Source organism: Thalassophryne amazonica, chromosome 3 (genome assembly GCF_902500255.1).
Source record: "Thalassophryne amazonica chromosome 3, fThaAma1.1, whole genome shotgun sequence".
Taxonomy (NCBI): domain Eukaryota; kingdom Metazoa; phylum Chordata; class Actinopteri; order Batrachoidiformes; family Batrachoididae; genus Thalassophryne; species Thalassophryne amazonica.
This window is the reverse complement of record NC_047105.1, coordinates 103,599,367-103,671,455: the sequence shown is the minus strand read 5'-3', so window position 1 is coordinate 103,671,455 and position 72,089 is coordinate 103,599,367. Positions and strand designations below refer to the sequence as shown.

The 72,089-nt window shown below is 41.2% G+C and overlaps 2 protein-coding genes across 3 annotated transcripts; one reads left to right on the top strand and one right to left on the bottom strand.

Moving 5' to 3' along the window:
- The first annotated feature begins 21,383 nt into the window (after positions 1–21,383).
- On the top strand, positions 21,384–30,366 carry hmces (5-hydroxymethylcytosine binding, ES cell specific). 2 transcript variants are annotated; one of them, XM_034167200.1, is made up of 7 exons: positions 21,384–21,522; positions 21,616–21,811; positions 28,915–29,058; positions 29,223–29,432; positions 29,690–29,841; positions 29,922–30,111; positions 30,192–30,366. In XM_034167200.1, the coding sequence occupies exons 2-7, from the start codon at positions 21,623–21,625 to the stop codon at positions 30,348–30,350; spliced, it is 1,044 nt and encodes a 347-aa protein (XP_034023091.1). In that variant the 5' UTR covers positions 21,384–21,522; positions 21,616–21,622; the 3' UTR covers positions 30,351–30,366. The 2 variants fall into 2 exon arrangements, with proteins under 2 accessions (XP_034023091.1, XP_034023092.1); XM_034167201.1 differs by having other exon boundaries at positions 30,189–30,309.
- A 120-nt stretch (positions 30,367–30,486) lies between these two features.
- Positions 30,487–65,178, bottom strand: LOC117507352 (ras-related protein rab7). The gene is made up of 6 exons (XM_034167202.1): positions 64,823–65,178; positions 49,743–49,805; positions 42,201–42,327; positions 38,222–38,440; positions 31,896–32,024; positions 30,487–31,788 (listed from the first exon to the last, which is right to left on the bottom strand). The coding sequence occupies exons 2-6, from the start codon at positions 49,793–49,795 to the stop codon at positions 31,693–31,695; spliced, it is 624 nt and encodes a 207-aa protein (XP_034023093.1). The 5' UTR covers positions 49,796–49,805; positions 64,823–65,178; the 3' UTR covers positions 30,487–31,692.
- Between the last annotated feature and the right edge of the window lie 6,911 nt (positions 65,179–72,089).

Sequence of the window (72,089 nt, the reverse complement as noted above, 5' to 3'; positions counted from 1 at the left end):
ACATAATAGTTTTGAGTTTGTAGCATCAACAGCAGATGCTACTATTATTGTGAACACCCCCTTTTCTACTTTTTTTTACTAATAGCCCAATTTCATAGCCTTAAGAGTGTGCATATCATGAATGCTTGGTCTTCTACCTTGTTTCCCATGTAACAATAAGAAATCTACTCAAAACCTGGATTAATCTTTTTATAGCACTACTATTATTCTGAACACTACTGTATTAACCAGTAGTAGCATTTTTTAAAAGTACAACCAAGCAACACTTTCAAACAACATTTCATTGTAGGGCCCAAAATTAGTAAAGTTTGAGTATCTTTATTTCAGAAGCATTTTGGCTGTAGACCAGTTAACAGTAGCAAGTTGAAGGGAACAGTGAAGACAGCGCATTTCCCAAACAAATATCAACGATCAGGCTGGTGTGTCCAGTGTGTGGTCAACTAAATATGACTTCATCCCTTTTCATTCGTCCTAATACCTTCTGTGTCTGAATTCGTTTTGCTGATACTGGGGAGAAAAAATACATCCATTGTGTTGCAGTTCAAACGATTTGTCTGTATGTGGCCCTGCAATAGAGTGGCGTCCCATCCAGGGTTTACCCCACCTGTTGTCCAATGACTGCTGGGACAGGCTCAAGCCCCCCGTGACTCTTGTTTGGAGTACGCAGGGGTAGGAAATGAATTCCTCAACAAAAATCAGATCAGAAGTATTTTAAAATATTAGTTGGATAAAATAGATTTTTCAATATTTGCACATTGTTTTTACTCTTTAACAATTTTTTTTAAACTAAATGTTTAATTTCTGGAAGCATGGTGGCTTAGTGGTTAGTACCTCACACAGTTAGTTGCCTCACAGCGAGAAGGTCATGGTTCGATTCCCACCTGTGGCCTTTCTGTGTGGAGTTTGCGTGTTCTCCCCAAGTTTGCATGGGTTCTCTCTGGGTGCTCCGGCTTCCTCCCACATCCAAAGACATGCAGGCTCTGCCATTTGGAAACTTTAAATTGTCCGTAGGTGTGTGTGTAGGTGTGAATGTGTTTGTTTCTCTATATGTGGCCCTGCGACAGACTGGTGTACTGTCCAGGGTGTACCCCGCCTCACACTCTATGACCGCTGGGATAGGCTGCAGCCCCCTGTGACACTTAATTGGACTAAGCGGTTGAAGATGAGTGTGTGTGTGTGTGTGTGTGTGTGTGTGTGTGTGTGTGTGTGTGTGTGTGTGTGTGTGTGTGTGTGTGTGTGTGTGTGTGTGTGTGTGTGTGTGTGTGTGTGTGTGTGTGTGTGTGTGTTTAATTTCTCTGCACACGATGAGCTCCGTGTCGGTGTGGAGCTTTCTGCAGGTTCCTGCAGTTTGCACATGAGCCAGTTTTATTGTCTTCTTCACAAGGTCACACTGCAGGTCTGGATACACCAGTTTGAACGTCCTGAACAACAGATGACTGACTGAAGGACTCAGGTTCATCTTCATGTTGGAGTGATGTGGGTTATTTATTAATTTGTTAGTTTATATTTATCAAAGTCTTCCAGAAAGTCGACATTTGTAATAAATTCCTATTATTGTGTTACTGGTTTATTTCAGGCCACGGTTCATTTTAAGGAGACATGTCTGTCTTACCGTTCATGCAGACACAATGTTAAGGCCTGAAGATATGATGCTTGTTGTAATGTTGTTGGACACATCGGTGATGTTACCTGGGGGCCCTTGACTGTTTGGGGTGTTTAGAACGTCGTACACGCTCACCTGGGTGACCCCAGCTGAAGTCGTTAAGGTGTTTCATGATCGTGAAGATCGTGTTGATTTGGAGGATTTTCTTCTGCCATGCCGACTTCCATCAGTTTTCCAGCTGTGGAATGTTTCCAACATTGGGATTTTTTTTTATCTGCAGATGGGCTCAGCTGCTGCTCTCAACCAGGCCTGTTGCACGAAGGAAAGCAAACCAATAAATTGTCTGGGCCCCGACCTGGCCTGGGCTCCACCACAACTGGTTATGAATTTTATGCAACAACAACATTCTGCGCCCATCCAGACATGAAGAAGCTGTAGGCCTCCAAACGTTTGTATGTCTTCAGGGCTTCTCCTGTACAGGGTGTTGGAGTGTTGATAAAGTAGTTGAAAATGTCTGGATATCATACTGTCCGTCTGGTTTCTGCTCAAAATTGATCAAACTGGTGAACTTCTGAGGGAAATATTGTACAAATCCACATTGATTCTCTGTATTTTCCATAAATCCCTCTTCTGATGTTCAGGATCGAGCACTTTATTGGACAAATGAGCTTGTCCATCCACAGACTTTGGTGTGGAATTTGCTGTTCAGTATGGCTGCGTACACAAAACCGTGTGTTGCGTGTGAAGTCAGTGTACATTGTCTACAGGGCACCAAAAGGGCTCGAGCCGGCTCTGTTTAAAAATCGGAATTTGTTCCATGTGTGCAGTGCATGTAGCTTTAAGGTTTGGCTACAGGCTGTTTCTGAGTAATGCAAAAGTAACAAGTAATGAGCTACTTTCCACTTCTGAAGTAGCGCGTGATGTTATATGTTACATTACTTTTTTTAGTGATGACCTCAACAATGTTCAGCATTGTTCCACAAAATGCTTTCAAACTGTTGGAAAAATACTGAAGCTTCAATTCCAAATTTAATGTTGATAAAAAATGTTGAAATTTCCTGATAATTTTATCAGTATCCAACATCATTGACATGGAAGTTAAAACAAATCAGAAAATTAATCAATAGCCACTTCATAAAACAACTTGTGCACAGACCCACAGGCAAATAAAAATAGACTTTGGGCTGTTAGATTTTTTTTCTGAACTTGATGTTGACTTCTTACAATGAAGCAAGACACTCGTCCACTCATGTCTGCTTGTTAATATCATTCACAGGGGATTCATGCAGAGCCAGTTCAGGATGTGGCTGTGAGGAGACCAAATCCATCAACCAGGAGTGTCTGCAAACCAACACACTATCAAACACACACAGGTGATGACACTATTAAAATGTGTCCTCAGTAATGTGTATTGCTGTATGTTGACACTTATTGTTCATATCGATGTAAAACATTGAAGTCAGTGGTTTTCGAGAATAACTGTTGACGTCAGAATCGAAAATCAAAACATGTTGCAAGAGATGTGTGGAAGATCAGTGAATTAACACTTATTAATTAATTTATTTATTTATGTTGCTTATTTTATTTCAGGACCCCACTCGGACACATTATTGTCTCTTGGTGAAGGAGTGAAGCACCTCAGACTGTAACCTCTGATCTCCTCGGTGTTGCGTGGCCTATCTGAGCTCTCCATGGTGGACTATAGGTTCGGACCTGTGCCACGAGGTTCACCCCAGTCATACCAGTGTCAGTGCAGTAAGCTACACAATAACTACAAACCAGAAAACATTGGTTTCCACTTCTCAGCTGTACATTTAGGAGCTTATCAATTGTAAATAATAAAAAAAAAAACTGACGTGCTATCAAGTTATTAAATGTTTACTAAATGTTACTGTCATTCACAAATGTTTAATAAAAATTGTTTGTTTTCCCTACACAATGTCTCATGCAGAGAAAGCAGGTCACTGTCATATTGCGTGCTGGTGCCTTCTTTGGCATTTGTAGTTTTTAAAGCAAGTTTATAATCTTCTTGTGGGATTTGCTTTTGAAATAGTCTTTTCCCCAATTATAATGTAGAAAACTTTCGTATTCAAACATCAGCGCCTCTTCAACAAAACAAGTTATCCAGACAATTGTAGAACCAAGCCTCTGCCAGCTTTATTTATTTAAGCTTTATGTCACAGGTGGGACATATTTGTTTATTAGTAAAAAAAACAAAAAAGTAGAAAAGGGGGTGTTCACAATAATAGTAGTGTGGCATTCGGTCAGTGAGTTTGTCAATTTTGTGGAACAAACAGGTGTGAATCAGGTGTCCCCTATTTAAGGATGAAGCCAGCACCTGTTGAACATGCTTTTCTCTTTGAAAGCCTGGGGAAAATGGGATGTTCAAGACATTGTTCAGAAGAACAGCGTAGTTTGATTAAAAAGTTGATTGGAGAGGGGAAAACCTATACGCAGGTGCAAAAAATTGTAGGCTGTTCATCTACAGTGATCTCCAATGCTTTAAAATGGACAAAAAAACCAGAGATGCATGGAAGAAAATGGAAAACAACCATTAATATAGATAGAAGGATAATCAGAATGGCAAAGGCTCACCCATTGATCAGCTCCAGGATGATCAAAGACAGTCTGGAGTTACCTGTAAGTGGTGTGACAGTTAGAAGACACCTGTGTGAAGCTAATTTATTTGCAAGAATCCCCCGCAAAGTCCCTCTGTTAAATAAAAGACGTGTAGAAGAGATTACAATTTGCCAAAGAACACATCAACTGGCCTAAAGAGAAATGGAGGAATATTTTGTGGACTGATGAGAGTAAAATTGTTCTTTTTGGGTCCAAGGGCCGCAGACAGTTTGTGAGACGACCCCCAAACTCTGAATTCAAGCCACAATTCACAGTGAAGCCAGTGAAGCATGGTGGTGCAAGCATCATGATATGGGTATGTTTCTCCTACTATGGTGCTGGGCCTATATATTGCATACCAGGTATTATGGATCAGTTTGGATATGTCAAAATACTTGAAGAGGTCATGTTGCCTTATGCTGAAGAGGACATGCCTTTGAAATGGGTGTTTCAACAAGACAATGACCCCAAGCACACTAGTAAACAAGCAAAATCTTGGTTCCAAACCAACAAAAGTAATGCCTCACAGATGTGAAGAAATCATGAAAAACTGTGGTTATACAACGAAATACTAGTTTAGTGATTCACAGGATTGCTTAAAAAGCAGTTTGAACATAATAGTTTTGAGTTTGTAGCATCAACAGCAGATGCTACTATTATTGTGAACACCCCCTTTTCTACTTTTTTTTACTAATAGCCCAATTTCATAGCCTTAAGAGTGTGCATATCATGAATGCTTGGTCTTCTACCTTGTTTCCCATGTAACAATAAGAAATCTACTCAAAACCTGGATTAATCTTTTTATAGCACTACTATTATTCTGAACACTACTGTATTAACCAGTAGTAGCATTTTTTAAAAGTACAACCAAGCAACACTTTCAAACAACATTTTCATTGTAGGGCCCAAAATTAGTAAAGTTTGAGTATCTTTATTTCAGAAGCATTTTGGCTGTAGACCAGTTAACAGTAGCAAGTTGAAGGGAACAGTGAAGACAGCGCATTTCCCAAACAAATATCAACGATCAGGCTGGTGTGTCCAGTGTGTGGTCAACTAAATATGACTTCATCCCTTTTCATTCGTCCTAATACCTTCTGTGTCTGAATTCGTTTTGCTGATACTGGGGAGAAAAAATACATCCATTGTGTTGCAGTTCAAACGATTTGTCTGTATGTGGCCCTGCAATAGAGTGGCGTCCCATCCAGGGTTTACCCCACCTGTTGTCCAATGACTGCTGGGACAGGCTCAAGCCCCCCGTGACTCTTGTTTGGAGTACGCAGGGGTAGGAAATGAATTCCTCAACAAAAATCAGATCAGAAGTATTTTAAAATATTAGTTGGATAAAATAGATTTTTCAATATTTGCACATTGTTTTTACTCTTTAACAATTTTTTTTAAACTAAATGTTTAATTTCTGGAAGCATGGTGGCTTAGTGGTTAGTACCTCACACAGTTAGTTGCCTCACAGCGAGAAGGTCATGGTTCGATTCCCACCTGTGGCCTTTCTGTGTGGAGTTTGCGTGTTCTCCCCAAGTTTGCATGGGTTCTCTCTGGGTGCTCCGGCTTCCTCCCACATCCAAAGACATGCAGGCTCTGCCATTTGGAAACTTTAAATTGTCCGTAGGTGTGTGTGTAGGTGTGAATGTGTTTGTTTCTCTATATGTGGCCCTGCGACAGACTGGTGTACTGTCCAGGGTGTACCCCGCCTCACACTCTATGACCGCTGGGATAGGCTGCAGCCCCCTGTGACACTTAATTGGACTAAGCGGTTGAAGATGAGTGTGTGTGTGTGTGTGTGTGTGTGTGTGTGTGTGTGTGTGTGTGTGTGTGTGTGTGTGTGTGTGTGTGTGTGTGTGTGTGTGTGTGTGTGTGTGTGTGTGTGTGTGTGTGTGTGTTTAATTTCTCTGCACACGATGAGCTCCGTGTCGGTGTGGAGCTTTCTGCAGGTTCCTGCAGTTTGCACATGAGCCAGTTTTATTGTCTTCTTCACAAGGTCACACTGCAGGTCTGGATACACCAGTTTGAACGTCCTGAACAACAGATGACTGACTGAAGGACTCAGGTTCATCTTCATGTTGGAGTGATGTGGGTTATTTATTAATTTGTTAGTTTATATTTATCAAAGTCTTCCAGAAAGTCGACATTTGTAATAAATTCCTATTATTGTGTTACTGGTTTATTTCAGGCCACGGTTCATTTTAAGGAGACATGTCTGTCTTACCGTTCATGCAGACACAATGTTAAGGCCTGAAGATATGATGCTTGTTGTAATGTTGTTGGACACATCGGTGATGTTACCTGGGGGCCCTTGACTGTTTGGGGTGTTTAGAACGTCGTACACGCTCACCTGGGTGACCCCAGCTGAAGTCGTTAAGGTGTTTCATGATCGTGAAGATCGTGTTGATTTGGAGGATTTTCTTCTGCCATGCCGACTTCCATCAGTTTTCCAGCTGTGGAATGTTTCCAACATTGGGATTTTTTTTTATCTGCAGATGGGCTCAGCTGCTGCTCTCAACCAGGCCTGTTGCACGAAGGAAAGCAAACCAATAAATTGTCTGGGCCCCGACCTGGCCTGGGCTCCACCACAACTGGTTATGAATTTTATGCAACAACAACATTCTGCGCCCATCCAGACATGAAGAAGCTGTAGGCCTCCAAACGTTTGTATGTCTTCAGGGCTTCTCCTGTACAGGGTGTTGGAGTGTTGATAAAGTAGTTGAAAATGTCTGGATATCATACTGCCCGTCTGGTTTCTGCTCAAAATTGATCAAACTGGTGAACTTCTGAGGGAAATATTGTACAAATCCACATTGATTCTCTGTATTTTCCATAAATCCCTCTTCTGATGTTCAGGATCGAGCACTTTATTGGACAAATGAGCTTGTCCATCCACAGACTTTGGTGTGGAATTTGCTGTTCAGTATGGCTGCGTACACAAAACCGTGTGTTGCGTGTGAAGTCAGTGTACATTGTCTACAGGGCACCAAAAGGGCTCGAGCCGGCTCTGTTTAAAAATCGGAATTTGTTCCATGTGTGCAGTGCATGTAGCTTTAAGGTTTGGCTACAGGCTGTTTCTGAGTAATGCAAAAGTAACAAGTAATGAGCTACTTTCCACTTCTGAAGTAGCGCGTGATGTTATATGTTACATTACTTTTTTTAGTGATGACCTCAACAATGTTCAGCATTGTTCCACAAAATGCTTTCAAACTGTTGGAAAAATACTGAAGCTTCAATTCCAAATTTAATGTTGATAAAAAATGTTGAAATTTCCTGATAAGTCAAATCAACTCTTCAAAGAACAACAAAATTCTTGTAGAACCGCCATCAAATCGTCCAATCATGACACACGTTAGTCCAGATGTTTTATGAGATGCCGAAATTTCTGTCTACAAAACAGCACAGAACAAGAGGAAAAGTCTTCAGTGTCAGTACATGGATCCATATAATGAAATGTGTCCTCTGCATTTAACCATCTTAATTACATTTAGACACAATCCAAGCAGGAGGAGCCGTGTGCAGCCACAGTCTAGAGCACAGGGACCAACTCCAGATGTGGAGATGTTGGAGTGTCCAGAGGAAACAAAGACACCAGGAGAACTGTGGGAATTCTGGAGTCTGTAGGGGCCCTTAACAAAAGTTCACAGGGGGGGCCTCCAACAAGGGTTCATCACCATGATGTTGTAGGTGTGGCCCTGGACCAGTTAGCACCGTCACTGTGAGGCCTTTACCAAGTTCTGTACGACTTTACCACCTGAATCATTTTAAAAATCTTCTATTTATTTAAAGTGACTGGAGAACAAAGACATTCCAAATGATCTTTTTATTTCAAGTAAGAAATATTCACAATGCAGTGATCAAGGAAATTAATTCAATATGTGTTTGAAGATAAGTCCATTACATTAATGCTGCTGTGAGAAGATGAACAAATATATTACAGTAATGCAGCTCTTTAAGAAAATGAGTAAGTTTAACACCAAAGAGTTAAAAAGTGATGATCCTGAAGAAAGAATAAAGTGACATAGCAGAGTTTTTCTTGGCTTTTTTTATTAGCAGCTGGGGCAGGCAGGGAAACACCCTCCAATCTACACTACACATTATTATTATTATTATGCAAAAAATATCTTCAAATGTGGGTTTTAAGGAGTCCCTCCTGTCATCGGTGTCCTTCGGGGGGGATCCTGCTGTACAGGATGACCTTCTTGGGGTCATCAGGGAGTGGACAGACGACGTCGCAGACGTCTTTCAGGAGATCCAGGTTCTCCAGGATGCATTCAGGCAGTTTGGTCTGAAAAAAATATAAATATATTAGAGTTAAAAGTCCATCTGGTAACTTTTCAGAAGAGTTCTCACAGACACTCATTAAGTCTGTTTTTAATGATGTGGTGTTTTGTAAAGTTATTTATTGATCACAGCTGCTCTGACTGATGAAGAAGGTAAAAGCAGATGGAGTGTTTCAGAATGTCACTTACTTTGTATTTGTCCTGGAAAACCTTCGGCAGCGCCTTGGCCCACAGTCCACGAGGGAACGTCTTCGGCAGCTCCTTCAGCTTCAGCTTCAATTCTGGGCTGAGAGCTGCAGGGGAGGAAGGAGGGCTGGAGGAGGAGGATTGGAAAGAATTCATCAGATGGTTCTCTCTGTGATACTTTTCCATCACTTCACTGTGTGTGACATGTGTTTCCTCTCAGCTTTGATTCAACTATTTCACTCCCTCACTGTTCCCTTTTCTTGTTCCTCACAGACGCTGATTTACCCTCAAACATCAGACCATCATCTGAATGTTTGTCCAAACTTGATAGGTGGACGACAGTCGGCTCCGGGAGTTGCCCCTTAAGGGTTTGTTTTGGCAAAGGTCAAGGTCAATAGGGTGAAAGGTCAAAATTTTGTGCACCAAACACAGCACACATTTGGAGGTGGATTCTGGAATTGCCCAGGTCAGATTAAATCAATTAAGGTGAAGGTCATTGTTGTCAAAAGTAAAAAAAAATTAAGTTCCTCAGTCTGATTTACATGAAACTTGGGACACCTTTGGAGGTGGTCTTTGGAACTGACCAGCAAGTTTACATTTTCCTGACCTCCATCACTGGGGACGAGCTCATGTCTTCCCTTAATTGTTGGCTGACTCCTCCTAGGTCCTTTTGCTGATTTCTACCAAACTTGGCATGTCAATGAAATCTGACCCTGAAACTGCCCTGAAATAATTAATTTTGAAAAAGGTCAAGGTAAAGGAATTTGATTTTCAAATCACAATCGGGTCTCCATGCAAAGTAGTTTCACTGTTCTACTGTGGCCAAATTCTTGCCACTTCATTGGACCTGTTTCTTGTGGCTGTTGGACTGTCCTGGGGCTGTCCCCTGTCAACAATCCTATTTGTGATTTTTGTTTTTTCTTATGGACAGGATTTCAAAGCTCAGTCAGAGATTGGAGGGTGTCCAATTTGGTGACTTCAGAATCACATCTCTGCTTTTTGCAGATGATGTGTGTCTGTTGGTGTCAGACTGAGACCTCTGATGTGCACTGGGCATGTTTAAGGCCCAACCTGAAGTGACTAGGATTACAATCAGCACATCCAAATGGTCATGAGCTTTGGGTAGGGACTGAAAGAACAAGATCATGAATTAAAGGGAAATGAGGTCCCTTTGTATGGTATTCCAGTCTTACACTCGGGGACAGGGTGACACGTTTTAACAGCAAGAGAGACTTGGAGTAGAGCCATGGATCTTTCAGACTGAAAGCATCTACTGAGGATGCCCCCTGGTCATCTCCCTCATGATGTCTTCCAGGCACGTGGGAGGAGGCCGCAGGGAAGACCCAGGACACACTGGAGGGATTTTATCTTCCAGATGTTTTGGGAACACAGAGGGATTCCCCCGAAGGGGGTTAAAGGTCAGAACAGGGAAGTTTGGGTTGAGCTGCTTAGTCTGCTGACACATGACCCAGACCCAGATAACTGGCAAAAATTAATGAATGAATTTGTAGCAAATGTGAGTTAGACTCTGGAATCGCCTTGTCTACGTCAGCAAGAGGTCAATGATTTGGGTGAAGTCACGGTCAATACGGTCAAACGTCAGACTGCCGTAGCTGTTATTGTCTTCATGCCCACAATAAGTCCTCTTACTGAGTCATCAAAAAAAAAAAGACACAAGGAACCAATGCAAGTGTGTAAGTGTGTAAATCACATCATTCACTCACTGTGCTGAATGCGGGCGTGAGGACCTGCGTTCTGACGGGACCATCCTGATGTCCCTCGTCATGATCACACCGACATTCTGTCCGCTGGGGTTGGACGGCCTGCGAGGAGTCTGAGGTTTGTCTGCAGAGAGAAAGAAAGAGAAACAGTCTTCAGCTAAAGTCCAAACCTGCTGAGACAGAGATGTGTGTCTGTCTCACTGCTACTGACTGTAGAGATCTGCAGAAATCTGATCCATCAAACACAACAATAATTCAATTAAAGGTGGCAACATAATGGGACAGTGAAAAAATAAATGTCCACATCTCTCCTGGACTTGGCAGTTGCGCACAAACATTTCTTCAGGTTTAAAGTTGTATCAGGTCAGTTTGGCTCAAACTGGACTCAAGCACCAAACCAAAAGATTTACAGACTTTTCCAAACTGTCTGAAAACTTTTGTCATGACTTTAATGTCATTTTTTATTTATTCTAAGACAATGCTGCACATGCAACATTCATACTGTATAACATTAAGAACATAGATATGAAGAATGTTTTGTTTTTCCTGAAAAGGGATTTGATCCTCAAAGTGACTGACTCAGGAACATCTTGATTGTCTGTTCAGTTCTAATCCAGAAACGTCACTTATGGTTCAAATGGAAAGAAAAATGTACAGTAAACAACAATCATCAGAAACAGCTGGAAAGGAGTTTGTTTTCAGATATGTTAATCTGTTTGTGAGATTACGCACAACTTTCCAAGAAGTTTCCAGAATCATTCAGAAGAACGAGCCCCTCAGCGACAATCAACTTGTAATTTCTTCGTGCACAGCAGCGACAGCAAAGCAAAAAGAAGGTGAATTAACGCGCAATCATTTTAGAAGTTCTTCACATTTCTCCTTTTGTCCTCGCGTCGTGACAGCAGATCCACAATGGAGCGGCATGTTGATTCAGTAAATGTTTAAGGCCACATGACACAGAAAACCAGAAAAACATTTATTTTCACATGTTGGCTGTAATCTTGATGTGAGACACCAGCTGCTGTGTTCAGCATATCAAGTTCATTTGTCAAAGTATTTCAGCTATTCTTCATAATTTTATGCTGCCAGCTGTTTATTTTATGCACCTTGTAGATATGTTGTGAAACAGAAGCTACAGTCCCAATTTCATCACTTTCCTCTGTGTGAGGTTGGAACCTTCAGCATCTGATGGTTAGTAAACAAACTAGAAATTTAATTCTGATGTGAAAAATATTCAACAGGCAGTAAGTATATAATACAGAAATATATCCACCATTGGACACATGAAGGTTTTTCAGTCAGTCTGTTTTGTCCTTTCTTTGGTTTTCCTTTAGGATCTCAGAAGATCACTTGCTTATTGTGACTGAAGTCTGATTTCTTCCGTTTACGGCGAATCATCAACTTCCATCATCTAATAAAGACTTCAGTATTCAGTTTGGTTCAGTTCTTTCAAGAAGAAACTTTAAAAGTGAATTTATAGGGTTTGATACAAGTTTCACTTCAAGACCATGTAGTTTTTGGATCAGATTTGATGTAATCAACCTGAAGTTGCTTACATTTGACAAGACAAGTGTCAGAAATGATTTTATTCCTCAAATGAAAGGAATGTAATATGCTGCTAAAATGAAGAACAAATATTATTTATATTGGAGTTTCTGTTTTAAATTTCTGAGTCACACAATTAATGTTGGTAAAACAAAAGGCAAGAAAAATCTTCACGTTTAATAGTAAATGCTGGTATACAAATATTTAGAAGTTGCCTGCTTCAGAAATAAAATGTGCTATTTATTATGGATTTTGGCGTGTTGAGTTCAAATATGACAATAACAATGGCTAATTGGCTACTGTTTCCAAGATATATAAGGTTTTACATTTTGCATCTACATAATTATATTGTATTAACAGTGGAGTTTTCATGAAAAATCATAAACATAGGTCTTTTTGATGTTTCTTTGGCTGTTTGTATAATATTTCACCTGTTCTCTTTTTGTAACACTTTAAAAATCAGCAAAAGGGTTATATATTCATCCTTAGTAGCACAGTAGTAGCATTTCTTAAAACTACAGTCAATCAACAATTTCAAACATTTTCATTCTCCGTCGCCCAAAATTTGTAAAGTTTGACTATCTGTACTTCAGAAGCATTTTGGCTGTAGACCAGTGAAATTGATCCTTGTGGGTTGATACGAATTCTTCAGTTGTGAATTCTAAAAGTTATTTTGTATATATATGTGTGTGTGTGTGTGTGTGTGTGTGTGTGTGTGTGTGTGTGTGTGTGTGTGTGTGTGTGTGTGTGTGTGTGTGTGTGTGTGTGTGTGTGTGTGTGTGTGTGTGTGTGTGTGTGTGTGTGTGTGTGTGTGTGTGTTGTGTGTTTGGCAGAAATTTGCCTGTTTAAAAAGTTCTTTCTTCCTGAAAAGTGGCTGACAGACACTAATCAAGTTGACCATTTGATCCAAACAAATCACGAACCTCTCCAAATCGATTCTGCTCCATGTGGATGATGGAGGTCATGCTGAGGAGCAGTGACATCAGTGATCTGTGTCCCATCCGCCTGAAGGCGATGTGTTCTCCAGTCAGCAGCTTATACTCTGACTTAAGTCGGGTCAGTGACAGTCGGCCCTTGTTCATCTGGAGGATGGCTCGGAGAGTCTTCTGAAAAAGTTCAAGATCTTCCATCTGTGGAAAAACAAATTCAGAGATAAACAAACAAACAAGCTGAAACTTTTATTCATTATTTCCTTTCCTTACCACTGTCGCCTGTGTGCTTGCTCTAGGGATTGTGTGAAACGCCTTGAGGCAACTTTGTTGTGATTTGCCGCTATATAAATGAAGAAAAAAAAAAAAGAAATTGAAATTGGAAACTGACAAAGTGAAAGTTGGAGATGGAGAAAGTGAAAGTTATCATCTGCGTCATGTCACATATAAATACATGGCCTTTTATGCTCCACTGATGGATAAAATCAAACTTGAGTAAATCTGCAGTTATTTGGTGGAATATCATGTTAATTTCTCCAAATTATTTTAACCCATCCATCCATTTTCTTACGCTTTATCCAGAGTTGGGTCGCAGAGGCAGCAGCTCAAGCAAAGCTGCCCAGACCTCCCGATCCACACACACCTCCCCCAGCTCCTCTGGGGGAACCCCGAGGCGTTCCCAAGCCAGCCGAGAGACATAGTCCCTCCAGCGTGTCCTGGGTCTTCCCTGAGGTCTCCTCCCAATGGGACATGCCCAGAACACCTCTCCAGCGAGGCGTCCGGAAAAGATGCCCGAGCCACCTCAGCTGGCTCCTTTCGACGTGGAAGAGCAGCGGCTCAACTCCGAGCTCCTCCCGAGTGACCAAGCTCCTCACCCTATCTCAAAGGGAGCACCCAGCCACCCTGCGGAGAAACTCATCTTGGCCGCTTGTACTCGCGATCTCGTACTTTCGGTCATGAGCCAAATCTCATGACCATAGGTGAGGGTCGGAACGTAGATCGATTGGTAAATCGAGAGCTTTGCTCCCCTGCTCAGCCTTCTCTTCACCATGACAGTCCGATACAGTGACCGCATCACTGCAGACGCTGCACCGATCTGTCCCGAGATACTTAAACTCCTCCACTTGAGGCAAGGACACTCCACCGACCTGAAGGGCAAAGCACCTTTTTCCGGTACAGAACCATGGCCTCGGATTTGATTCGGCCTCGGTGCTGATTTTCATCACGGACGCTTCACACTCGGCTGCAAACCGCCCCAGTGCACGCTGAAGGTCCTGATTTGATGAAGCCAACAGAACCACATCGTCCGCAAACAGCAGAGATGAGATTCTGTGGTTCCCAAACCGGACCCCCTCTACACCCTGGCTGCACTTAGAAATTCTGTCCATAAAGGTAATAAACAGAACCGGTGACAAAGGGCAGCCCTGGCGGAGGCCAACGTGCACTGGAAACAGGTTTGACTTACTACCGGCAATGCTAACCAAGCTCCTGCTGCGGTCGTACAGGGACCGGATAGCCCTTAGCAAAGGACCCTGGACCCCGTACTCCCAGAGCACCCCCCACAGGGTGCCCTGAGGGACACGGTCGAACGCCTTCTCCAGATCCACAAAGCACATGTGGACTGGTTGGGCGAACTCCCATGAACCCTCGAGCACCCGATGGAGGGTGTGGAGCTGGTCCAGTGTGCCGCGACCAGGATGAAAACCACACTGCTCCTCCTGAATCCGAGGTTCGACTATCAGTCGAATTCTCCTCTCCAGTACTCTGGAATAGACCTTCCCGGCAGACTGAGGAGTGTGATCCGCTATAGCTGGAACACACCCTCTGGTCCCCCTTCTTAAACAGAGGGACCACCACCCCAGTCTGCCAATCCAGAAGCACTGTCCCCGACCGCCACGTGATGTTGCAGAGGCGTGTCAACCAAGACAGTCCCACAACATCCAGAGAGTTAAGGTACTCAGGATGGATCTCATCCACCCACCCACCCACCAAGGAGCTTTCTGACCACCTCGGTGACTTAGGCCTGGGTGATGGATGAGTCCGCACCGTAGACAGTGCCGGTGGAGAGTTGCTTCTGCCTCCTGAGGCGTCGGACGGTTTGACAGAATTTCTTTGAGGCTGACCGATAGTCCTCCTCCATGGCCTCCCCAAACTCCTCTCAGACACAAGTTTTTGCCTCTGCGGCTGCACGGGCTACAGCACACTTGGCCTGCCGGTACCTGTCAGCTGCCTCCGGGGTCCCATTTACCAACAAGTAGGACTCCTTCTTCAGCTTGACAGCATCCCTTACTTCCGGCGTCCACCACCAGGTTCAGGGATTGCTGCCACGACAGGCACCAGAGACCTTGCAACCACAGCTATGAGCAGACACATTGACAATAGAGGTGGAGAACATGGTCCACTCAGACTCCATGTCTCCAACCTCCCCCGGGATCTGGAAGAAGCTCTCCCGGAGGTGGGAGTTGAAGACCTCACTGACACAGGGTTCCGCCAGTCATTCCCAGCAGACCCTCATGATACATTTGGGCCTGCCAGGTCTGACCGGCTTCCCCCCCTCCCAGCAGATCCAACTCACCACCAGGTGGTGATCGGTCGACAGCTCAGCCCCTCTCTTCACCCGAGTGTCCGAGACATGTCGCCGAAGGTCAGATGATACAACTACAAAGTCGATCATCGACCTCCGGCTCAGGGTGTCCTGGTGCCATGTGCACTTATGCACACGCTTTTGCTCAAACATGGTGTTTGTGATGGACAAACTGTGACTAGCACAGAAGTCCAACAACTGAACACCACTTCGGGTTCAGATCGGGGAGGCCGTGCTCCCCGATCACCCCTCTCCAGGTCTCACTGTCTCCGCCCACGTGGATGTTGAAATCCCCCAGGAGAACACTGGAGTCCCCAGTCGGAGCACTATCTAGTACCCCTCCCAGGGACTCCAAGAAGGTTGGGTACTCTGCACTGCCGCTCAGCCCGTAGGCCGAGACAACAGTGAGAGACCTGTCCCCGACCCGAAGGCGTAGGGACGTGACCTTCTTGTTCACCGGGGTGAATTCCAACACATGGTGACTGAGCTGGGGAGCAATAAACTGGGGAGTGTCATGTTAAATTATTTTAACATTACAGAATATTTTAAATGTCTTTATGTGACTTTAAATCTAAAACAGATAAATTATTTGACAAATCCTTTTCATTCTGTTATTTTATAAATCTAATGGCTAAAATACTGCTCAATTCAATGCATTTTAACCAGCAAACAGTTACAGTATCTGAATAAATGTCCCGTCTGTCTCTGTCTTTACTTGAACAACAGACCCACAGACAGCGTCAAGTTACCCAAAACTCAGAGAAAGACACTTTTGTTCACAATAATCGGAAATAATTACTTGAGGTGTCTGCTGTGCTTGATTTATTACTATTTTTTTTTTATTAGTTATTTTGAAAGGTTTTATCAGAGTTTGCCAATGACAACTATATGTTTTTTCTGGAACTGTAAAAGCAAATAAACAGAAATCAAACACAAAAAAAAAACCCTACAACAAAGTAATAAATCAATACATAAATAAATAATGGCTATATTAAAATAATTTCTTTTGAAACAATTAGAGTAGAATTTGTTTGACTGTAAACAAATGTTTACAAAGTGATTTATGTATCAGAAGCCTTCTTGATTTATTTTACTCCAGAAAGCTAGTATCAGACAAACATCCCCATTCAAGTGAAACACAAACTGTAACTGATTCAAATCATTAAAAATGTAGCTGCACCTGATTTTGTAATTTTTATTTGACTGGACATTGCCAGTGACTATGATCGAGCAATAAAAGTGATACATACATGTAAACAAGTCAGCTGGTCTGAAGATTGTAAAACTCCAACTGTAGAAAGTTTTACTTTGCTGTAAATACACTCAACAAAAATATAAATGCAACACTTTTGGTTTTGCTCCCATTTTGTATGAGATGAACTCAAAGATCTAAAACGTTTTCCACATACACAATATCACCATTTCCCTCAAATATTGGTCACAAACCAGTCTAAATCTGTGATAGTGAGCACTTCTCCTTTGCTGAGATAATCCATCCCACCTCACAGGTGTGCCATATCAAGATGCTGATTAGACACCATGATTAGTGCACAGGTGTGCCTTAGACTGTCCACAATAAAAGGCCACTCTGAAAGGTGCAGTTTTGTTTTATTGGGGGGGGAATACCAGTCAGTATCTGGTGTGACCATCATTTGCCTCATGCACTGTAACACATCTCCTTCGCATAGAGTTGATCAAGTTGTCAATTGTGGCCTGTGGAATGTTGGTCCACTCCTCTTCAATGGCTGTGCGAAGTTGCGACGACGAACTGGAGTCAGGTCGAGACCCCGATGAGGACGACGAGCATGCAGATGAGCTTCCCTGAGACGGTTTCTGACAGTTTGTGCAGAAATTCTTTGGTTATGCAAACCGATTGTTTCAGCAGCTGACCGAGTGGCTGGTCTCAGACGATCTTGGAGGTGAACATGCTGGATGTGGAGGTCCTGGGCTGGTGTGGTTACACGTGGTCTGCGGTTGTGAGGCTGGTTGGATGTACTGCCAAATTCTCTGAAACGCCTTTGGAGACGGCTTATGGTAGAGAAATGAACATTCAATACACCAGCAACAGCTCTGGTTGACATTCCTGCTGTCAGCATGCCAATTGCACGCTCCCTCAAATCTTGCGACATCTGTGGCATTGTGCTGTGTGATAAAACTGCACCTTTCAGAGTGGCCTTTTATTGTGGGCAGTCTAAGGCACACCTGTGCACTAATCATGGTGTCTAATCAGCATCTTCATATGGCACACCTGTGAGGTGGGATGGATTATCTCAGCAAAGGAGAAGTGCTCACTATCACAGATTTAGACTGGTTTGTGAACAATATTTGAGGGAAATGGTGATATTGTGTATGTGGAAAAAGTTTTAGGTCTTTGAGTTCATCTCATACGAAATGGGAGCAAAACCAAAAGTGTTGCATTTATATTTTTGTTGAGTATAGGTCAAGCTGTCCAGAGTCCAGTTATTCGTGTTGTTCCAAGCGCATCCGACTGCCAACTAGTTGTGTGAACAAAGTGTTAACCGTTGCTTCGTGAAAAATGACGTCGGAGCGATTACGTCGTGTCACCCATGGCAACCAAAACAAAAAAACATATGAAGGAATAAGAGTGCCAAAATTAAATCAATAAATACGTCATTAAATAATTACTTAAATGTGTCATTAATTGATAAAATGCATCATTAATTAAATCAATACATCATTAAATAATTACTTAAATGTGTCATTAATTACTTAAATGTGCCATTAATTAATTAAAATTGGAGTTAAATACATAAATAATTATTTCAGTATTTAATTATTGCATGGTCAAAAACATATATAATTATTTCACGATTTAATTCATTGTTTCATGGTCCTTGTGTTGCGGTGCATCATGAATTAATTTTATCTGTCAAACTCGGCCATCAAAGTCAGTGGGCGGGTTTCTAACACCTGATTGGTTACGCTGCACATCAAGTCACGGCAAATTGATTCCAGAAAATGGATTGATGTGGAGCTGGTGAACACATTCCTGTACACCAGGTGGCGCTATTCACCCCTACGGTGGTTTAGATACTCCATCAAAATTAACTTTATTTACGACCACTAAAAGGCAGGGTGCTGCTGGCCCCGTACAAACAAAACTCAGCTTTCACTCATTCCTAAGTGACAAAAGTCTCCAAAAGAAATAGGTGCATCAGCTGCTGTGTGAGGATGAAGTGAAGAAAACGACCCTTCATCTCCTCAGCCAGGTATGTTTTATTTATCTATCTATCTTTGATTGATCCCAGTAATGCCTCAAGATTAGCTTCTGTTATCGTAAAATTATTTTATTCTTTTCTTTTATATAATTAATTTACAATAACCCCCTTCTGTTCTCTTATTTTTTTACGTGTAAAGATGTTTCAGGATTTTGTATAGTACCCATTTTTTTGTATTTGATTAATCATTATATATATATATATATATATATATATATATATATATATATATATATATGTGTGTGTGTGTGTGTGTGTGTGTGTGTGTGTGTGTGTGTGTGTGTGTCCTTTATTTAACCAGGTAAAAGCCTCATTGAGATTAAAAATCTTTTTTCCAAGAGTGACTTGGCCAAGAAGGCAACATGGACACAGATAACATACACACACACAAAAAAAATATATATATACAAAATGTATAGAAATATATGTATGCACATACTACCCACACATACCACACACACACACACACACACACACACACACACACACACACACACACACACACACACACACACAGTTCAATAAATAAAATAAAAATCACAACATCCAGCCAGCAAAGTATACAGGTACAGTTACTAAAATGCCATGTATTAATAATAAAATAAAAGTAAAGTTTTAAAGAAAAAGTAATATTAACAGTAATAGTCTAACACTAGAAAGTAAAGGTAAATATTTCAAATGAAAATTGTGACCATTACTATTAGGGTTTTTAAAATGTGCAGATAATTATTACTGAAATAATCTAAATTCATTAATTTCACTCCTAACCACAGCACAGCTCGGCAAAGAAGATGCTCTGAAAACCCGAGCAGTCATTTAGGGATTCCATCATCTACAGTCCATAACATAATCAGAAGATTCACAGAATCTGGAGAACTTTCTACACGTAAGCGGCAAGGCCAAAAACCAACATTGATTGCCCGTGACCTTCAGTCCCTCAGGCGGCACTGCATTAAAAACCGACATCATTGTGTAAAGGATCTTACCGTGTGGGCTCAGGAACACTTCAGAAATCATTGTGGGCCCGAGCTCATTTGAAATGGACAGACGCAAAGTGGAAAAGTGTGTTGTGGTGTGATGAGTCCACGTTTTGAATTGTTTTTGGAAATCATGGACGTCGTGTCCTCTGGACAAAAGAGGAAAAACAACATCCAGATTGTTACCAGCGCAAAGTTCAAAAGCCAGCATCTGTGATGGTATGGGGGTGTGTTAGTGCCCATGGCATGGGCAACTTACACATTTGTGATGGCACCATCAATGCTGAAAGGTACATGCAGGTTTAGGAGCAACACATGCTGCCATCCAAGCAACGTCTTTTTCAGGGACGTCCCTGCTTATTTCAGCAAGACAATGCCAAGCTACATTCTGCATGTGCTACAACAGCTTGGCTTCATAGTAAAAGAGTGCGAGTACTAGACTGGCCTGCCTGCAGTCCAGACCTGTCGCCCATTGAAAATGTGTGGTGCATTATGAAGCACAAAATATGACACAGGAGACCCCAGACTGTTGAACAACTGAAGTTGTACGTCAAGCAAGTTTGGGAAAGAATTCCACCTACAAAGCTTCAGCAATTAGTGTCCTCAGTTCCCAAACGCTTATTGAGTGTTGTTAGAAGGAAAGGTGATGTAACACAGTGGTAAACATACCACTGTCCCAGCTTTTTTGAAACGTGTTGCAGGCATCCATTTCAAAATGAGCAAATATTTGCACAAAAACAATAAAGTTTATCAGTTTGAACATTAAATATCTTGTCTTTGTGGTATATTCAATTGAATATAGGTTGACGAGGATTTGCAAATCATTGTATTCTGTTTTTATTTACATTTTACACAACGTCCCAACTTCATTGGAATTGGAGTTGTAATATATAAAGCTGACTGTGTGTATGTGTGTGTGTGTTTGCTATGGCAACTGGGGCACCAAGGGGGAGGTCACTGGGGCCCTTAGGTTAAAAGCGCACACACAGACACACACGCACACACAGTCAGCCTGATATATTTGATCACGACCTGCACTAGAGCCCTTATTTTCGCAGTTCACATGGTACTCAGGTCAGGTGGAAAGCGTCACACTTTAATTACTATGTAGTAGCTGCTGGCTAGGGTGCACTTTAATTACAATCTGAACGGGCCAGAGCCACGTGTGAGTTCAAGTGCACGTTTTTTTTGTTTTTTTTTTTGTTTTTTTTATTAAAATGTGCCTGCTGTGAACGGCATGCCAGAGCATTGCAGTGATATGACATGTTATCACATTTTATCATCATTCACTTGAGTCTCATGAACGTCACAAATTGCTCTATGAAAGTTAATGACAACATACCCACAATGCAATGCAACTTACTACACCTTAACTAAAGTGACATAATATATACAATGACATGGCTAAAATTCATCTGTGTTACCTGTGCGTAGAACGGGTAACTCAGCTAGTTATTATTATTATTATTATTATTATTATTATTATTATTGTTGTTGTTATCATTATTATTATTATATTTCTAAGATATTGAAATAAAATTAACTTGTTCCACATCTCAGATACTTGACTGTCCTATTTCCTCTCGTTAGTTCTATTCAGCTTAATTTATATAAAACCGAATCTGTAGAATCATGTTAGAAATACAGTAAGTCTCGTTTTATTTTGAAAAACAGGAGTGAACTCGGCTTCGCGCCCTGTGCGTCACGCGCTTGCTTTTCAACCAGCAGTCTGTGTGCGGATAAGTTCTACATCCTGCCTCTGTCCGTTCGAGCAGAAAACATCAAGTCATACACACTTTGACTGTTTGAACATTTGCGACCTTTAACGTAACGAAACAGGTAAGATTGTGACGTTTTGCCGAAGGTGACCTGTGTTTGTTGAGTTGAAGCTAGCATGCTAAGTCGTTGCTGTGTGGTGTTTGTGGTTTTTAGCGTCGTCATGTGCGGACGGACTGCGTGCACGCTGGCTCCCGACGAGGTGAGCCGAGCCTGCTGCTACAGGGACCGGGGAGGACAGCGGAGGCGGCCCGGCTGGAGGGACGGAGATGCAGACAAGTACCGACCCTCTTACAACAAGAGTCCTCAGTCCATGAGCCCCGTGCTGCTCTCACAGAGACACTTCGACAAGGTAACGAGCACATTCATCACACTGGGTTACTGATGGTAAAACTTTTCATGAAAAAGTCAACTGGATAAACTGTTTGGTTATTTAACCCTCTGGGGTCCGAGGGCATTTTTTGGACGGTTCACTCGCCTGGCATAAATGTTTTATTATTACTGTTAACAGCTCTCCCTGCGTCCCACAATCAAGTTTTATGTCTCTTTTTTCAGGACAACATGTGCTTTCAGAATATATATGTTTTTGTTGTGTTTTATAAGTGTAATAAAGGTTTACAATCAAAAATAGGCAAGGAAAAAATAAAGCGAAAAATAATTTTCCACACATTTATTCAAAACACACAGCAAATTATAATAAACAACTGTTTTGACACTTTATAAAGGTAATTTGAGGTCTTATGTGAAAGACTGTACAGCAATAAGGTTCAAACAGTAAACACAAATGCACATTTTGAACAATATATACAAAATGGTCTATGCGTTTTGTTGTCCACTGATATGGTAAACAGTGCTTTATGCTGAGAAAGCAACAGAGTTATCCAGTAACATTCACATGCAAACTAGTGGAGCAATCCTGATAGTTACACACTCTGTTTGAGCACGTGAGATTGTCATCACAGGCTCTCCCTGTGCTCCTGCTTTCACTGATCACTGTGCGTAATGGCACAGGGCACGCTGAGTATGTACTAATAGTATGCACTCATTGGAGCACCCAGGGGGCTATTCAAACGGTCCAACTAACATATCACTCCTGAAAACAATCTTTGGCTTTTCACCTGCCCTATGATTGGATTTTGAAAAACCATGTGACAGTGAACCAATTCCAATTGGACAGTCACATTACGCATGTCATCACACAGCTTCTATGAGGAGTACGAAGATGGCCCATGGCTGGCTCGAAAGTCCGCAGAGTTAACTTTTCAGCAAAAAAAAAGTAAGTTTCTATCTCATATCATTCAAAAGATATTTATAATTTAGTAAAGTTTGGTCTTAGCCGTCATATACGACGGCATCGGCCCCAGAGGGTTAAAATAAGTACCGGGTACTTAAAATGCGTTGTATTTATGTGGGCCACATTTCTTTATTTATTATACTTATTAGTCTACCTATTTTTATTTTATTCAAAATGGCTATTGAATAAAATGTTCCTTTTGTCATATTATGGCATACAGTAACACTGTGATCATACAGCATCCAATGGGTTGCCGCGGAGCCACGTCACTCCCGGCAAAGTGGCCAATCCAAAGGTGAGAATTCGTACCTCTGCGACTGGCTGCCTGATGAAAACAAGATGGTTTTGCTTCCAACAGCCGCTGGTAGCTCTCACTGCCTGGAACGACGAGATGTATAGAGGGTTTTGTGTGACGTATCGGTCACGTGATTTTGCGCCCCGTGGCCATTGTGGATTATGACGCGGTGGCCGCTGTAATATGCTACGTGCATTTTGCGAACAATTGCAGAAGCTGCAACAATGGTCAACTTTTGTGCTGCCGTCATGCCTCCGTTAGCAGTCTGCAGCGAGTTGACTCCGCGCACACACACACACCAACAGCTTCTCCGGTAAACTGCGCATTTTAGACAACTTTGAACAAGACGGCCACTGTTTTAATCAGCCGTCTTATCCAAGTTTGGACATTCAAATGACGGCAGAACGGCTTGCTGCCTAAAACTATGAATTGAGAGAAAAATAAAGACTTAAATAAAAATAAACGACTTGTCGACTGCTAAATTAGTTGTCGATGGTTTCATTAGTCAACGTTGTTGTGACTAGTCGACTCGTTGTGGCAGCCCTATATATTAATAATAATAGCAACAACAACAATAATAGTAATAATAACTAATAATGTTACAATACAATTTTAGAGAAACAGACAAAAAGAAACAACACAAAAGATAAAACCAACTAACGGTGAACATAAATATAGAAATAAATAGCTGTTTTCTGTGAACACCTCATGGCTCTTACACCTCCACTTCATCCCTGTTTTATTTAAGTTTAATGACAATTTGTTTTGGTCAAACCACATCTAAGCTGTGTTTTTACACAAGAAAAAAATAAAATGCAGTAAATTGCACATTTGTGTCTTTTTTCATGAAAATAACTTATTAGACGACATATTACACATATCAGGCCTTCAAAAAAGGTTTGTGGACTCTTGCTGTAATATGTTGTCAGTGGTTGAGATAGTTTCTATAGGCATCTAAAAATGCTCATAATCGGGTGAAACCTGATGGAAATCTCTTTGGTAATTATGGAATCACCGGCCTTGGAGGATGTTCATTCAGTTGTTTAATTTTGTAGAAAAAAAGCAGATCACAGACATGACACAAAACTAAAGTCATTTCAAATGGCAACTTTCTGGCTTTAAGAAACATTATAAGAAATCTCGAAAAATAATTGTGGTAGTCAGTAACGGTTACTTTTTTAGACCAAGCAGAGGAAAAAATATAGACTCACTCAATTCTGAGGAATAAATTGGGAATCACCCTGTGAATTTTCATCCCCAAAACTAACACCTGCATCAAATCAGATCTGCTCGTTAGTCTGCATCCAAAAAGGAGTGATCACACCTTAGAGAGCTGTTGCACCAAGTGGACTGACATGAATCATGGCTCCAACATGAGAGATGTCAATTGAAACAAAGGAGAGGATTATCAAACTCTTAAAAGAGGGTAAATCATCACGCAATGTTGCAAAAGATGTTGGTTGTTCACAGACAGCTGTGTCTAAACTCTGGCCAGAAAGTTGCCATTTGAAATGACTTTAGTTTTGTGTCATGTCTGTGATCTGCTTTTTTTCTACAAAATTAAACAACTGAATGAACATCCTCCGAGGCCGGTGATTCCATAATTTTTGCCAGGGGTTGTATGTGCAAAATGAAACAAAACACTACTCCAGGTATGTTTTGATAGATAGATACTTTATTGATCCCAAAGAGAAATTCAAGTTTTTGACTAGAATATAACATAACTTTGTTACAAGGCCTTTTAATAACTAAGAAATAATGGCAAAACTCACATGTAAGTAAAAAATAAAAAACGATTAATTGAAAAAAATAATCAACCAATTAATCGATTACTAAAATAATTGTCAGTTGCAGCCCTAGTTTGTTTTACGAGTGAGAGCATTTTACCGATTAAATGTGAATATGCCAGTTTTGAGTTTCTCAGTGCGCATGCGTTTTCAAAACGGGTGACAGTGTTACTTTGTGCACAGCAGAACAACGTTGTCAGTTGCTTTAGGCCCTAATTTTGTATTTTATTGCCTGTACAACCAGCAACACAGCACCCTTTTGGTGCATTTACCAGAATGGAACCGATCAAAATACCACAGAAGACAAAGAATTTTTACTTGACAGTTTGAAGTGAGTTTTCTTTGTTTCAGAGGGGTTCAAACCCATTAAAATTCACTACAATATAAAATTTGACTTGCTCGTTTAAAAATGTTCTGGGGGAGATCCCCAGACCCCCCCAGAATCAAGACTACACCCCTCTCCCCACCACCGTTTTACTCGTATGTACCTTTCTGTTCAGGTTTTGCATTCTTTTTATGCTTTCTCTCTCTATCCTTAGAGGCTATTTAGAATAGATTTGTATACTGTATAATGTGTTTATTGTATTTATTGAGGAAAAAAAAAGAGTGTGTGCCCCCACTACACCACATTTTAGGAAATTGCTGGCATTGATTTTTGCCAGGAAAAAATTTAGTCAGATGAAAATTTATTGCTTTAACCCATGCAATAGCTCCAAAGCTCCTGCCAAAACTAGGAAAACTCATAAGTGAGTAAAGGTTGAGCAAGTTGATGCATTTATGTGCAATTAATTGTTCCATTTGAATTGATACTGAAAATCGTTATTTTTGAGGTCTTTGAATTGTCATTTCTTTTACGGTGTAGTTTTCTGAACCACATTGTATGTTTTTTGGATTAAATGCCAGTAGCACAATACAAGTTGTGTGAAAAGACTGGGGTGGAAAAACTGACCTGACCCAACAAAACAATTTTTTTGGGGGGGGGGTAAATAGACCTGAAAATGGACCAGAATGCATCTGAGATCTCCCCCAGACCCCCGCCAGGGGCTTTAGTGCCTTTGGCCCTTGCCAAAAGTTTTTATTTTCTATGGCCCACTTTCATCACTGATCACAATTTATGTTTAATGTCAAATACAAATAAACACAATCATCTCTGTTAATTGGCTCACTATGATACAGTTAATGCATTAACTATCATAGTGAGCCTTAGAACTTTTCAGCCTACCCTCGTATTTGAACACCCTGCAATTTTGCAAGTTCTCCTACTTAGAAATCATCGAGGGGTCTGAAATTTTCACCTTAGGTGCATGCATGTCCACTGTGAGAGACATAATCTAAAAAAAAAAATCCGGAAATCACAATGTATGATTTTTGTAAAAATTTATTTGTATGTTACTGCTGCAAATAAGTATTTGAACACCTGTGAAAATCAGTGTTAATATTTGGTACAGTAGTCTTTGTTTCCAATTACAGAGGTCAAGTGTTTCCTGTAGTTTTTCACCAGGTTTACACACACTGCAGCTGGGATTTTGGTCCACTCCTCCATACAGATCTTCTCCAAATTTTTCAGGTTTGGAGTTTCAGCTCCCTCCAAAGATTTTCTATTGAGTTCAGGTCTGGAGACTGGCCAGGCCACTCCAGGACCTTAAAATGCTTCTTACAGAGCCCCTCCTTAGTTGCCCTGGCTGTGTGTTTGGGGCCATTGTCATGCTGGAAGACCCAGCCATGACCCATCTTCAATGCTCTTATTGAGGAAAGGAGGTTGTTTGCCAGTATCTCGCAATACATGACCCCATCCATCCTTTCTTCAGTACAGTGCAGTCGTCCTGTCCCCTTTGCAGAAGAGCACCCCCAGAGTATGATGTTTCCACCCCCATGCGTCACGGTTGGGATGGTTTTCTTGGGGTTGTTCTCATCCTCTAAACATGGTAAGTGGAGTTGATTCCAAAAAGCTCTATTGTGGTCTCATCTGACCACATTACCTTCCCCCATGCCTCATCTGGATCATCCAGATGGTCACTGGTGAACTTCAAATGGGCCTGGACATGTACTTGCTTGAGCAGGGGGACTTTTGCTGCCCTGCAGGATTTTAAACCATGACAGCATCATGTGTTACTAATGTAATCTTTGTGACTGTGGTCCCAGCTCTTTTCAGGTCATTGACCAGGTCCTCCTGTGTAGTTCTGAGCTTTCTCAGAATCATCCTTACCCCTCAAAGTGAGATCTTGCATGGAATCCCAGACCGAGGGAGATTGACAGTCATCTTGTGTTTCTTCCACTTTCTAGTAAATAATAACAGTTGTTATCTGTTTGTTGTGATTTGGCGCTATATAAAAAAATTGATTGATTGATTGATTGATCTTCTGCCAAGCTGCTTGGCTGTTGTCCTGTAGTCCATCCCAGCCTTGTGCAGGTCTGCAGTTTTGTCCCTGGTGTCCTTAGACAGCTCTTTGGTCTTGGCTATGGTGGACAGGTTGGAGTGTGATTGAATGTGTAAACAGGTATCTTTTATACAGGTAGCAAGTTCAAACAGGTGCAATTAATACAGGTAAAGAGTGCAGAATAAGAGGGCTTCTGTGTCTGTGAGAGCCAGAATTCTTGTTGGTTGGTAGGTGTTCAAATACTTATTTGCAGCAGTAACATACAAATAAATTATTAAAAATCATACATTATGACTTCCGGATTTTTTTTTTTTTTAAGATTGTCTCTTACAGCGTGACCTGGGTCTTCCCTGGGTCCTCCTCCCAATGGGACGTGCCCGGAACACCTCTCCAGCGAGGCGTCCAGGGGGTATCCGGAAAAGATGCCCGAGCCACCTCAACTGACTCCTTTCGACGTGGAGGAGCAGCGGCTCGACTCCGAGCTCCTCCCGAGTGACCGAGCTCCTCACCCTATCTCTAAGGGAGCGCCCAGCCACCCTGCGGAGGAAACTTATCTCGACCGCTTGTACTCGCGATCTTGTTCTTTCGGTCATGAGCCAAATCTCATGACCATAGGTGAGGGTCGGAACGTAGATCGATCGGTAAATCGAGAGCTTTGCCCCCCTACTCAGCTCTCTCTTCACAATGGTCCGATACAGTGACCGCATCACTGCAGATGCTGCACCGATCCGTCTATCAATCTCACGCTCCATCCGTCCCTCACTCGTGAACAAGACCCCGAGATACTTAAACTCCTCCACTTGAGGCAAGGACACTCCACCGACCTGAAGAGGGCAATGCACCTTTTTCCGGTCGAGAACCATGGCCGCGGATTTGGAGGTGCTGATTCTCATCCCAAACGCTTCACACTCGGCTGCAAACCGCCTCAGTGCACGCTGAAGGTCCTGATTTGACGAAGCCAACAGAACCACATCGTCCGCAAACAGCAGAGATGAGATTCTGTGGTTCCCAAACCAGACCTCCTCTACACCCTGGCTGCACCTAGAAATTCTGTCCATAAAAATAATGAACAGAACCGGTGACAAAGGGCAGCCCTGGCGGAGGCCAACGTGCACTGGAAACAGGTTTGACTTACTACCAGCAATGCGAACCAAGCTCCTGCTGCGGTCGTACAGGGACCGGATAGCCCTTAGCAAAGGACCCCGTACTCCCGGAGCACTCCCCACAGGGTGCCCCGAGGGACACGGTCGAACGCCTTCTCCAGATCCACAAAACATGTGGACTGGTTGGGTGAACTCCCATGAACCCTCAAGCACCCGATGTAGCGTGTAGAGCTGGTCCAGTGTGCCGCAACCAGGACGAAAACCACACTGCTCCTCCTGGACCCGAGGTTTGACCATCGGTCGAATTCTCCTCTCCAGTACTCTGGAATAGACCTAGGAGCTGGGGGAGGTGTGTGTGGATCAGGAGGTCTGGGCGGCTTTGCTTGAGCTGCTGCCCCCGCGACCCAACTCCGGATAAAGCGGAAGAAAATGGATGGATGGATGTCTCTTACAGTGGACATGCACCTAAGATGAAAATTTCAGACCCCTCCATGATTTCTAAGTGGGAGAACTTGCAAAATCGCAGGGTGTTCAAATACTTATTTTCCTCACTGTATGTTGCATTAAATGTTCTAATAGCTTGTTTTGATTATTGCAGAATGCTGCTGTGGATGAGTGCGTGCTGGCTTCAATGCGCTGGGGCCTGGTGCCATCCTGGTTCAAGGAGAACGATCCAAGCAAGATGCAGTACAGCACAAGCAACTGCCGCAGTGACAGTCTGCTGGGGAAGAAATCTTATAAGGTGCGTATTAGCACTGTGACAATACACTTATCTCTCAATATGATGCACATCACCACACATAAGAAAAGTGACTCTGCAAGTGTCGCATTTTGATATTACTGTACCCTCACCCCAGGGTACCCACGTGCAGGATTCTCTCTGATCACTTTGATGTCTCTCCAAAGGGCGCTCTACTTAAAGGACAGCGCTGTGTGGTTCTGGCTGATGGTTTTTATGAGTGGAGGAGGCAGGGGAAGGACAAGCAGCCATTCTTCATCTACTTTCCGCAGGCTGAGAGGAAAGCAGATCGGGATCACGTGATGACTTCAGTTCCTAATAAAGAGAATCCTGGGACTGTTTGCCCTCCAGACGTGACACCCCCTGAACTGTCAGAGGTTGGTACTGGACTTTTTGTAATAGAAATGTTGAGAGAATGCTGCTCTGGCAGAAATGAACCTGATGCTTAAATTTCCTGTGGAGGAGCAGGACTAAAGCTGTAATGTCCACAGGCATTCCTTCAGCCTACAAACATGCAATATTGTCTGGACTAATTTTAATAATCGTGCTCCACTGGTTTCAGAAAGTAAGACTGTTTCATATTTTTTTTTTATTATTGTTTTAACTTTGGTATGACACCATTTTGTGGGACTAGGAAGAATCACTGAGTGAATGGACTGGATGGAAGTTGTTGACTATGGCTGGACTTTTTGACTGCTGGACGCCTCCATATGGGGGAGAAGCCCTTTATACCTACAGCGTGGTAACTGTTGCTGCTTCACCAAACCTGCAAAGTATCCATGACAGGTACAGCTAGCCGACAGTCAAACATGCTGTTCTTTCATCTGTTTGAAATCCAAGATTACTGTGTTTGTACTGTAATTTAGGATGCCAGCAGTTCTGGATGGAGAGGATGAAGTGAGAAGATGGCTTGATTTTGGTGAGGTGAAGTCTTTAGCTGCCCTGGAGCTGCTGCAGTCTAAAAACATCTTGACTTTCCACCCCGTCTCTACGCTAGTCAATAATTCACGTAACAACTCTCCAGAATGCCTGCAGCTGGTGGATCTTCAGAAAAAGGTATCATTCCAGTAAAATTATGAAAATGAGTGTCCTCTGAAAAATACTATTAGCATATGAATCTGACCCTTGACCTCTAGGATCCCAAGTCCACAGGCAGCAGTAAGATGATGATGAGCTGGCTGAGCAGTACAGCTTCCAAGAGGAAGGAGAGTAAAGAAGAGAGCACAGTGGAGACTCAGTCCAAGCCTGCAGGACCACTTCAGCAGGGAGCCAAGAAGAAACCAAGAATCAACTGAAGAGACTGCATTTCTGCAAAAGACTTGTTTTTCAAAAATGGTTAAATGTTCAGCTTGTTCCTCAACTTATTTCAATTGCAACAGAATGATTGAAAGGAGACTGTATTTTAAAAGTAAAAAAAACAAACAAACATGCTTTAAGATTTTATTACCATTATTACTTGAAAGGCAATTTTGAAAATGTAGATACTACGCATTTATCATTAATGATGAATGCTAATGCTTCCCTGCCCCCCACATTTATGTTTAAAGTTACAGTATGTTTCTTACCTGGAAATCTATGGTGCATTTCCAAAAACTTTAACATAACATGAACAGAGTTAAATATCTGATCTGTTAAAAGAAATACCAAGCACAGCTTTTTGCCAACACGAGTATGTGGCAGTCATACGGAGATTTACAACATAGCATTTGCCTTCATCACAAAATGATTGAAAGATTTGCAGCTCCAGTCTTGCTAAGGTTACCAGTAAAAAGTGTACTTACTAATTGTAATTATACATGATTTGTTACATCCCAACATTAAATCCTGTCAAAATAATTAATGGAAAAATGTCAGTTTCATATTGCAATCCAATTGAAGTTTGTCTCCATAATGTGATGTTTAAAGAGGTGTTCATTAAAGGAAGAAAGTCTTTTCATGGTTCCACCTTAAAATTGGAATATAATATATACCTTACGGAATTTTCACGGAACTGAACTTTGATTTTTATACCAATTAAGAATCAGCAGGCAGCATATTCAAATCCACACATGCATGTCTCACTGAAGTCTATTTTATTTTTAAGACTGACAAGGTAAAGTGAATTTATAAGCCAAAGTCACAACACAAATGAGTAAAATGCTTTTTTTTTTTTTTTTTTTTTTTACTTCAACAGTGGTGGGCAAAAAAAAAAAAGTTAAGGAAACCCACTCCTGAAGAAATATTAAAAAAAAAAAAAAATATCTCAGCAACACAAACATGAAAAGAGCTAGTTGCTTAGGCGGACCACATTAACATTCCAGATAAAAGCAGAAAACCTGGACATGAAGCAGCAAAATGAGATGAGCCCAAACCACTACTGGAGTGGAAAAGAATGTAGGAAACACTGAATTTGTAAGCATCCTACAAGTAAATACCATCATGTTTCCTTTCAGGTGTTCTTTGGGCAAGGAGACTGTTTGTAGAAAGCACACGTTCTGTATACATAATGTGATTGCACCATGTCTGTGTGTGTGTCGTAGTATATTTGCTTGTATGTTGGCATTAGGGATAACACGGTGGGGCCTTGGAAAGGGAATTATAGACAAGGCAAGATGGGGTAGGGAGGGCAGTGAAGCCCCCCGTAGGTCTTCAGAGTCCTCAGCAACTGCAGGTCTCTGCTGATTGCTTGGCTCGCTCATTCCTGTCCAGTTTGATTGGCTCAGGAAACTCATTGTACAGCTCCACTTCAGTCTCCTAAAAGCAGAACACACAGCAGCTTAGCCTGTGGCTCCTTCTGCAACAGACCTATCCAAAAGGCCAGTTACTATATCAAAACTGGGCCCAAATGTGAGACTTTTCACCTGCTTTAGAGCATTTCGTGCAATAGTCTGAAAGGCCTGCTCCACGTTAATGGCTTCCTTTGCACTGGTTTCAAAATACGGGATGTTGTTCTTGCTCTGACACCAAGCCTGCGCTCTCTTGGTTGTTACCTGAAAGAGAAAGGTGATGATAAAGCCAAACAATACATTTTGTTGGATGGATTTAGTGAGGTGAGGTGCCGCGGCCAGGATTACTAAATTCATGCCGTTGACAGGAACCAGCCTGACTCCTCATTATGAGATGTAATGGTGCTGTGGCAGGCAATCATTTGCTTGACTTAAAGATGACATAGCATTGAAGCATTCCGAACAAAGTTAATGTTAAAAGAATGATAAAATCAGTAACGTTCACAGGTATTCTGTAACAGGAGACTGATAGAATTAACCATGGCACTGCCTTAATCCCCTGACAATCTATTAAAGCTACCATATTTTATTCCTGCAATGGCTCAACAAAAAGTCCCACTGCAATCTTAGATGTTTGCATGTGTGATATTATTACAACAAATATATTTGGCAATGTGTAATATTAACGTAGTTTGTTCATGAACCTAAATAGAATAGAATTAAGCCTTTGTTACACACACATATACATATACACACACACACTAGTGTTCAGTAGATTCTCACAAATCCAACAAGACCAAGCATTCATGATATGCACACTCTTAAGGCTATGAAATTGGGCTATTAGTAAAAAAAAAAAGTAGAAAGGGGGGTGTTCACAATAATAGTAGTGTGGCATTCAGTCAGTGAGTTCATCAATTTTGTGGAACAAACAGGTGTGAATCAGGTGTCCCCTATGTAAGGATGAAGCCAGCACCTGTTGAACATGCTTTTCTCTTTGAAAGCCTGAAGAAAATGGGACGTTCAAGACATTGTTCAGAAGAACAGCGTAGTTTGATTAAAACGTTGATTGGAGAGGGGAAAACTTACACGCAGGTGCAAAAAATTATAGGCTGTTCGTCTACAATGAATTCCAGTGCTTTAAAATGGTCAAAAATCCAGAGTTTTCCCCTCTCTCGAATTTGTAAAGTTATTAATTCTGAAGTCATTAATTCTGACCGAAATCTGCGCAGCTGTTTGGAGCATTTAACTTTTAATCCCACAAAACAGAGGATATTATTATTATTTCCTTTACCTGATGGACAACTTCAGTTTAAGCACCGGCTGGTGCTCACACCAGAAAACGATTGCGTAAAACTCAGGTGTGGAACAGAAGACGATTCTCATTTCTTTCCCCGTAATAAGACAAGAATCCCAGTTCGTGACTTAATCCACAAAAGGTGACTCACAATTGACATTGTTAAATGGCTTTGAGAGGGGTTAATGAAGAAATTGCAGACTCGCCCCTTCTGAAAACCAGCGAACAGCGGGTCGAAGCACTGCTTCGTTGCTTCAAGCAGACCCGCTGCAGTCTGCAATCAACAGAGAGAAATGATAATTTTCCCGATAAACGCTCTCAAAAACAACGGCTGCTCTGGTGTCCCGAACCGAAGGACCAATAAGGAAATTGTTAATCAACAAGGCAGTGGGTCGAATAATTTCTTAACGATACTTCCAAATGCTTGCTGCGGTTCTCACGGACCTGCATGTTTGTTGTGGTAGAAATGTGCATTTTGGCTTCCGTCCATGGTGCATTCAATGTGCAGTGAGCGATGCATCAGGATTTCACCTGTAAACTGAATCGATGCACTCACGTCTCGCACGTTTGTATCTAGATACCGATTCATATCTTTTCATCTCCACATGCCTAACATACAGTAGTGTTCAGAATAATAGTAGTGCTATGTGACTAAAAAGATTAATCCAGGTTTTGAATATATTTCTTACTGTTACATGGGAAACAAGGTACCAGTAGATTCTCACAAATCTGAACTAAATCCCCATCAAATTGCACTGAATCGGGAACAGGTGAATTATATAGCCAGTATCGCAATGTGTATCATATCGCTGGTAGTGCATCGAGGAGTTTATCAAATAGTCAGTGATGAGATTCACATGCCTAACAGGAAGCAATCCCACAATCATCATGCTGTGAGGCACCAGTGCTAACCACTAACCCAATGTGCCACCCAAAAAAAATATTTTTGGAATATTTGTAACCATTTCTAATCCTAAAAAAGTCGTATACATGCCTACTGGCCACATATTTATGGAAATACACAGTTTTCATCCATATTGCGTATATAATTCATACAACATTACAAATGCTGTATGTTAGTTTAATTTAGGGTTGGTATGACACATGAAGGGAAACTAAATTAACCCGACAACTTTAGAATGACTAGTTGAAAACACAGCATTAACAGTGAACTACATGGAAACAATGTTTTTGGTTCTACTGGACTCAAGATATTTACTCAAAGTCCTGAAGTGAAGGGAGTGCTGGCTGCTTGTGGCCTGTTGGTTCTTGTTTGATTTCTGTCCTCTGTTAAACATTCTCTGCAAGGGTACCCAGTCTGTTCTTTGACAGCTGTGCGGGTACGGAACACTGCACATAAGGCCATAAAAGTACATTAAAAATAATTAATGATTTACCCTTAATCTGTAAGAAAATTCATGAGCTAGTCCTAGTTTACTATTACAACTAATTGTCCCAACCTTAGTTTATTTAAAATAAAGTAATAAAAATCAATTACACAGTCTTCGGGGTTGTCACCCAAGTATTTCTTGAATATTTTAATGTTTACCCAGAAGAATCTGCATTCAGGAAGTTTAAGGACACAGAAGAGAATGCTGTACAACACAAGCTGAAATACCACGACTTCTTTTCCATGGTATCAGACTTTGCACTGAAGCTTTGTGTGGCTGTCAGGTATTATTCGTCATCCAAAAACCGCAAATGCACACCAATCAGTGTAAGCTGTCCATGAAAATCTAACTTCATGGGAAGAAGGTCTTAAGAAGACCAGTGACAGTGCTATTTTTTTAGGCACTGAAACCTCAAATGACATGAAAATGACAAAGCTGCCATGTGAATCACGGTGCATCTGGAAAGTATTCACAGCGCTTTACTTTTTCCACATTTTATGTTACAGCCATATTCCAAAATCTAGTAAATTAATTTTTTTCCCCTCAAAATTCTATTCGCAACACCCCATAATGACAACATCAAAAAAAAATTTTTTTTTTATTTTGCTAAATAAAATGCTAGGAAATCGCATGTACACAAGTATTCACACCCTTTGCTGAATACTTTCTTGATGCACCTTTGGCAAAATTACAGACTCAGATCTTCTTGAATATGATGCCACAAGCTTGTTGCATCCATCTTTGGGCAGTTATGTCTTTGCAGTCTTTGCAGCACCTCTCAAGCTCCATCAGGGTGGTTGGGTAGCGGTGATGCACAGCCATTTTCAGATCTCTACAGACATGTTCAGTCAGATTCAGGTCTGGGCTCTGGCTGGGCCACTCAAGGACATTCACAGAGTTGTCCTGAAGCCACTCCTTTGATATCTTGGCTGTGTGCTTCAAGTCACTGTCCTGCTGAAAGATGAATAGTTGCCCAATTCTGAGGTCAAGAGCGCTCTGGAGCAGGTTTTCATCCAGGATGTCTGTCCATTGCTGCATTCATCTTTCCCTCCATCCTGACTTGTCTGTCAGTTCCTGCCGCTGAAAAACATCCCCATAGCATGACGCTGCCACCACCACCATGCTTCACTGAAGGGATGGCGCCTGGTTTCCTCTACATGACACCTGACACTCACGCCAAAGAGTTCAATCTTTGTCTCATCAGACCAGAGACTTTTGTTTCTCATGGACAGAGTCCTTCACGTGCCTTTTGGCAAACTCCAGGTGGGCTGCCATTTGCCTTTTACTAAGGAGTGGCTTCCGTCTGCCCACTCTACCATACAGGCCTGACTGGTGTTTTGCTGCAGAGATGGTTGTCCTTCTGGAAGGTTCTCCTCTCTCCACAGAGGAATGCTGGAGCTGTGACAGAGTGACCATCGGGTTCTTGTTCATCTCCTTGACTCAGGCCCTTCTCGCCTGATCACGTTTTAGACGGGTGGACAGCTCTAGGAAGAGTCCCGGTGGATCTGAACTTCTTCCATTTACAGATGATGGCAGCCACTGTGCTCATTGGGACCTTTTAAACAGCAAAAAATGTTTCTGTACTCTTCCCTAGATTTGTGCCTCAAGACAATAATGGACTGCATTTATATAGCGCTTTTCCATCTGTATCAGATGCTCAAAGCGCTTTACAATAATGCCTCACATTCACCCCAATGTCAGGGTGCTGCCATACAAGGCGCTCACTACACACCGGGAGCAATAGGGGATTAAAGGCCTTGCCCAAGGGCCCTTAGTGATTTTCCAGTCAGGCGGGGATTTGAACCCATGATCTTCTGGACTCAAGCCCAACACCTTAACCACTAATCCTGTCTCAGAGGCCTACAGACAATTCCTTTGACTTCATGCTCCGACATGCACTGTCAACTATGGGACCTTATATGTAGACAGGTGTGTGTCTTTCTAATTCATGTCCAGTCAACTGAATTTACCCCAGGTGGACTCCAATTAAGCTGTACAAACATCTTAAGTATAATCAGTGGAACATGATGCACCTGAGCTCAATTCTGAGCTTCATGGCAAAGGCTGTGAATACATATGTACATGTGAATTCTCAGTTTTGGTTTTAATCTAAATTTGCAAAAATCTAAATAAAATAAACAAAAAAGTTTCACATTGTCATTATGGGGTATTGTACACAGAATTTTGAGAAAAAAAATATTTAATCCATTTTTAAATAAGGCTGTTACATAAAATGTGAGGGAATAAGTTAAGTTGCTCTGAACACTTCCTGAATGCACTGTATGCTTGCTTAGTATTTACATGCATCCTGGGCCAAAAAAAAATCAGTGTCAAGTACAATCAAGTCCATAAGTATTTGGACAAGTTGTATTAGCATTTCATTTGAACTCCATTATATTATACAGCACAAGCAAGTCACTGCTCATCTGAGTATTTTCAGTGGTACCAAAGGATTCTCCAGAGAGACCGAGGAATAAAGACATTAGTCATTACTTTACATCACTGATTAGAAACCAAATCTCACAACCAAAACAACAAGCATGAGGAATCTGGATATTTGGGCGTCATCCTCCTGTAAAGGTTTGACATTGCCACGTATCTCTCTCAAGTGTCATCACGACTCCATAAGCTCTTCCTCAATGTTCAACCTATGAATCAGTGACGTGTCGTTAGGGGAGGCAGGTGAGGCTGTGCCTCACCTTTAAAACAAAACAAAAAATGCAAACAACAACCCTACACTTTAAGCCCCTTTTTCACACCGGCGCAAACATAGAATTGCGTATTGTGACGGCCCGTCTATGCCGAGTTAAGCAGCTCTACAGCAAGTTTTTGCTCCCTACGCAGCAGTATGCTGAGGGCTACAGACAGAGAATGCAAAAAAATTAAACCCGTTTAAACCTGACAGTGCTCTGTCATTCTCTGTCTCTTGAATGCTGACAAGAAATGGGATCTTTAAGTATGCTTGTGAGTTTAAATGTCAATATTTTCTACTGTTATTACTATTATTTTTGGGGGTAGGGGGGCACACAGCGGACTCTGAAATTTGTGATCTGTTTCATGCAGACTGTTTCATTCACACACCGATTAAATATTACTTGTTCGCTTCAGTCCAATCTATCATCGCAGTCTGAGGAACACTATATCCACATAAAGCTGCTGATTTTGGAAAACGACAAGTATACTTTCCTTAAATGCTTTTAATTCACATCGTGCCTGGAAACCTAGCGTTTTAAAACAAGTGCCTTGGTGGTTTTTCTACTCGAGGGGCATTTACTCAGAGGATGCCGGTGTCGTGCTGTGATCACATCTAGTCAGACAGAAGCGCTGTGATGATGTAAACTTTTCAAGTGCCAGTGGACCGCAATCAGGTCTGATCAAACCTGATTAAGTGCTGTGATTCTTTAAAAGCACCGTCACTGTCAATGTGATCATCAGACAACCTGATTGATCAGGTCTGATCAAAACTGAATAAGCGCTGTTACTCTTCAAAAGCGTGGCCGCTGTATGATCATCAGACACCATGATCAATCAGGTCCTGAAACGCTGTGATGACTTTTAAAGTGTGGTCGCGACAGTACGCATACATTAAACGCAAACATACACAGCTGCAAGCAAATCTACGAACGCAACGACATGATTACGCAGGAAAAACGCAGAGTACGCGCGCATTTCGGGCGTACTCTAAACACAACTACATTTGCGCCGGTGTGAAAAGGGCTTTAGTAATTGTAACAGTATTCCTGGCCAATTATAAACCAATCACTTGGACCCACCTGTCTATTCTCCAGGTCGATCTTGTTACCCAGCACCACGAAGGGGAAATTTTCTGGGTCTCGAGGGCTGGCCTGGATTAAGAACTCATCCCGCCAGCTGTCTAGAGTTTTGAAGGTGTTGGGCGCTGTCACGTCAAACACAAGGACACAGCAATCTGCTCCACGGTAGAATGCTACACCTAAGGACTGGAACCTCTCCTGGCCTGCTGTGTCCCAGATCTGGAATTCAGAATGGTATGAACAGTAAACATTCATAAAGGTATGGACAGGCTACATTTCCACCACACACCTGCTCATCACAAATGAAAGCATAAATAGTAAAAAAAAAACAAAAAAAAAAAAAAACTGTATGCCTCAAGTGTTTAGATGTTCATATTTAATAGTTTGTTGATGTGTAGTACTTGTAAACAAGCGAGCACCACAAGAGGAAACTGTAACGAGAGATCTGGTACCAGTATTTGTTTTTCACTAGGGATGGGTATTGATAAAATTTTAATCGATATTGATGCCATTATCGATTCCGCTTATTGATCCGATTCCCTTATCGATACCTCCTGTGAATTTTCTGTGTACTGAAAGTTGGCTTTACAGGTTTTCTATGTCAAAATTGGTCACTGGATCCTTGATCTCTGGACATAAATAAAATCTGTAGTTTTTGTCAAAAGCATTTCCTTTCAGATATTTTGGCATGAATGTCTCTCCATACCTTTGAGCTGAGCTCAGCTGGCTGCTGCACATCAGCGCAAGACGTCTCATGTTGGGAGGAAAAAACATTTTGATCAATTGCAGTTTGTTTGTATTACAACATTTGGAAAGAGGTGTCATTTGATTTAAACGGCGTTTCACTTTGATGTTATTAATTCCGACTGGATTCTATTGTTCTAACTTGACTCGGCAGAGAGCCGCGCAGTGTCTGGAGCTGTGTGAACAGAACGAAGGATGATTCTCGTTTCTTTCTCCCAACAAGACAGGAGTCCCAGTTAGTGACTTTAATCTGCACAAAAGTGACTCACAATTGAGATATTCAGGGATAAAAGTGGTGAAAAACAAACAAAAAATGCTGAAACCCAAAAGTACCCCCAACACCACCTGCACAAAAATGTTTGAATTCTAGAAGCTCTGAAATGCAATCTGGGACTATTCCAGACAATAAACTGCAGTGAGTGCAGCATCCATTTTGGTGATGAGAAAAAAAAAAAAAAACTTATTCAAATTCATTCCAGTAATATTCTGCTCTTACTAGGATGCAGCAGTTTTTTTTAGCTTGGCAGATAGTTCTGGAAGAAATCACTGAAGAAATTAAATTGAAAATATGGTTTGACCAAAAGAAATTGTCATTAAACTTAAATGAAACAGGGATGAAGTGGAGTTGTAAGAGTCATTCGGTGTTCACAGGAAACAGTTATTTCTATATGAATTTGTTTTCATTGTTAGTTGGTTTTATCTTTTCTATTGTTTTGTTTAATCGGGTTCTTTTTGTCTCTTTCTCTAAAATTGTATTGTAGCATTATTAGATATGAGTTATTATTACTATCATTGTTATTAATATATGTAAAAAACAATCTGACTCTTTTACGACAACGCTGAGCCATTATTATACAGAAAACAAATGCACACACATAACCTGCTGAGATGTGAACAGCTTAATGCTAACTTTAACATTGAAAACGCCATAGACATGCTAACGCGTTAGCATGGGGCCCGTTTTTAAGTTATAAAATACATCTATTAACTGTTTCAGAAGACCATAACAGGTAAGTAAAGGTAAATATTACTCAGACATATGCTCTTTAGGGTTTTAATGGGGAAAAATTAAGATCAAGGGAAATAAAACAAAGAACCAAAGCAGAAGACCGAAGCATTGCTTCACTGCTTCATTGGTTCAAAGCAAAGCCACGCCCTGCCAATGATCAACTGTTTCAGAAGACCTTAGCAGGTCGGTTTAACATAAAAAATGTAAATATTACTCACAGACATATGTTCTTTAGGGTTTTAGCAGGGAAAATTAAGATAAAGCAAAATAAAACAATGAATTATGAAGCACTGCTTCGATCTGCGAATCACTGCTTCAATTGGTTCAAGGTTCAAAGCAAAGCCGCGCTGCAGAAAAGTCGATTACAGACCCTGCTGCAGGGTCTGTAATCAATGCAGAGAAATCAGCATTTTCCTGACAAACACCCCCAAAAACAACAGCCACTGTGACGGACCAATAAGGGAATCGTTAAGCAAAAAGGTTATTGATGTCGGTGGATCGAATCCTTTCTTAACGATACCTGAAAGGAACCGGTTCTCGATACCCATCCCTATTTTTCACAACAACAAAGCACTTCTCCAGCCTATTTTAATACTGGCAAAACAATGTAACTCGTTATACTTTTGATTAAACAATGTTTTTAGTTGACTCTTTCAGCAGCACATGCACAACACAAAAACTCACAAAAAGTAAACCCCGACTCCCTTGAATGGAGACCTGATAATGTCAGCCAATTCTGTTCAGATTCAAACAACTTTATTGATCCCTAAATGGGCAATTCATATCACACCCAATTACCTCAGACAAAAATACAGCAATTAATTCACAATTATTACTAGTTGACCGCAATAATAGCACACATCAGAATTAAAAACCGCACATACATTTAATTGTTTATGCACACTAAACTTAAAAGACAGTCTGTCATCCGAATTGAGGCAATGTGAGTGTGGGGTGGCTGCAGCAGTCTCCCGAGCAGCTGTGAGCTTGGGGGAGAGGTGAAGGCCGCTGCAGCTCAGAGCCGCGTGGCCTCCGGAGGAGGGGGGAGGAGTGACAGGGAGGAGGCAGGGGGGGGTATCATGTGAGCAGGTGAGATGAGTTTGTATCAGTCAAATGAGTTTGCATCAGTTTCGGTGTGTGCATAATGTCTGGAGTTGCCTTGACAACATCAGACTGTAGGGGAGGGCAGAAAATAAGAAGGGCGGCCTAATGGTTCACCAAGGCCATAGAAATTCTTCTGGAGGAAAAAAAGCGGGGCGTTTTGATCTTCAGAGGCTGAAAATGTTTAGGGTTGAGCAAAGAAACACATTTGCAGCTCCTCTGACCAACCAAATCCAATTTATGAGCATTTCCTGGTCTCTGACATCTTCCTTTGCAAGGCGTATATTTGCTCCGAGATGTTATCCAACTTACCTCCGAGTTCAAGGGTTAACGCAGTCTGAGACTGTATCACCTTGCCCAACTCATTAATCATGACAGACAGGTGAGGGGGTCATGGTTCTGGTAGTAGCTGTCTTGCCAATTTACCAGTAGGTCAGGGGAGCACATAAACCAATAAGCACCAGCCCTCCCACAATAAAACTAAATATAAATAACTCTTCGACGTCCTCCACAGAAAGTGGTACCAAGCACGCAACATGACACTTCTCCCAGGCATCGCGAACATAGCCTGCAGGGTAGGTTCCATCTGGGCATGCAGGGTCCTCCAGCCCTGATTTCCTTGTTGAAAAAATGATGTCAATAGCATTCAGAGACCAGCTGATCAACTCCATGGTTAATCCAAATGTAGTTTGAAGAATTCACAGTCCACTGAAGGTGGGACTTTTGAAGGTTGGAGCAGAGATAGAAAAGCACAGAGGGAGAGGAGGAGATGCAACCGCCCTCGCCGGAGTCCCAAGCTGTAATGTTCATTTTACACATATACTTCCAACACTTACGTTTGCAGTTATCTCAGTTAAATCAGACAGAGTAACATTTAACAAGGAATCACACATTTACTGAGTTTACGTTATGAGAATTATAATTATTTGCTATCACCAAAGAAATGACTTTCAACAAAAAAGAAAAAAAAAAAAGAAAAAAAAAAAAGAGACATTTTCTCAGTGCCACATCATTGGTCTGTCACTGAATTCAACTTAACCTGCATGTGTTTAAGAAAACAGTTTGAGATAAATTGAACAGCTGACTGACATGCATCACTCTGGTATTTTTTTTTTCTCTCAGTACCTGCATTGTGACGAGTCTGTCATCCACCATGACTTCTTTTGTCAAGAAATCAGCACCTATTGTGGCTTTGTACTGGTTACTGAACTTCTTATTCACATACTGGTTCATCAAGGAGGTCTTGCCAACACTGGGGGGGGGGGGGGGGGGGGGGGGGGAGGAGAGGGATTAATGTATGAGTGAAGCTGCTGTAAAAGAACTGCAAAGTTTAGATCTTGTTCAGTTACTCAGTGCTTCTTGTTCAGAATAAGCAAACTGTATTTGCACATACAGATGAGTAAATGTAAGCCGTCTACTTCCAATTAAATCAGCTGTTCAACTGCGCAATTTATGTACATATACACAAAGTTATTTTCTTCCAATCTCATGAGAAAATATGTAACTGGTGCAATCAATAACTTACCATCGACGTAGTTGCATAAACACCCCTGACTGACAATCAAAAGATAGAGAGAGGAGAACTTTCCAAGAAGAGCAACCATCTCTGCAGCAGTCCACCAATCAGAACTCTATGGTAGAGTGGGCAGAGGGAAGTTGCTCCTTCAGTTTAGATGGGTGGCCAGCTCTAGGAATCATTTAGGAATGATGGAGACCACTATACTCATTGGGACCTTCAAAGCAGCAGACATGTTTCTGTACCCTTCCCCAGATTTGTGCCTCAAGACAATCCAGTCTCAGCAGTCCACAGACAAATCCTTGGACTTCATGCTTGGTTTGTGCTCTGGCATGCACTGTCAACTATGGATCTTTATATGTAGACAGGCGTTTCTTTCCAAATCATGTCCAATCAACTGAATTTACCCCAGGTGGACTCCAATTAAGCTGTAGAAACATCTCAAGGATGATCAGTGGAAACAGGATGCACGTGAGCTCAATTTTGAGCTTCATGGCAAAGGCTGTGAATACGCATGTACATGTGAATTCTCGGTTTTGTTTTGTTTTTTTTTGTTTGTTTTTAATATACATTTGCAATAATCTAAAAAACAAACAAAAAAAAAACTTTCCCATTGTTATTATGGGGTATTGTGCACAGAATTTGAAAAACATAAAATGTGGGGGGAAAGTTAAACAGGATGCACGTGAACTCAATTTTAAGCTTCATGACAAAGGCTGTGAATACTTAAGTACGAGGTCTGTTAGAAAACTATCCGACCTTTTTATTTTTTGCAAAAACCATATGGATTTCAATCACGTGTGATTGCATCAGCCAAGCTTGAACCTTCGTGCACATGCGTGAGTTTTTTCACGCCTGTCGGTTGCGTCATTCGCCTGTGAGCAGGCTTTGTGTGAGCAGTGGTCCACCCCTCTCGTCGGATTTTTATTGCGAATAAAATGTCTGAACGATTTGGAGCTTTGCTGCATCAAATTTTTCCAGAAACTGTGAGAGACCTCCAGGTGGACACCATTCGGAAAATTCAGATGGCTTTCAGGGACGATTTTATGGGGATTACACAGATTAAGGAGTGCTCCAGCCGGTTTAAAGACCACCCACAGCGGCTGAGAGCGCGGCACACTCCAAACGCCGATCGACAGGCTCAAACCCCGCTGAAACAACCAGATCATTTCCAAAGTGAAGGCTTTGTTGATCCAGGACGTCATCTGACTTCCACAGAAATGGCAGAAGACGTGGACATCAGCACTTTTTCGGCACATTCCACTGTTACACGAGTTTTTGTCATGGAAAGAGAAGCGGAGGGATGTGCCACGGATCCGCTCATGGTGCGGGACAATAGCACCGCCGTGCTGGTCTCACAGGACGGCTTTCAGAGGCTTTTCAGTTGTGTGACTATCCGAGAAATTGTGGATGAGCTGGACATGCCAGAACATGTCCTGTGAGGCTTCATCATGGCGTTGCTTTGCGCCATGCGGCTCCATCCCGACGCGCGAATTTCTCCACACGTCTGTCTCAATGTGCCGATAAAGTGCTGATGTCCACGTCTTCTGCAATTTCTGTGGTAGTCAAATAATGTCCCGGATCAACACAGCGTTCAGTTTGGAAATGAACGGCACATTCCACTGTTCCAGGAGTTTTTGTCATGGAAAGAGGAGCAGAGAAATTCGCACGTCGGGAAGGAGCCGCATCGTGCAAAGCAACGTCGTGATGAAGCTTCACAGGACATGTTCTGGCATGTCCAGCTCATCCACAATTTCTTGGATAGTCACACGACTGAAAAGCCACCGAAAGCCGTCTGAAAGCCGTCCTGTGAGACCAACACGGAGGTGCTTTTGTCCCGTGCCATGAGCGGCTCCGTGCAGCATCCCTTCGCTTCTCTTTCCATGACAAAAACTCGTGTAACAGTGGAATGTGCCGAAAAAGTGCTGATGTCCACGTCTTCTGCCATTTCTGTGGAAGTCAGACGACGTCCCGGATCAACAAAGCCTTCACTTTGGAAATGATCTGGTTATTTCAGCAGGGTTTGAGCCTGTCGATCGGCACTCGGAGTGCGCTGCGCTCTTAGCCGCTGTGGGCGGTCTTTAAACCGGCTGGAGCACTCCTTAATCTGTGTAATCCCCATAAAATCGTCCCTGAAACCCATCTGAATTTTCCAAAATGGTGTCCACCTGGAGGTCTCTCAGTTTCTGGAAAAATTAGATGCAGCAAAGCTCCAAATCGTTCAGACATTTTATTCGCAATAAAAATCAGATGAGAGGAGTGGACCACTGCTCACAGGCGAATGACGCAACCGACAGGTGTGAAAAAACTCACGCATGCGCACGAAGGTTCAAGCTTGGCTGATGCAATCACACGTGATTCAAATCCATATGGTTTTTGCAAAAAATAAAGAGATCGGATAGTTTTCTAACAGACCTCGTACATGCGATTTCTTAGTTTTGTTTTATTTTAATAAATTTGCAAAAAATCTACCCCCCCCCCCCCCCCCAAAAAAAAAGAACCTTTTCCACACCATTATTATAGGGCATTGCATTTAGAATTTTGAGGAAAAAATTTATTTCATCCATTTTGGAATAAGGCTGCAGCATAACAAAATGTGGAAAAAGCGAAGCGCTGTGAATACTTTCTGGATGCACTGTAATTTCTCAATGTCAAGCTTCAGTTCAACTGTCACTGTGTGTCAGATTTAAAATGGAATGGAACACTACCTCTTGACATATGCACTACATAAATATTACAACCTACAGCTTGTAGGTTGTAATATTACAGTATTACTATAAAAAAACATTACAACCTACATCTACAACCCCAATTCCAATGAAATTGGGACATTATGTAAAATGTAAATAAAAACGGAATACAATGATTTGCAAATCCTCTTCAAGGTAGGCTAGTCTAGTACCCGCACTCTTACTACCAAGCCACACTGTTGTAGCACTTGCAGAATGTGGCTTGGCATTGTCTTGCTGAAATAAGCAGGGACGTCCCTGAAAAAGACGTTGCTTGGATGGCAACATGTGCTGCTCCAAAACCTGGATGTACCTTTCAGCATTGATGGATCACAGATGTGTAAGTTGCCCGTGCCATGGGCACTAATACACCCCCATACCATCACAGATGCTGGCTTTTGAATGTTGTGCTGGTAACAATCTGGATGGTCTTTTTCCTCTTTTGTCCAGAGGACACGGCGTCCATGATTTCCAAAAACAATTTGAAATGTGGACTCATCACACCATAGCACACTTTTCCACTTGCATCTGTCCATTTCAAACGAGCTCAAGCAACGTCTTTCTCAGGGACGTCGCTGCTTATTTCAGCAAGACAATGCCAAGCCACATCCTGCATGTGTTACAACATGGCTTCGTAGTAAAAGAGTGCAGGTACTAGACTGGCCTGCCTGCAGTCCAGACCTGTCGCCCATTGAAAATGTGTGGCACATTATGAAGCGCAAAATGACAACGGAGACTCCAGACTGTTGTACAACTGAAGTCGTACATCAAGCAAGAATGGGAAACAATTCCACCTACAAAACTTCAACAATTAGTGTCCTCAGTTGCCAAACACTTATTGAGTGTTGTTAGAAGGAAAGGTGATGTAACACAGTGGTAAACATACCACTGTCCCAGCTTCTCTGAAATGTGTTGCAGGCATCAATTTCAAAATGAGCAAATATTTGCACAAAAACAAAAAAGCCTATCAGTTTGAACTTGTCTTTGTGGTGTATTCAATTGAATATAGGTTGAAGAGGATTTGCAAATCACTGTATTCTGTTTTTATTTACATTTCACACAACATCCCAACTTCATTGGAATTGGGGGTGTACATTCGAATGCAAGGTGGAGAATTAAAATATATGAATTGTTTCCAACATGTAAACTGACAAAGAACAAGTGAATATAGAACAATGCATTTGGCTATGTGGGCCTGCGATAGACTGGCATCCTATCCATGGTGTACCCTGCCTTTCACCAAATAACTGCTGGAATAGACTACAGCTACCCCATGTCCCTTAACTGGAATAAGTGAGAACAGAAAATGAATGAATTAACCAATGATAAGTTGTAGTAATAAAAACAAGAACAATTACTACTACTGCCCAAAAATTGTACAAGAACATATTTACCTGTTATAGGTTGAAGGATTAGCTTTACCATTTTTGTCATTGTTCACTACTACGTGCTTGGTTGCGTTTTGAAGTTTCTGTGATTTAGGTCAATTGTTCATGCACTTTTTTGTATAGTTGTTATGAGTATATATATATATATATATATATATATATATATAAAATTTTTAACGGTATAAGGGGAGGGTGCTTAGAAGCCTTGCTTCTGCCTTCACCCTTTCGGCCACACGGGTTCTTTGTACATTGTTCCTTTTATGTTTTGTTATTGCCTTTGTTGTTGCTCATCTGTGTGCCAGATAAATAAATTATTTAATTCATTCATTCATTCAAGCTACCATTTAGCTTACAAAATGACAAACCACTAATTCATACTCATCCAAACAGTTTTGACTAACAGAAATAGGAACATAAATGCTACACAACATATACTGGTTGAGATGCCTTGCATGGCAGCAGCCTGATTTGATTGGGTGAAAGTGAGGCATCAGTCAAGACCTCTGAATGTCGACATTAGATGGAAAAGTGTTTCATGCAGTCCATTGACTTTAGTGGGCTGGAGCAAGACTGCTTTCATTTGATTTTTTAGCTGTACAAATCATCTAATAGCTGCCTGTGGGGCCTTTTCAAGTGCTGATGGAGGTTTGCTCCATTGACTCATGATGTGGCAAATGTTCCACAACAAGCTTTGAAGAATCCATGCTTTTGTTAAACATCTGTCATCTCAAACCCAATTTACTTCCACAACACAGACATGCTGCTTTTCTTTGGGACCAAATTGTCCAACAATTATTCCAGCTCAGTGGATACCATTTTTCTGCACGACAAATGGAACATTTTCCTTGGTTTTCACACGTTTGTTTGTGGTGGGTGAAGATGCAGTCATTGTGCGCCACTTCCGATTGGTGAGCACAACTGATGTACCTGGAAGGCGGCATGAATTTTTAAATTACTAAAATCACAGTTTCAATACTGGCACAGACGCACTGCATGACATATATATCCTAAACCGCTTCCTTTGCAATTTGGTATGCACATCATTTCATACTGTGATTTGAATTTGAAAGATTATCATTCACCCCTACTTTAAACTGCTGAGATAAAGTTTTCTAAATGAGTGAGACAAAAGGTGTTTTTGTTTTAAATTCCTACTCCCATGCCCCACTGCATTATAAATACAGTTTTGGCATTCATACAGTTTACCCTCCGAAATTAAGGTTGGCTTGATTTTGACACACCAACTACTGTTCGGGGGGGGGGTGCAGCATCCAGGAGCTGGGGTCTAGGGCCCTATGGAGCCCCAGAATTTAATTTTTATCTAATGATACTTTTTCAGCATCTCCGGGAAGAACAAATCTCAAAATAGTGGATATTTAAATGATCCTATATTCAACCTTTTACTTGACCTGTCAACGATGATGTTGAAATAACAGAATATGATGTGGAAGTAGGACCTGGAATGATTTTCCTTTTAATTGTAAACCAAATTATGCATTAACTCAGAACAATTAAACTACATGAAATTTATGAAGACTGAAAAGACTGTTACAGCATTTCAAAAACCACAGCTAAAGCTTGTAGAATATTATGAAAATCATGGTAAAGTATTAATAACATACCTTATAGTAAAAAGTCACATATTCTTGTGTAAATTCATGCAGCCTAAATCCATTCAAAGCCACAATGTCTTTTTTACAATGAAAGAAAGTCTAGATTAGTGAAAAAAGTCACATAATCTTGTCTAAAATCCTGTTTGAACAGCAGAATATTTATTTTCCAGAGAGAGAAAAATTCTTACCGTGTTTCCTGAGAGAGCACAGTTCACTTATCCCGTTTCTTTTATCTTTCAGGTGTGTTGATGAAGCCAGCGACGATTCCACGGATTTTTGTCCTTATAAGACGTTTTCAAACAGTCTCTCGCCATCTTCTCTCTGTGCGATGTCGGTCTGTGACACAGACATGCTGCACAAACCTTCTTTTAAAAACTTGAAAGCTCTAAAAGTTTGGGATGTTCACATGCTAAGTTTAGCTTAAGTGTTGTACGGGAGCCACACAGTGTCGCCGCAGCAACCAACCAGTCCTGCTTTACGACAACTGTCGTTAACAGCTACGCTTTGAGTGGCATTTTTCTTCCGCAAAACTCCGTGGATGCGAGGAAACTGATTTGTATCTGTAACACAGAGATCAGTGTCCGTGGACTTATAAAACTTACACGATGTCGGAAAAAAATAGAACGCTTTGCAATAAGCATTTTAAAAACTCAGTGATGTTCACAATTAAAGAGTACATCACTAACACCTCCCACCCACCTCCCTATGATGAAATCCCTGGAATCCCGCGGATCCGCAGAGTTTTCACAGCCCTGAAATATACACCTGTTTGTCAATGATGAAATTAAAGGCCAGAAGAGCATGTGAACATAAATCCCACTAATTTAAGCATTAAATGCTTAAATTAGTGGGAGATTTACAATAAGCATTATGCACTAGCATTAATTTTGAGTCAGTGCTCAATATGGAATTTGTTCAGGGAGAAAAAACAAGTCAGTGTTGTGGAGGTGCATAGGTATTTGGAATCAATCCTTAAATGGTAAAATTCACTACAGTTATATAGTGATTTTCCATCTATACCAGAAACTCAAGCTGGTTTACAGTAATGCCTCGCATTCATCTACACACACGCGTCAGGGTGCTGCCATGCAAGGTGCTCACTTAACACCGGGAGCCAACTTGGGGATTAAGGACCTTGCCCAAGGGCCTTTAGTGATTTTCCAGCAAGATGAGGGTTTGAACAGAGGATCCTCTGGTCTGAAGCCCACTGCTTTACCATTAAATGGGCATTTAACCTGTTAAGCACCCATATTTTACCAACAGTTCCCACAGGAATTAAAAAAAAAAAAAAAGCCAATCTACCGCATCAGTGGAAAAATTTTACTAAATGAAGAACATTTAAAAAGTGTTTAAAAATTTGTGCACCACTCAGCTCAACTGACAATAACTGATATCTGAGGCATTCCTTTGTTGTCACTTACCCAGAGTCTCCGAGGATGATTACTTTGAGTAGTACTTTCTTCCTTGATGTCATAATGCCACAACTGCAAAGGAAAATAAATAAACAAACAAATAGTTAAAAAAAAAAATACAGGAAGGAACGGTTCCTTATACTAATATAATAAGCAGCAGGATAATAGTAAGCCACAGTTGGTCAGTGGAGGATACAGTCAACCTTGTACTGCACTTCACCCTGAAACACCTTGACCATCTAGGAACATGTGCAAAGGTCCCCTTTGTGGACTTCAGCTCTGCATTCAACACAATCATTCCAAAAATACTCCACTTTAAGCTCACCTACCTCACTGTGCCTGCTTCCATCTGTGAGTGGATCACCCACTTGTTGACAAACAGGAAGTAAAAGGTGAGGCTGGACAAAACTAAATCCAGCACCCAGACCATCAGCATTGGAGTCCCCCAGGGTTGTCTACTCTCCTCCTTGCTCTTCAGCCTCTACACTAATGACTGCACCTCAAGAGACCCCTCTGTTAAACTTCTGCCATTTGCAGACGACAAGTCATCAGCGTCATCCATGACGATGACGAGTCCTCTGCATACAGCTTGGAGATTCTCTCAAATGAACCTGGGAGTTGAATGTGCTGAAAACTGTGGCAATGACAGTGGACTTTAGGACAAGCTCCCCAACACCACCCTCAACAATATAGTTTCCACCATGGAGAGCTTCAGGTTTCTGGGGTAAATCATCTCTTTCAACCTCAAGAAGGTGACCAACATCACCTCAGTTGCCAAGAACGCCCAGCAGAGGATGTATTTTCTGCATCAGCTTAGGAAATTCAACCTGCCGCAACAGCTGTGACACAGGTCTACAATGTCATTATCCAGTCTGTTCTGTGGTCATCCATCATCTGGTTTACGTTGGCCACCAAACAAGACAGGAACAGACTGTGACAGACCATCAGTACTGCAGAGAGAAAAAAAAAAAAAATGAACTGCCACCAGCCTGCCTTCATCCAAGACTTATACATCTCCAGACTGAGAAAACAAACACGAAGCATCACAGCAGACCCCACACATCATGGACACAGCCTGTTTTAGCATGTCCCCTCTGGTCAGCAGATCACTGAGAACAAAAACAACCAGACACAACAGTGCCCCCACCCCACTGACTGTCACTCTGACGAACATCTTATCACTGTTAAATACCATCAACAATACTGTATCACTCACTTAACTATTTATGCTTCTGTAACACCCATTGCACAAAGACAGCAGCAAACATACACACAGACACTACAAACATGCATCTGACACATCAATGTTGTACATTATTGCACTTGCACATATTATATTGCCTTTACACAAAAACAAACAACCCTTAGCTGCTTCAATCCAAACTTATTCCTAGGTTTTGGAAAAGTGACAGATAAAACAAGTCCACCCTTCCTGTTTGTAAACACGATAACTCAAGATCAGTAAAAGCTATACTGTGCAACTCACAAAATTACAGAGTTCCTAAATCTTAAGGAAACACAGATTCAAGGTTTTTTTTTTTTTTTTTTTTTTTTAATGCCAATCGGAATGAAATTTGAGACCAATATTACAATACCCAAAAAATGACGGTTGAGGGTTAGGGACAAATGTTACACAAATAAAAGTCAAAGTCAGTATTATTGTCAATTCTTTACATGTGCCAGACATAAAAGCAATCAAAATTACATTTCCCACCATCCCACGGTGAAAACATTTCTCACAGTAAGGTAGTCAACAAGAAAACATCTAACATTCAAGTAAATAATGAATGTTTATGAGTTCAATGGTACGAATATTTCATGAGGTGAAAGCCTCGTTGAATGGTATGTTCCAGCTTTCACCTAACTACATATTCGTTCCATTAAAAGAATGTAAAAACATTCATTTGTTTTATACAACAGCTAAAATAGATCCTTGTCATTTCATATTACATTAATTTATAAACAGAAAAGAGACTTACATTTTGGTGTGTCACTGTACTTACAAAAAACTAAAGATTGTGTACTTCCTTACTCCAGCGAAAAATCACATTAGAAATTTGCCTAGCTTTTGTGCATCACTGCTGATGTGTAATTCCAAAAAAAAAAAAAAAAAAAAAAAAGAAATCACATCAGAAATTAGTCCAGCTTTACAGAGGCTTACAGAGCAGGGGATTTGTTTTGTGTGTGTGTCCGAGCGTGTTCAAAGAATTAGCACCGTCAATTAGCTCCTCCAAATCGTCGTCAGTCAGCAAAAAAAAAAAAAACACTCTGCATGCTTACCTAAACACTGCCCGCACTAGTGGGTGGCTAAAATGAACCAAATTGCACTCTAAATGCAATGCAACACAAATGGGACGAATAATCCATGTCACGTGACATACAAAGAACCAGTCAAATGGCAAGGATCCACTCAGCCATCATATAAAAGTAATTATGCAACAGCTGAGTGGATCCTTGTCATTTGATTGATGCTTTGTATGTCACGTGATATGGATTATTTGTCCCACTATTACATTTAGAGTGTAATTTTTCAATGGACTGAAGAGCTACACAAAGTTTTTTTTTTTTTGGAAGTACGAAGTCAGTGCACAGCATCACCGGGCTACAGGTCATAAATTTGGAATCTTATTCAAAGTTTGTGTTGGACTTTAACACCAGTGGAATACCAAAATGTAAGTCCCTTTTCTGTTTATAAATTAATAAAATATCAAATTACAAGGGTCTATTTTAGCAGTTACAGTGAGGAAAATAAGTATTTGAACACCCTGCGATTTTGCGAGTTCTCCCACTTAGAAATCATGGAGGGGTCTGAAATTTTCATCTTAGGTGCATGTCCACTGCGAGAGACATAATCTTTAAAAAAAAAAAAAAAAAAAATCTGGAAATCACAATGTATGATTTTTTTAAAAAATATTTTTTAAAAATGACCAGGTCCTCCTGTGTAGTTCTGAGCTTTCTCAGAATCATCCTTACCCCACAAAGTGAGATCTTGCATGGAATCCCAGACTGAGGGAGCTTGACAGTCATCCTGTGTTTTTTCCACTTTCTAATAAATAATCATAACAGTTGTCTTCTACCAAGCTGCTTGCCTGTTGTCCTGTAGTTCATCCCAGCCTTGTGCAGGTCTACAGTTTTGTCCCTGGTGTCCTTAGACAGCTCTTTGGTCTTGGCTATGGTGGACAGGTTGGAGTGTGATTGACTGAGTGTGTGAACAGGTGCCTTTTATACAGGTAACAAGTTTGAACAGGTGCAATTAATACAGGTAAAGAGTGCAGAATAAGAGGGCTTCTTAAAGAAAAATTAATAGGTCTGTGTGAACCAGAATTTTTTTTTTTAGATTATGTCTCTCACAGTGGACATGCACCTAAGATGAAAATTTCAGACCCCTCCATGATTTCTAAGTGGGAGAACTTGCAAAATCGCGGGGTGTTCAAATACTTATTTTCCTCACTGTATATAAAACAAATAATGAATGTTTTTACATTCTTTCAATGGTACAAATATTTCATGAGGTAAAAGCTGGAACATACCATTCAACTCTGCTTCGCCTCATTGAATGGTATGTTTCAACTTTCATCTCATGAAATATTCGTACCATTGAACTCAAACATTCATTACTTGTATCATATTTATTTTAACATAGAACATAGTTACTGGTTTAAACCACACTGCAAAATCTTCCCTGAAAAGCCCATTTTCATTAAATACACTCTTCTCCATGTCATCAAGTCCATTGCCTTGAAAAACTGTTCAGCCTAGTGATGTCAGTCTGGCACCAAAGCTCCAATCCTTGCTTCAAACTCGAAGTTGCGTTCTCTTTGAACCACTGCTTTAAAGCTTGCTTTGAGGCAGAGCAAATGACGTAAGCAAGAACGTATGAAGCAGTGACTGCTTCAGTCCCGAATGAATCGCTTCATATCATGAGATGAGTCGTTGACGCGAGATTTGCTTCAGGAAGCTTCTGCGCGCTAAAACACACCTTAAAGGCACCCGTCACAACAAACAACATGTGGGTTTGTTGTCGGAGTTGTTGTTATCATCATCAACATGGAGCCAACCAGGAAGAGAAGCCATTCTCAAATGTGGGAACACTTTGAGCTGATCAGTCCTAATAAGGTGAGTACTTTATTACTAAACAAGTAACTTAAAAAGGTAGTAATGTAGCAGTTTGTAAGTTAGGTACAGTCGTTTGTGCGGTTGTATAGGCCGCATAAATAGTGTTTAGCCAACAAGATTAAATGTGGGTAAACATTTCTGTGGTCATTCCAGTACACCAGAGGATCCGCCGATCTTTGCAAGGGAGGATCAGTCATGTATCTCTGAACTTCAATCGTGGCATCTGATGTATAATTCCTGTGAGCTCTTGTGTTTTTTCAAAAGCTGTGGAAGTTGTCAGCAAAAAAAGAAATCGCCTGAGTCTACAAACAGTGGAAAAACTCTTATTCCTCAATAAAAACCTTTGAATTCCCATCCCCAAAATTCATGACTGTCCTGAGTTACACAAGCACAGCCCACCTTCCCTGCAAATACTTTGTTTCCTAAAGCACACCTTATCTCAATCCCAGATAGTCAACATATACTGAATCAGCTGAACATATTTTGACAGTGTTGTCTAGTATTTCACCACTAGATGTCACTGAAATGAAACTTTGAATGAATTAACCCATGTTCAATACAATTGGCAAAGTTGTTCAATGCTGCTTTATTGCTTCATTTGAGCATCACTAGTTCAACCCCTTGGGATTTTACACATTTCGAAAGGACATGTCACTCTGAAATCATAACTTAGATTTAGATTGTTAGTGGCCATCCGTTGATACACCGGGATTACTTTCTGCACTTTCATGACCGGTTTTAAATTATACGGCATTCACAACAAACAGCTACGGAGACTGCCAAAAACAAAGTACTCATGAGTACTCATTTACGACAGCATTTAAGTAGCTTTGAGGAAAACATGCCAACTGAAATGGAATGTAGCTGCTAATGTCAAGAATGGAGCCATAGATAAGTGTAATGTCATGTTATGATGATTTGTTTTTAAGTGATAACTGTTCATTTTAATGCAGTCACAGTAACAGCAGCAACCATGAGAAGACCTACTGCACCTGCACAGCCAACAGCCATAAATGCAACCTCTTAAAAACAGTTTCTGCTAGATGTTCAGGTTTGTACACACTTAAGTGTAGTCATCAATATAACTGAACAATCTACACAAAAAAAAAAAAAAAAAAAAAAAAAATGCATCTGTATGATAAGACAGCCTAAAAAAAAAAACAGTGGAAAAGTGCGTATGCATGTTAAAACAGCATGCTGCTCTGCACACATTAGATCCAAAATCTGACAGACTCACTCAAAGCAAACTAAAAATAAAACAAAAAGTAAAAACTGAACATGGCATTCATTTGTAGAATGATTTCCAAGATTAAATATGTAAAGTCACCAAGACACCCAGAAAAGTCAAAAGCTTCTGTGGCTGTAATTGAAGAAATTGTGCCTAGTGTAGTGCAGCAGATAACAGAATATTTAGGAATCCTTCAAATGGTGTTGCAAGCACCAAATCTGGTACAAATACTCCTTAGACATTACTCTTTTAAAAAAAAACAACTGGCCACTTGATTTTTCAATATGTTACCAGGTTGAAGTCAAAATTTAAAAATGTTCCAATCATATTGAAAACTATACCACATTATTTGTCTGAATATAAAGATTCTAAAAAGGTATAGTTTGGACCATCTTTTACTGAATGTTACGCAGTTATGGAGTAAAAACAGCAAGAAAGATTCAAGATTCAAAGCTTTTATTGTCATATACACAGTGAGGACGTTTCACTGTACAATGAAATTCTTACTTTGCTGCCCACACTGGATGTCCAAATATATATATATATAAAAAATGACTATGTGTAAAATATCTAAATATAAGTGGGGGGAAAAATGAAATAATATAAAATAAGCATGCTGGTAAGAACAATAGAATACGAGGTCTGTTAGAAAAGTATCGAATCCTTTTATTTTTTGCAAAAAACCTGATGGATTTGAATCACGTGTGCTTGCATGAGCAAACTTGAACCTTCGTGCACATGCATGAACTTTTTCACGCCTGTTGACTGCATCATTTCCTGGTAAGCAGCCTTTGTGTGGGACGTGTGTTGTGCACTCGGTGGATTTTCATTTCAAGGAAAAAGACGGAACGACTGGAGCAGCGCCTCATCAAATTTTGCCAGAAACTGGGCGACAGCCAGGTGGAAACTATTCGGATGATTCAGACGGCTTTCGTTGACGATCCTGTGGGCATCACACAGATCAAGGAGCAGTACAACCGGTTTAAAGACGTTCGCACAATGGTGGAGAGTGAGCCACGCTCCTGGCAGCCATCAACATGCTGAAATGACCAGATCATTTCCAAAGTGAACGCTGTGGTAATGTGGGACCGTCGTGTGACTGTCCGAGAAATTGCGGAAGAGGTGAACGTCAGCACTTTTTCTGTAAATTCCACTGTAGAAGACAGAAAATTTGGCCATGAAAAGAGTGGCTGTGAAATTCATGCTGCTTCTGACGGCGGAGCAAAAGCGCCTCCGTGTTGAAGTCTCACAGAACATGCTGTGACATGCCCACCTCTTCCACAATTTCTTGGATAGTCACACGACTGAAAAGTCACCGAAAGCCGTCTGAATCATCCGAATGGTTTCCACCTGGCTGTCGCCCAGTTTCTGGCAAAATTTGATGTGGCGCTCCTCCAGTCGTTCCGTCTTTTTCCTTGAAATGAAAATCCGGAGCGCACTACACATCCTCACACAAAGGCTGCTTACCAGAAAATTATGCAATCGACAGGCGTGAAAAAATTCACGCATGCGCATGAAGGTTCAAGGTTTGTTCATGCAAGCACACGTGATTCAAATCCATCAGGTTTTTGCAAAAAATAAAAAGGTCCGATACTTTTCTAACAGACCTCGTATAACAAAGCAATGTAATAAAATAGAAATATGCACTATAAGGAGGGAAATATGGAGTATACTTGTGTAATGGCCTATGTACATAATAGTGCATCAGTGAGCAACATTCACTGTTTTGTGCAACGTCCAGCAGTAAATGGTTTAGTGCAATTGGGCCAATGGATTCAAGTTAACAGGTATTCTAATGCAATAGAATAAGGTGACCGTAATATACTGAAGTGTCCAATGGAAAATAAAGTGACCAGTGATGGAGAGCTCTCTCCTTAAGGGGGTAGTGGGGGGGGTTTACAAAGGGTAATTTCAGCTTGTACAGGGGTCAGAAGTTCAAGTTGCTCCACTTTTGGTAAAAAGTGGTGCAAATTATTGGTTGATTTAATTGGGTTTTAAAAAGGAATAGTTTGCATGATGGGTCCTGCTTAGTTATTACGTTACGAGGTAACACATGTCCCATGTCACAGAATCCAATGGGTGTTGACACTGTTTGAACTTTACTTTAGAGACCAAACATTCAACATTCAAAACTACTCCATTTATTAATCCTATTAGTTCAACCAATAATTTGTACCACTTTTTACCAAAATTTAAGAAATTTTAACTTGTGACCCCTGTACAAACTGAAATTGACCTTTGTCACCATTCTTGCTATTTTTACCCCATGAATCCATAACATTCAGTCACAGATAGTCCAGACTAGACCTTGAATCTTTATGCTCATACAAATGTAGTATAGTTTTTAATATGACTGGATCATTTTTAAATTTTGACCTCTGTGTAATTCTTCAATTGACCCCTACCTGGGCATCTACTAAAAATTCAAGTCCATTCAGTTTTGGTTCCCCCCCCCCAAAAGAGTAAGGAGTATTAGCGCTGAATTCTGTGCTTGCATCACCATTTGAAGGATTGTTTCAGTTATCTGTTGCATTAGTGCAAGTTTTGCATCACCACTCTTAGCTTCACAGTGGCGTGAAGCAGACACGGATTTCCTTTCAACAAAACAGATCAAATCTAGGCATGAACCTCAAATGTACCTCCTAGCAAACTGCAGATGAGGTTTCAAGTCTCGAGTCTTCTTTTTAAGAACATCCCTCTCTATACCGCTACATCATAAAGCTGTATAACCAAATGCAAAACTTGCACTGTGAGTGGAGAAACTGTGCACAGTGCAAGTTTTGCAACAAACGTTGCACAGCTTCAGGATGTATGTAGAGGCAATTTGTTGTGGGTTCTGGGGGCATGCGCCGACAGGGAAATTTTTAAATAGAGAAGCAAATTTTGGGCCTTCTGGCATTAAAAAAAAACAAAAAAAAAAAAAACAGTTGGGAGAAGTGCTTAAAATAAGGGCTTTTTTGCTGGTGAATTTCCAAAACAGTAACCAGTCAACTCAAGTCACAATCTCAGACTCAGATACACCTCAGGTAAGGCTGGAAGAAATGTTCAGCAACTTTCTGAAATGGGAAGTCGGCTACCGCTGTCTTAGCACAGCAGATGGACAAAGCAGTCCAATGTAGCAATGATCAGTTCAATTTCAAATTATTTTCATTTATATAGCACCAAATCACAACAAGGTTGCCTCAAGGCGCTTCACACAAGTAAGGTCTAACCTTACCAACCCGCAGAGCAAAAGTGGTAAGGAAAAACTCCCTCTGAGGAAGAAACCTCAAGCAGACCAGAATCAAAGGGGTGACCCTCTGCTTGGGCCATGCTACAGACACAAATTACAAAGCAATTCACAAAACGAACATACAGGAAATGTTGCTGGTTGGTTGGTTGTGGGGCTGAACAGTCTCTCCACCTCAGCAACGCAGCACAGCTAATTTGAAATTCTGGTTGACAATAATGTGGACTCTGATTTTGGGACACTAGTCTTCAGCCCAGGCAAGCCCGTGCATTAATTCACCCCTGGTTCTCTTACCGATTGGATCCAAACGTTGTTATATTTTATTACATCTGCAAAGGACGTAATTAAATCACCTGCGCTTATTTATTTGTCTGTCTGCCTGTCTGTTAGCAGGAATATGTCAAAACTACTGTATGGATTCTGACAAACTTTTCACCACAGATACACTCAAAAATATAAACACAACACTTTTGGTTTTGCTCCCATTTTGTATGAGATGAACTCAAAGAGCTAAAACTTTTTCCACATACACAATATCATCATTTCCCTCAAATATTATTCACAAACCAGTCTAAATCTGTGATAGTGAGCACTTCTCCTTTGCTGAGATAATCCATCCCACCTCACAGGAGTGCCATATCAAGATGTTGATTAGACACGATTAGTGCACAGGTGTGCCTTAGACTGCCCACAATAAAAGGCCACTCTGAAAGGTGCAGTTTTATCACACAGCACAATGCCACAGATGTTGCAAGATTTGAGGGAGCGTGCAATTGGCATGCTGACAGCAGGAATGTCAACTAGAGCTGTTGCTCGTGTACTGAATGTTCATTTCTCTACCATAAGCCGTCTCCAAAGCGTCTCAGAGAATTTGGCAGTACATCCAACCAGCCTCACGTAACCGACTTGAGTGGGCAAATGCTCACATTCGCTGGCATTTGGCACGTTGAAGAGGTGTTCTCTTCACGGATGAATCCCGGTTCACACTGTTCAGGGAAGATGGCAGACAGCGTGTGGCGTCGTGTGGGTGAGCGGTTTTCTGATGTTAATGTTGTGGATCGAGTGGGCCATGGTGGCGGTGGGGTTATGGTATGGGCAGGCGTCTATTATGGACGAAGAACACAGGTGCATTTTATTGATGGCATTTTGAATGCACAGAGATACCGTGACGAGATCCTGAGGCCCATTGTTGTGCCATACATCCAAGAACATCACCTCATGTTGCAGCAGGATAATGCACGGCCCCATGTTGCAAGGATCTGTACATAATTCTTGGAAGCTGAAAATGTCCCAGTTCTTGCATGGCCAGCATACTCACCGGACATGTCACCCATTGAGCATGTTTGGGATGCTCTGGACCGGCGTATACGACAGCGTGTACCAGTTCCTGCCAACATCCAGCAACTTCGCACAGCCATTGAAGAGGAGTGGACCAACATTCCACAGGTCACAATTGACAACCTGATCAACTCTATGCGAAGGAGATGTGTTGCACTGCATGAAGCAAATGGTGGTCACACCAGATAGTGACTGGTATTCCCCCCCAATAAAACTGCACCTTTCAGAGTGGCCTTTTATTGTGGGCAGTCTAAGGCACACCTGTGCACTAATCATGGTGTCTAATCAGCATCTTGATATGGCACACCTGTGAGGTGGGATGGATTATCTCAGCAAAGGAGAAGTGCTCACTATCACAGATTTAGACTGGTTTGTGAACAATATTTGAGGAAAATGGTGATATTGTGTATGTGGAAAAAGTTTTAGATCTTTGAGTTCATCTCATACAAAATGGGAGCAAAACCAAAAGTGTTGCGTTTATATTTTTGTTGAGTGTAGATATTAGGCCATGGAAGACTCCATTAAATTTTGGAGGTGATCCAGATCTGAATCTGGATCAATATTTCACTTTATATACGATTTGAAGGATCACATCAAAACTACATGGATTCTAGGCAAATTTGCACCACATATAGATATTAGGGAATGGAAAACTCCACTGAATTTTGGAGGTGATCTGGATCCAGATTTCACTTTATATAGGCTTCAAAGGATTAATTCAAAACGTCTTCACAGATTCTCACCAAATTTGCACCACAAATAGATATTAGGGCATGGACAACTCCATTAAATTGTGGAAGTGAACTGGATCCGGATTGGCGCATGTCAGAAATCTCTGCTCTTGTTCACTGGTGCGATACAGCTTTTTACTCTGCATTTTAATAAACTTAGTAAAATCTGTTATGAATTAATGTTTAATTTCCAGAGTTTCATAAGATGCACAGTGGCTGAAAGTGCTCTGTGTCCACATCCACAGCCACCATGTATAGTGTTAGGCACACACCATCTGAGCATGTTCACACATTTGTAATATAAAATTAAAACCTGTTACTTCAGAGATTTAATCTTTGGATAATGATGAATCAAACCGGTGAATAACTGATGCACTCTGCCAATGGAAGCACACAGAAAATGACTTATATGACATAAGATGACATTTGCATGCAAGTTCTTCTGCACACATGAGCATTGTGATTGCAGAAGAAGTATAACATGCAGTAGCACATACAAAGTAAATGAATACTGAAGTTAGGTTTCTTTTCAGTTTCCATCCACCTGTCCCACATGGTACAAAATAAACAAAGTTTTACGGCATTTTTCATTCAACTTATTTCTGCCTTCACATGAAACTTACTTCATCATAAATGACTGACAGTAATGATCAGTACCCACATAAAAAGTACTTCGTGCTCAGTGCACCACCCCCCCAAAAAAAAAACAATAAAAAAAAGCAAAGAACTGCGGTTTACCTGTTACGCATGGAGACATTTCTACACCAAACAAGCATGAAATAAACTGTTAACTCAGAAAATACAGCTAATGTTGAGACTGACTGATGTATAGTTTTTCACCCCCATCAGGCAATGGCATTTACAGTTAAGACTCCTTTAAAATCAAGAAAGGTGCAGTCCAAAAAAAAAAAAAGGACAAATCAGTTTTTGCCAGTAGTACTACTAGGAGTTTTAAAGTTTATTTTTATATTTCACCACTGGGGCAATTCACAAGCAAACTCGGTTTGCCACATTGTGTATTAATTTTCTGTAAATGACACGGCAAAGGCATCCCTGAATACTGACATACTGAAATTTCAAGTCAACTTCTAGTTAAGCCACTGAAAAGAGTTGTGTAATTTCATAAAGGGTCCTTAGGGTCCTGAAGTTTCCTGTATTACTGTATGGTTGTGAGACTTGGTTCCCAAACACAACCTCAAGCATGAATTCTGACAAAGTGCAAACACGTCTGAATCATAAGTACATATAACTACACAAAAATGCTTTGCTGCAAACATATTAATTGATTGATGTTCCCAGAGCTTGAGAAGCATCTGAAAATTTATACCCCCCACACTTTTTCTTTTGTCTCAAGGGCAATCAAAGACATTCAATTTACAAGGATATGAAAAACATCTGTGAAAATGAATCTGGAGCTTAAGCTACCAGGTGATGAACAGAAAAATGATTGCCAACTGTTTTGTTAATTGATTAATCATTTTACTTACAGTGGCAACAGCTTTGCCCTTCAACAGACTGGAATCCCGTCCAGGGTGTACGGTCACATACTGAGATGACCCCCATACAAGATTTGCATATTCACTATCTGCACAAAAAACAGGGAGTTTGTTCTGTACCAAGTATACCCTTTCCTTGTGTGGACCAAAATTAGGCTTAATGTGTGGAAAGGACTGAAAGCTGGTTTAAATTTATGGAGAAGAATAACCCGCCTGTAAACCTGATTGTGGTCCGCACACAGAAAGGGTAAAAGTACAGAACAAACTTTGCTTTTACGCATGTGCAGATAATGAATGTACAAATCTGGTAGACGCCGTCTCACGCCCTATGACTGTTGGGATATGCTCCAGTCCCCCATGACCCATAATGTGAGAAAGCAGGTATAGACAATGGATGGATGGTGACAGCTTCTTTTTCCTTTTTGGAAAAAAAAAGGGCGGGGGGGGGGGGGGGGGGGGCAAAACCAGCGAAGTCCTCTCCCTCTTTCTAAAGTAAGAATCACTAAGAACTTTTACTTACAAATATATGCTTAATATGTCAAATATAACACTGGTCAACAAAAAAAACTTTTTGTCTGCTACCTGAAGAGAAACAACTGATTTTGACTAATTTGAGTATGCTGATTTCAAATATGCAAACAGAATTTCTCTAGCACATCAAGATTTTGAGTTATGTGACTATACCAATAAACGCCAGTCGCCAAATTATTCTCAATGATTTTATTAGAAATGAACACACAACTGGTGAAAAAAATTACACAGATACCAAAATATCAATCATTATGAGGAAACTCAAATTAATACACTCCACAATTCGTCTTAACAGTTCAAAAGTGAGCCAAACACTTGCTCTTGCGCTTGTGGGTCACAGACGTTTCACGCTGTAGAAACCAGCAGTAGTCACCCATCATGTTTGCATTATAACGCCCCTGGTACCTGGTTTCCATTTCAGAGACATCTTGGTGGAATCTTTCACCATGCTCATCACTCACATCACCCAAATTGGGTGGAAAGAACTCAAGATGAGAGTGCAGGAAGTGAATCTTAAGTGACATTCTGCAGCCCATGCATTTGGATGATTTGAGCAAGTTGTCAACTAGTTCTTCATAGTTTGTGGCTTTGTGGCTCCCCAAGAAATTCTGTACCACTTGCACAAATGATTCCCATGCTCTTAGTTCAAGGGGTCTGAGCTTAGATGGAAAGTCTTTGTCTCTAATAAGCTCACGTATTTGAGGTCCATCAAAAATCCCAGCTTTAAGCTTGGCATCACTTTGGACTGCCCCAAATTTTTGCTTCAGGTATTTAAAGCCATCTGAGCTATGATCCATTGCCTTCACAAAGTTCTTGATGAGGAGACGTTTTATATGCAGGGGAGGAAGGTATACTTTCTGTGGATCAATCAATGCCTGGTGTTTTACATTGTGTTTTCCAACTGTGTGTTGGACTCGTTCCGGCCACGTCTTGATTTTGATAGGTTGTTCCTTTCTCATAAACATTTGCAGTGTGCTAGATTTGATGCATTTGCCAAATATCTCTAGGTCTCTTTTTTCATATTTTGCATTTCTGATTTTAGAACACTGAACAAACTATGTTTGAGGCTAGATTAATCATATATATATATATATATATATATATATATATATATATATTCATTCATTCAGTGCTCCAGCAGTATTCCATCACGTGATGTACATGTACCACAAAAACTTGGTTTTCATCTGTAGACTGATCAAAGCAATCATTATAAAAAAATACAAATTTCTGGCCATGCTGGCCCTCAATATTGGCAGTTTATTGATTGAATTGTTTTACCATATTTGGATTCAGCAACCCAAAATCACCCAAATTAGTGCTAAATTCTGTTTTATTCTAAAATTAGAAAATTTTAGACACAATCTACATTTGCATGAGAAGCGCCATAATAGCAATAGATTAGCTAAATATTGGCATGTGCATAACTCAAGAACCTGATGTGCTAGACAAATTCCGATTACAGATTTGGAATCAGCATACCTGAAATACCTTATATCAGCTAATATTCACCAGGTAACAAAACCACTGTTGACCAGTGTAATATAATGTATGACATTAATTGACAGTGATACAAACTACAAATTACTTCCCTGGTTAAATCCGTGGCAGAACACACATTATCACCATTATGTCTGCACAGCTGAGACATCATTAAGCATTTATTTGTGCCAAGTGTGCTTTGTAATAATAATAAATAAATAAATAAATCACTATATGCTGCTGTAATGACCAAAGTCCACACTATTAAGTGGTGTGCTTTAAATATAAATTATATCATTCATCTTCAAATAAAGTTTTTACAAAAACACACGCTACACACCACTGGTTACTTAACCAACACTATAGCCTCGGCTGCGCACAAAAATCGCCTAATTTTTATGTACAATTGGAGGGTAAAATCAGCACAGTACGGCGCTCATAAGCTGCAACCCATGACACTGTGTCAGGGACTGGTCACATGATTTTAAAACAACCATGACTTGGCAAACACGATCAGCACATCCAATGCTGTAACGAGATTCGAGACAGACATTACTCAGAAACTATGGACGACCTTTTTTCCCCACTTATTCTTGATAAGATGTTGAAAAATCCTATCATTTTACCTAACAATCAGGAGGGGGGAAACATCAGGTCTACTCAGCAACAAGACGCCGAAAAACAAAGGTCGAGTTCAAGGAAAAGGATTGAGCAATTGTGAAGTGGCGAAAGAGAAAGAACTAAAGACACAGACCATGTTCACGAACAATTACTGAGCAAAACACCACGTCAGTGACATTTCTTCATTTAGGCTAACATTTACTTAGCTAGTGAGCGTTCACTTAAAACAATAAACTAAAATAACGCTTCAACTCGCTCGATAGCCACACGGTTAACACATAATATGGTAAAAACAAGGCAAGTCACCACAAACCAACCTGTGCGAGGATCCTGTGATAAAAAAAAAAATAGATATCAAAGTGGACTTTTATTCGCTGTCTTCGTTCTTGGCGTTAGCTAACACAAGGCTAGCGAACAGCCAGTGTAGAAAACAAGACGTTTTTACACAATCGGCAGCCAAATAATCTCCACCAGTAAGCCTCCAAAGTGTCTCGATTTATCAGACTAAACACTGCCACTGCAGAGGTATATCTTTTTTGTTGTGAAAGAGAATCGACACAGCGCTGTGTTTCACCCTGTTTCCGTTGACGCTGGCTGTTCTGTCAAGCTAATTTAGCTGGTAGCTAGCCGAGCTTTGCTCACTTCCTTCAAAACAAGCTCCGTCCGTGAAGCTGACGTCACCCACTGGACACGCCCTACTCTACACGTGACTGTTCTTGCCGCCTCCGCCGCCGCCTCTTCTTCTTCTTCTTCTTCTTCTTTTTTATTGAACAACAAGGAAATTTTACACTTTATCATACAATTCAAGACTACCTCTGTACATTGCTCACAGCAATAGAAGTAGTTCTAATTCCAAGCGTACAACATTTCTGTATCTGATATACAACGGAGGAAAACTAAATGCTGGGCACCATAGACGACTTGCAAGGGCTGACACACCCTCACAGGGCCAGAGAACAGGATTCAAATGTTGTCACACACATGGGTGCAATTTGGTGGGGGATAGGGGGGGACCCACCTTTTCAACCAGGGGGGACAGAATATGGTATGCCCCCCCCACCTTCTGACATACATGTGTGTACTTGAAACATGCTATGCCAGTCTTGTGTGCAAACCATGTTAGAATAGTATCTTTGTTTCTGCAAGTTTGTATTTTTAGCAGCATTGACTTGTTTATAACACCTGTTTCTTGTTTGTCACATTCAGAATTTTCTGGGACTGCATTTGCCCAGATTTGAAACCAAAAATAGTTGCCTCTAGGGACTATTGTCTACACATAAGTATCAATGGACCATATGCTAATTTACTACATTCTGAAAGTTAGAAAAGGAAATCAGAAAAGCTATCTGGGACCTCAGAAAGCCCATCTGCAATTATTGCTTCATCTCCAAAATCAGTCTATGCAAGCGAAATTATGTTCAGTATGAGTGTTGTCATTAGTGCCACTTCGAAAATTAAATTCATGATAAGTAATTTATCCTAAACTGATGATCTGTTGTTTTTTCAAACTTATGCAAAAACAAATCTTGAGAAAAAAAATACAGTATGCGATAGTTAATAATTATTAAGAGCCTGTTCTTTCATATTTATGAATATATTTTACCACATTGCAGTTGTTTTTTTAATGAGAACTCATCCTATCATTCTTTTTGAGTTCTACACATGTGGAGATACCTTATTTACACCAGGATGTTAATAAAATCAATGCTGGCTATTCTCAGAATAAAGTACTTATATCCACAGTTTCAAATTGTATAAGTCAAATGGTGTCCACTTTATGGTCTTCTCAAAACATTAAAATTACTGTTCTGGATGCGCAGAATGCATCTGAGCTTATCTAGAAACTGTTGGCTTCTGGGGTCTAAAGCGGCCCCTAGACCCCCGGCCTATGGCCTTCGGCCCTGCGGGCCTCGCACTTTGTCCCCCCCAATTTCTAGTTCTAAATTGTGCCCTTGGTCACACACTTGAGTAAAGGCACATCATTCACAATAACTCAAAAGCAACTAGGCTACATTGGAAAAAACGCAATTTGCAACACAAGTGCATTAACTTAAGTTGAGTCTTTTAGTATATAATGTAGAACTATTCCATATCAGCCTGGCACTCACTGCCAATCAGTGAAAAAGCATTGCAGATATTAATAGTTTTTAAGGCCTTTTGATATTCGGAAGAGACAAATGAAAGTAGATATAATTCAAATTCTTTGTTGAATAATTGAAAGATTGGCTTTTGATTGGAGAATTGACATTTATGGATATAGAATTTTCCAAGAACAAGAATTAAGTTAATGACAAATGCTTTTTCATGATTTACATTACATTTAAACACACCAAATATAATATGTTTGTATTTCAAACAGAAATCCCCAAGTATTTTGTTGCACAAAAATCTAGCACAATCTGGCCAAAACTTTTTTGTGTAGGTGCAGGACCAAAATAAGTGGGAAACTGTTTCAGGCTGAAGGCAAAAGGTATATTGACTATGACTTGACTATGTATAATGTATAACACTGTCCAGTTAAAAAAAAATTTGTATAAAGAAAAAAATCAATGGGAAGCCCTTGGCTCACAAAAGGAATACTGGATGCGTGTAAAAAAAAAAGAAGCAAAATTTATACAAATTGTTTATTAAACTCAAAACTAAAGATGTGGAACATACTACAGGCAGACATACTACAGACTGTACCCGGGGGACACCACTCCATGCATCTATGGACTGCCCAAAATCCACAAACAGGACATGCCACCCAGGCCTATTGTAAGTAGCACAGATTCCATCACATACAATCTGGCCAAGCACCTCAAGTGGATTTTGGCTCCTCTAGTGGGTAACTCAGACCACCATGTGGAGAACACACAAGATTTTATGAACAAGATCAAGGACCTGAAGCTGGAGGCAGATGAAACTATGGTGTCATTTGATGTGACTTCGTTGTTCACCTGCATCCCCACCGCTGTGGCCATCTCAGCTGTGAGGTAGAGACTGCTGGAGGATGTGTCTCTACCTGAAAGGACCAAACTCACACCAGACCACATCTGCCAACTCTTGGAGATCTGTCTTAACACCACGTATTTCCTGTTTAGGGGGAATTACTACAGGCAGATCCATGGTTGTGCGATGGGGTCTCCGGTATCCCCCATTGTGGCCAATCTGTACATGGAGCGAGTGGAGAAGACAGCCTTGACATCGTTCACGGGCATCTCTCCCAGTCACTGGTTCAGATATGTCGATGACACATGGGTTAAAATCAAGCAACAGGAGGTCGAGGACTTTACAGAACACATCAATTCAGTGGATTCCAATATCAAGTTCACACGTGAGGATGCCAGAAACAACCATTTAGCCTTCTTGGACTGTGATGTTACGATTGGAGAGAACAGGCAGCTCCAGACAGAGGTTTACAGAAAACCCACTCACACTGACCAATATCTGCTCTTTGGCTCAAACCACCCCCTTGAACACAAGCTCGGGGTGATCAGGACTCTTCAACACAGACCCCTACAGGTGCCCACAACTGCAGAGGGAAGGACTAAAGAACAACAACTTGTACGGAAAGCCCTCACAGTATGTGGGTACCCACAATGGTCCCTGGACAAAGTGCAGAAGTCCCAGAAAACAAAGAGACCAGATAGACAGGAGACAGAGACAAGAAGAAGAGGAGTGTCTCTCCCTTATTTAGCAGGAGTAGGGGAAAAACTACAGAGAATCTTCAGACAGCACAAAATCCCAGTTTACTTTAAACCGGTTAACACCTTCAGACAGAACTTAGTTCACCCTAAGGACAGGATCCCTAGTTACAAACAGAGCAATGTAGTGTATTATATCAGATGTCAGGAAAACTGTAATGGACACTACATAGGTGAGACTAAGCAACCTTTAAACAAGAGGCTATACCAGCACCGCAGAGAGGTCGCCAGTGGACCTCAGTCTGCAGTTCATCTCCACCTGAAAGACACTAACCACACGTTTGAGGACAAGGAAGTTAAAATCTTAGCCAGAGAGAAGAAATGGTTTGAGAGAGGTGTCAAGGAAGCATTCTTTGTAAAACAGTTGAAACCAGCCTTAACCGGGGGGCGGGTCTCAGACACGCTTTGTTCCCTGTTTACAATGGGGTACTCAGGTCAAAGCAGTTTCAGTTTTTTGTTCATGGTAATGAGTCATTCACGTCATCAGGAGAGTCGTCAAGGGAGACATCAGGGGAGGCTTCCATCCCATCATTAGGAGAGTGCTAACTAGAGCACAATAGGTGCTAATTAGAGCTACTGTTTAGTCACTAGCCTATAGCAGTCGGCCTCTCGGTAGGAGGGGTCTGGTTCGGTTAAAAAACTCCAGCTTTTGTTGGCTTCTGGTTTATTCTTCTCTACAAGAGTCAAGACAGAAGTCAGACTACCAGAGCAAGAATTTTAGCTGAGGAAGCTTCTGTGATTTGAAGCGAAACGTCCTCACGTCAAGCAACCCAGTCCAGTCGAAGATTCAAGCTTCTCTACTATGGAAACCACCTGGACAACTGAGAACCTACACAGAAACATGTGGAACATAGATATAAGACATACAAAAATAAACTAATAGATATTAATAGAACTGCTAAACAGTTATATTTTAAACAAATTCTGTATGATAATAAAACAAATATAAAGAAGAGGGAGAATGGGAGAATGGTATTATTATTAAACAAGGATCAACAAGAGCTGAGTTTCCCAATTATTTTGATGATATAAATGATGACAATCACAATATGAACAATATACACTCAACAAAAATATAAATGCAACACTTTTGGTTTTAATCCCATTTTGTATGAGATGAACTCAAAGATCTAAAACTTTTTCCACATACACAATATCACCATTTCCCTCAAATATTGTTCACAAACCAGTCTAAATCTGTGATAGTGAGCACTTCTCCTTTGCTGAGATAATCCATCCCACCTCACAGGTGTGCCATATCAAGATGCTGATTAGACACCATGATTAGTGCACAGGTGTGCCTTAGACTGCCCACAATAAAAGGCCACTCTGAAAGGTGCAGTTTTATCACACAGCACAATGCCACAGATGTCGCAAGATTTGAGGGAGCGTGCAATTGGCATGCTGACAGCAGGAATGTCAACCAGAGCTGTTGCTCGTGTATTGAATGTTCATTTCTCTACCATAAGCCGTCTCCAAAGGCGTTTCAGAGAATTTGGCAGTACATTCAACCAGCCTCACAACCGCAGACCACGTGTAACCACACCAGCCCAGGACCTCCACATCCAGCATGTTCACCTCCAAGATCGTCTGAGACCAGCCACTCTGACAGCTGCTGAAACAATCGGTTTGCATAACCAAAGAATTTCTGCACAAACTGTCAGAAACCGTCTCAGGGAAGCTCATCTGCATGCTTGTCATCCTCATCGGGGTCTTGACGTGACTCTAGTTCGTCGTCGTAACCGACTTGAGTGGGCAAATGCTCACATTTGCTGGCGTTTGGCACGTTGGAGAGGTGTTCTCTTCACGGATGAATCCCGGTTCACACTGTTCAGGGCAGATGGCAGACAGCGTGTGTGGCATCGTGTGGGTGAGCGGTTTTCTGATGTCAATGTTGTGGATCGAGTGGCCCATGGTGGCGGTGGGGTTATGGTATGGGCAGGCGTCTGTTATGGACGACGCTTTGTGAGCTGTCCTTAAAGCGAAAGAAACTCCACAATCTCTCATCAGCCGTTAAACTTTTCACCGAGAACCAGCTGAATTTCTCGAATAGTGTCCACTCGGATATCCCTCACAGTCCTGAAAAATTTTGATAAAGCAACGCGCACCGTCTCCAGCAGCGTCTCAGACAAAGGATTTCAGCCGAGAGAGCTGGACCAGTGCTCACTCAAAGCCTGCCCACAGGCGAATGACATCACCGACACGCGTGAAAAGACTCACGCATGCGCACGAGGGTTCAAGCATGCCTGGTGTAATCGCACGTGATTCAAATCCATATAGTTTTTTTTTTTTTATAAAACTGCCGGTTAGTTTTCTAATAGACCTCGTATATCTTATATATTATATTCCAATTCTAAGGTGGAACTATGCTAGTATATAAAGGTATATCTAAATTTCTAAAAAGGAAGAGTAAAATAGGAGAGTAGAAAACAGTAGAGTAGAGCCACTTAGGTGTCATGATAAAGAATACTTATTCAATGTTTCTCTCTGCAACCAATGAACAAGAAGTTAAAGAGGTTGTTCTTAATTGTAAAAGTAAAAATTCTACTGACTGTCATGATATTGACATGTCACTAGATAAGAGAATTGTTGAGAATATTTTAATTCCACTCACTTATGTTTGTAATTTATCATTTTCCCAAGTCAAATGAAAATAGCAAAAGTGGTACCACTATTCAAAAGTGGGAATAAACACAAGTTTCACTAATTACAGACCAATTTCACTGCTGCCTCAGTTTTCAAAAATCTTGGAAAAATTATTCTCTTCTTGACTTGAAAACTTTGTTAATAAACATCACATTATAAGTGAAAGCCAATATGGCTTCAGATCTGGGAGAACCACTTCCATGGCAATAGTTGAGGCTGGGGGATGAGTGGAATATGGCCTTTAACACACCATTGGGACATTTTGAGTACCTGGTCATGCCTTTCAGCCTGACCAATGCACCAGCCACGTTCCAGGCGCTAGTTAACGATGTGCTGTGCGACTTCCTCAACCGGTTCGTTTTTGTATACCTCGACGACATACTGATTTTCTCCCCGGATCCTCAAACCCATACTGAACACGTCCGGCTTGTTCTCCAGCGATTGTTGGAGAACCGTTTATTCGTCAAAGCTGAAAAGTGCGGGTTCCACCTCGACACGTTTCCTTCTTGGGGTTCATTATTTCCCATAATCAGGTCAAACCCGATCCAGTTAAGGTCAGTGCTGTAGTAGAGTGGCTGGTCCCATCCTCAGTTAAGCAGTTACAGCAATTTCTCGGGTTCGCTAACTTTTACCGGCATTTAATTTGCGGATTTAGCCAGGTTGCAGCTCCCCTCACCACTCTCATGTCCTCCAAGGCCACCTTTCAGTGGACACCTCAGCCAGACGCAGCGTTTACTCTGCTTATAAACCGGTTTGCAACTACACCTATTGTCACTCAACCAGACCTGGACCGCCAGCTCATTGTGGAGGTTGATGCCTCTGACTCGGGGCTGGGCGCAGTCCTGTCCCAGAGGTCGGAGAGCGACAACCGGGTACATCCATGTGCTTATTTTTCATCCCATCTGTCTCTCGCTGAAAGAAATTATGAAGTGGGTAACCGGGAACTTCTAGCAGTTAAAGAGGCACTAACCGAGTGGAGACATTGGCTGGAGGGGGCCGCAGTCCCGTTCATCGTTTGGACAGACCACCGCAATCTGGAGTACATTCAGTCTGCCAAACAATTGAACTCCCGACAAGCCAGGTGGTCGTTGTTTTTTGGAAGATTTAACTTCACCATTTCATACCAACCAGGCAGCAAAAACACTAAACTGGCCGCTCTATCTCGTCAGTTTTCTTCATCCTCGTCAAGGGAACCCCACAGTACTCCAGAGACCATCCTTCCCCGATCCATGATTGTGGGGGCGCTGACCTG

Coding starts and splice junctions, on each gene's coding strand:
- hmces (XM_034167200.1), top strand. CDS start 21,623: ATGTGCGGACGGACTGCGTGCACGCTGGCTCCCGACGAGGTGAGCCGA. Junction 29,059..29,222: donor TGGGGAAGAAATCTTATAAG/GTGCGTATTAGC, acceptor GTCTCTCCAAAG/GGCGCTCTACTTAAAGGACA. Junction 29,433..29,689: donor CACCCCCTGAACTGTCAGAG/GTTGGTACTGGA, acceptor TTGTGGGACTAG/GAAGAATCACTGAGTGAATG.
- LOC117507352 (XM_034167202.1), bottom strand. CDS start 49,795: ATGACATCAAGGAAGAAAGTACTACTCAAAGTAATCATCCTCGGAGAC. Junction 38,441..42,200: donor ACAGACTCGTCACAATGCAG/GTACTGAGAGAA, acceptor TCTGAATTCCAG/ATCTGGGACACAGCAGGCCA. Junction 31,789..31,895: donor CACGAAATGCTCTAAAGCAG/GTGAAAAGTCTC, acceptor TTCTGCTTTTAG/GAGACTGAAGTGGAGCTGTA.